Below are 72,089 nucleotides of genomic sequence, written 5' to 3' on the forward strand. Positions count from 1 at the left end.
CATTTCCGCAAGCTCCTCGGTGGCGTCGGGCATGGCTTCTGTGAGTGCCGCCGTGCCACGCGTCCGCAAGAGGATTTCTTTTTCTCCACGGCATGCTGCCGTTATTTCCTTCCTCCACCGTGCGACACGCACGCCATGCGAACCGCCATTTTTGGCCTATAAGTAGGCCACGGCTTCTCATGGGTTGGGGATCTCCATGGGTGTGTGTTTGGTTTTGCTTGAGTTAAATTAATCGGGATTTTTGGTGTGATCCGAGAATAATTTCTCTTGAAATTTCTGAGTTTTGGTTTGTAAATCCGTGAGGTGTTGTGAGGTTTGCCGAACTCTTTGTGCTTTCAAATCTTGTATTTTGGTTGGGATTGTTGTTAAGTTTTTCATCTGTTTTGTTCAAAACCGTGAGTTGAGAGAAACGGTTTCAGCCGTGAGACGCCGTCGCCACTGTTGGCTGCACTTCTTTTCGCGTGATCTTCCAGATTTTTATCAATTTCATCGCGTGTATGTAATTTTCTCTTTATTTAAATATTATTTGTAATTTCTCAATTTTATAAATAAATTGTTGTATTTATTGGCTTTATAAACTGTTGTTTATTTGTACATTATTGGTTTGATGAAAATGTATTGTATTTGTTGAAGTATTGGGTTTTAATGGTATTGTGAAAAAATGGGCCTTGGGCCGTCAAAGTTGTTGGGATTTTAAATGTAATTGGGCTTTGGGCCGGATTAGCGGATGGGACTATGCGTGTATTTATGAAATTGTGTTTCGGCGTTTATTGAGAACTTGTAAAATGAATTATTTAAATGTGTATTCTAATAAACTGTTGAAAGCATAAATTATCATTTTGTTAAAATTATGCGGTAACGTCACGAAGTCTGTTGCATATTGATACTATTGCGTGAGTGCGTATGTTTCACGACCCCAAGCCGAGATGGGGCATTATCTCGGTGGAGCTTCTCTGGTCACTCGGAAGCGTAACAGACTGACGTGACATCCCCTGAGTTGTCGCAGGGCGACGACGGGAACGGACGAGACGGTAACGCTCTCGTACCGATTCCGTGACCTTTGGCTGGCGAGGTTAGAGGATGCTTGGCCATGTACGCGCTGGGCGCGAAACTGAGCATCGCTTGTTACGAAGTCTCATGCACGGACGTTACCTGTGATGTGACGAAGAGAGCCAGAATGTGCGGACGGTCCATAAGGGAGACCGTGGTGCATGCGTGAATTCTTAATAAATATGAATGGGACAAAAAATGGGATTTTCGAGGTATAGTAATACAAATGATATTTTTGGGAAAGAAATGTAATTTGTTATTTGTCCGCATGGAAACACATGTTGTATAGATATGTTTTAAATCTCTTGGATGTTATTTTGGTTAATTACTTGCTGAGATGTCATAATCTCATAGTGGTGTTTACCCTACGGTTCCGTTTTATGGTGCCGTCGAGTTTGACGCAGAGCCCGAGTATGTACCTGAAGGACCGACTCTGCCAGAAGCTTAAGTCGCTGTTTTGTTGTTCAGCGTTTTGGGACTTGTTTCCATTATGTTATTTGCTTTCTTTAAATTATCTGACGGAAGACTGTAAAATGTTTGTAAAGTTATTTTGCTGTTTTATGAACAATTCTGGTACTTAATAAAGAAAGACCCTTTAATTTTCACCGCTGCAAAAATTACTGTACATTTTATGTATGTTGTACACTTTGAGCACTGAGAGTTATTGGGGTGCGTGATCCGTGTGGTCATCATCCCGGTGTCACGAACTCCATAAAAATAACACGTGGGGGTCGAGGGCGCCACAGGTGGTATCAGAGCGGTCTGGCTCTGGGTAAAACCATATAAATACCTAGGTATAGTACCAGAATTTTTATTATAATTTTATCGAGTTTTAAATAGGGACGTTTTTTTCAGTAAGATGGACCGATCAGGAATACCGCATCCGGAACCTGAGATTGACTTGTCTCGCTCGGATGGGAATCTCGCCATGGCTAGAGCTTTAACCCGTATGACAGAATTTCTTCAGCAGAATTTTCCGCCGCAAAGGGAGCAACAGAACGGTTGTCCGTACGAACGCTTTTTAGCTCATAGGACCCCTACTTTTTCTGGGCAAGAGGATTCACTTCGTGCTGGAAGGTGGATTAGTGATCTTGAAAAGACATTTGAGATCTGTGGGTGTACCGAAACTCAAAAGGTGTTATACGCAAGTTACCTGTTGCAAGGTGACGCGACTGCTTGGTGGGGAACCAAACGGGAGCTTCTGGAAATGGAATTAGGATCTATTGCGGCGGTATCTTGGCCGCGGTTTAAGAAGGAATTCAATGATCGTTTCTTCCTGAATACTATGAGGAAACAAAAGGCACGAGAGTTTAACAATTTAGTACAAGGGGTGATGACGGTTGAGCAGTATGCTCGGAAGTTTATAGAACTTGGGAAGTTTGCTACACATTTGATTGCTACGGAAGAGATGCGGATCGAGCGATTTCAGGAGGGTCTACGGCGGGAGATCCGTAGACAGGTTGCTTGCTTGCAAATTCCGACTTTTCAGCAACTAGTAGAGGTTGCTTCGATTGCAGAGCGGGAGTTTATTGATCCTGTTGCGACACCAATGGGCCAAAAGAGAAGAGTTTTTGGGGAAGGAAGTAGTTCGGGGTCTGCACCTAAGTTTATTTCCAGGACTGGGGCCCGACCGCAGATGGCCACCGGAGTACGAATGGGAGGTCGAGCGCCAGTATGTGGCAAATGCAATAGGTCGCATGTCGGCGAGTGCCACATGTCTGGGATTCAGTGTTTCAGATGCGGGCAAACAGGACATCTTGCTCGCAGCTGCCCTACCATAATGCAGGCGAATCGAGGCGGTTATCGTGGTGGGAGGACTACCCCAAGACCAACTGCTCAAGCTAGGGTCTACGCAGTGACACCTGGTGAGGTGGACGATGAAGCTCAGGAAACCCAAAATGCTGGAGTCATCACAGGTATAAATTCTATTCAATCATTCGAGATACTTTATTTGGGTATTATGTTGGTTAGACTTAATTGGTAGTTTTAAATCTTTTAGGTAGAGTTCGACTATATGATTTTTATGCTTGCACTTTATTCGACTCGGGAGCATCTCAGTCATTCATTTCTGCCACCTTTGCTCGGATGTGCAACCTGGTTTTTAAACCTTTATCACGGTCTTTGTTAGTGAAGTTACCAAATGGGGAAACTGTGTGGTGTTCGAAGGTTACCTTAGGTTGTCCTCTGGTTTTAAATGGAATGACTCTTAAAGCAGATTTGATAAGGTTTAAATTACTTGAGTTTGACATTATTCTAGGAATGGATTGGTTATATCAGTATTTTGCCAGCATTAATTGTCGTAGCAGAATTGTTAGTTTCCAACTACCTGGGGATAAGTATTTAGAGTTTGCAGGAAGTAAGGTAAAAATGAAACCTGCAGTTATATATGCTATTCAAGCAAGCAGGGACTTAGCTAATGGGGCGGATGCCTATTTGGTTCTTATGGTATCTGCACTTTCAGAGAAGAAATCTGTAACAGATATTTCGATTGTGTTGGAATTCTCTGATATATTTGTGGATGAGTTGCTCGGCTTGCCACCTGTTCGTGATTTGGAGTTCGCCATTGATCTAGAATCCGGTGCGGCACCTGTTCATAAGGCCCCATACCGAATGGCGCCAGCAGAGTTGAAAGAGCTGAAAAGTCAATTACAGGAATTGGTGGATAAGGGGTTTATTCAGCCTAGTTTTTCACCTTGGGGAGCACCAGTGTTGTTTGTTAAAAAGAAGGATGGTACCCTCAGAATGTGTATAGATTACCGAGAACTCAATAAGGTAACCATTAAGAATAAGTACCCCTACCTCGGATTAATGATTTATTCGATCAACTTCAAGGTGCTACTACTTTTTCAAAAATTGACTTAAAATCGGGATACTATCAATTGAGGATAAAGGATCAGGATATACCTAAGACTGCCTTTAGGTCTAGGTATGGGCATTATGAGTTTAAAGTGATGCCGTTCGGATTAGCAAATGCCCCCGCAGCATTTATGGATATGATGAATAGAGTATTCCGACCCTATCTAGATTCCTTCGTGATAGTCTTTATTGATGATATTTTGGTTTATTCTCGTGAACCAGAAGAGCACGCCAGCCATCTTCGCTTGGTGTTGGGTAAGTTAAGAGATCATCAACTCTTTGCAAATCTGAACAAGTGCGAATTTTGGTTAAATTTCTTGGTCATGTTATGTCCCGGGATGGAGTAGCAGTTGATCCAAGTAAGGTCGAAGCTGTATTGGCATGGCCACGTCCTTCAACGGTGCACGAAATTCGAAGTTTTTTAGGACTTGCTGGTTATTATCGCAGGTTTGTGGAAGGCTTTGCTCGATTATCTGGACCACTCACTACTCTTACCAGGAAAAATGTTGAGTTTGTTTGGTCAGACAAATGCGAGATAAGTTTTCAGGAGCTGAAGAATAGGTTAACTACAGCACCTGTTTTGGCACTTCCGGAACCTCATAAGCCGTTTGTAGTTTTTAGTGATGCTTCCAAATTTGGTTTGGGATGTGTGCTTATGCAAGAGGGAAGAGTTGTGGCGTATGCATCCTGCCAATTGAAAGATCATGAGAAGAATTATCCCACGCACGACTTGGAGTTAGCGGCTGTGGTTTTCGCTCTCAAATTTGGCGGTACTATTTATATGGCGAGACTTGTGAAATTTACACTGATCATAAAAGCCTCAAACATCTTTTCTCGCAGAAAATCTTAACATGAGACAGAGGAGGTGGTTGGAGTTAATCAGTGATTACCAGTGTGAGATTAAGTATCACCCAGGGAAAGCAAACCTGGTGGCTGATGCACTAAGTCGAAAGTCTTATTCAGTTGATGAGGTTGAGTCATCAGGGTTGGACTCCCTTCTTTCTGGTATAAGGAGACTTCTTACCACTAGTTCTCAGCAGGAGGAGTTGTTGACTTCAATTCTTGATATCCGAGTTCTTGATTTTGAGGAGTTGAAGACTCTGCAGGAAAATGACTCTAAGTTGTTAGACATTAGAGAAAGAGTCAAGAAGTCACAAGGACCCGCGCATTTCAGTCTTAGTAAAGATGACATTCTTTTATTCCGTAATCGTAGGGTGATTCCTACAGATTCAGAATTTAAAGAAAGAATCTTGTCTGAGGCCCATGCAGCGCCTTATTCAGTTCACCCTGGAAGTACAAAAATGTACCGAGACTTAAAGAAAAGTTTTTGGTGGGATGGAATGAAAGGAGACATTGCTTTGTTTATTGCGAAATGTACAACTTGTCGGCAGGTTAAAGCTGAGCATCAGAGGCCCGCTGGCTATCTTCAACCACTCCCTATTCCTGAGTGGAAATGGGACGACATCGCAATGGATTTTGTAATTGGTTTACCAAGGTCACCTAGTGGGAAGAATTCAATCTGGGTTATTATTGATCGGTTGACCAAAAGCGCCCATTTCTTACCTATTTCTAACACTGATACTTTGGGAACCTTGACTCGGATTTATATCAAGGAAATCGTACGTCTTCATGGAATACCCATGAGTATAGTGTCAGATAGAGACCCACGATTCACGTCTCACTTCTGAAAGAGTTTGCAAACAGCCTTGGGCACCAAGTTGAAATTCAGCAGTGCTTATCATCCTCAAACCGACGGTCAATCAGAACGCACTATTCAGACTCTTGAGGATATGCTGCGAGCTTGTGTTTTGGATTTTAAGGGAAGTTGGGAAAGTCATCTGTCGCTTATAGAGTTTGCGTATAATAACAGTTTTCAAGCGACTATTCAAATGGCCCCTTATGAAGCCCTTTATGGGAGGAAGTGTCGATCTCCCTTATTTTGGGATGAAGTTGGTGAAGGGAATCTACTTGGACCGAATATTGTTCAGGAGATGAAGAATCAGGTTCAAATTATAAGAGATAAGATGGCAGCTGCGCAGAGTCGTCAGAAGAGCTATTCGGACACGAGGAGAAGAGATTTATTATTTGAGATTGGTGATTGGGTTTACCTCAAAGTTTCTCCAATGAAAGGTGTTAAGCGTTTTGGTAAGAAAGGAAAACTTAGTCCGAGATATGTTGGCCCTTTTCAGATTCTGGAGAAGGTTGGACCAGTTGCTTATCGTATTGCTCTGCCAGAGCATTTTGGTGGAATTCATGATGTTTTCCACGTATCATCCTTAAAGAAGAGCTTTGGTCAGCAGGAGCCTCGTTTCGTTGATCCAGAGAGCATTCAACTCCGGTCTGATCTCACTTACGAAGTTGTTCCAACTCAGATCCTTGACATGAAGGAGCAACGATTAAGATCCAAGTCAATACCTTTAGTTATGGTATCTTGGGGAGATCCGTTAGCCCAGGATTTTTCGTGGGAGAGAGAGGCAGACATGAGAAAGTTCTACCCTTACTTATTCGGGTAGTTTTAAATATTTGTATTCTTTCTCAAAGTTTGTTTAAGAGTTTTGTATTATATTATGTTTTGGAATCAATTTAGGAACTTGGCAATTTCGAGGACGAAATTTCTTTTAAGGAGGGGAGGTTGTGAGATCTCTAGTTTCACTTGATTTTATCCTTATTATTTTAAGTGTTATTTTATTGTATTAATTAAATATGTTATTTGTTTTGGTATTTTATTTTAATTTAGAGAATTTTATTTTAATTATTTGTATTGTTTTTATTTTTGGACTTGTGTTTATTTTTAGGCTTTGCTTGATTTTTTATTTGGGCTTTGTGTGTGTGTTATTCTCTGTGGGCCGTGGGTGTGTGTGTTGGTGACCCGAAATCCGGCCCAGCCCAGCAAGGGGGCCCAGGCCTTGTGCGGAACATGGCCCAGCCGTGCGGCCCGTGAAAGCCCAGCCACTCATTGCGGAACGACGTCGTTTTGGATGGAGCCCTAGCTCCGTCTTATTTCCCTTCTCTCGCGCCGCACTCTGCAATCTCCTTCCCGATTCTTCTCCTTCCTTCTCCTTTCTTCTGCATTTCTTCTCCACGCAGCTGCTGCCGATCCCCACGCAGCTACTACCGGAATAAATCCCAGCCGAGAGCCACCTCCACCTACTCGTGTCGTTCGGCATGCACCCCGAAGGTTGCTATCAACCCGTGGCATCGCACGGTCGCTAGCATTTCCGCAAGCTCCTCGGTGGCGTCGGGCATGGCTTCCGTGAGTGCCGCCGTGCCACGCGTCCGCAAGAGGATTTCTTTTTCTCCACAGCATGCTGCCGTTATTTCCTTCCTCCACCGTGCGACACGCACGCCATGCGAACCGCCATTTTTGGCCTATAAGTAGGCCACGGCTTCTCATGGGTTGGGGATCTCCATGGGTGTGTGTTTGGTTTTGCTTGAGTTAAATTAATCGGGATTTTTGGTGTGATCCGAGAACAATTTCTCTTGAAATTTCTGGGTTTTGGTTTGTAAATCCGTGAGGTGTTGTGAGGTTTGCCGAACTCTTTGTGCTTTCAAATCTTGTATTTTGGTTGGGATTGTTGTTAAGTTTTTCATCTGTTTTGTTCAAAACCGTGAGTTGAGAGAAACGGTTTCAGCCGTGAGACGCCGTCGCCACTGTTGGCTGCACTTCCTTTCGCGTGATCTTCCAGATTTTTATCAATTTCATCGTGTGTATGTAATTTTCTCTTTATTTAAATATTATTTGTAATTTCTCAATTTTATAAATAAATTGTTGTATTTATTGGCTTTATAAACTGTTGTTTATTTGTACATTATTGGTTTGATGAAAATGTATTGTATTTGTTGAAGTATTGGGCTTTAATGGTATTGTGAAAAAATGGGCCTTGGGCCGTCAAAGTTGTTGGGATTTTAAATGTAATTGGGCTTTGGGCCGGATTAGCGGATGGGACTATGCGTGTATTTATGAAATTGTGTTTCGGCATTTATTGAGAACTTGTAAAATGAATTATTTAAATGTGTATTCTAATAAACTGTTGAAAGCATAAATTATCATTTTGTTAAAATTATGCGGTAACGTCACGAAGTCTGTTGCATATTGATACTGTTGCGTGAGTGCGTATGTTTCACAACCCCAAGCCGAGAAGGGGCATTATCTCGGTGGAGCTTCTCTGGTCACTCGGAAGCGTAACAGACTGACGTGACATCCCCTGAGTTGTCGCAGGGCGACGACGGGAACGGACGAGACGGTAACGCTCTCGTACCGATTCCGTGACCTTTGGCTGGCGAGGTTAGAGGATGCTTGGCCATGTACGCGCTGGGCGCGGAACTGAGCATCGCTTGTTACGAAGTCTCATGCACGGACGTTACCCGTGATGTGACGAAGAGAGCCAGGATGTGCGGACGGTCCATAGGGGAGACCGTGGTGCATGCGTGAATTCTTAATAAATATGAATGGGACAAAAAATGGGATTTTCGAGATATAGTAATACAAATGATATTTTTGGGAAAGAAATGTAATTTGTTATTTGTCCGCATGGAAACACATGTTGTATAGATATGTTTTAAATCTCTTGGATGTTATTTTGGTTAATTACTTGCTGAGATGTCATAATCTTATAGTGGTGTTTACCCTACGGTTCCGTTTTATGGTGCCGTAGAGTTTGACGCAGAGCTCGAGTATGTACCTGAAGGACCGACTCTGCCAGAAGCTTAAGTCGTTGTTTTGTTGTTCAGCGTTTTGGGACTTGTTTCCATTATGTTATTTGCTTTCTTTAAATTATCTGACGGAAGACTGTAAAATGTTTGTAAAGTTATTTTGCTGTTTTATGAACAATTCTGGTACTTAATAAAGAAAGACCCTTTAATTTTCACCGTTGCGAAAATTACTGTACATTTTATGTATGTTGTACACTTTGAGCACTGAGAGTTATTGGGGTGCGTGATCCGTGTGGTCATCATCCCGGTGTCACGAACTCCATAAAAATAACACGTGGGGGTCGAGGGCGCCACAAGAGAAGTTATGATAGTAATGATCGACAGTAATGACCGATTGACGTGGCATGTTACATGGCTATTTTTATATTAAAAAAATAGAAAGATGGTCTCAGAATCCAATTCCCCAACTCAACGTAACTCAGGCTTTTCTCCAAGTCAGTAGCATCCTCATTTTTAGCGCTTAGAAATCTTTATATGTATCTGGCAGGAATTGGAATACGTGCATGGTTTCTACTCCTCGACTCTCTCTTGCTCTATCTTTTATAAAAGAGAGAAGCATTGATCAGAGGATAGCTTGCAAATTTGGACAGGCTTAGGACTCACCGATTCTTCTTTTTATTTTCTTGTTTATTGGAGAAGTTTAGGGACAAAGCAAAAGGAGCATTCGAGAGAGAGATCCAGAAGTTGAATTGGCCGTCCTTTGAGACATGTATACGAGGCTTCTCCAAGAAACACCTAGGCACAAACAAAAACATGAAAGTGCATATAATAGTATCAAGTGAGAAGATGATACCGACAATGGGAGGGACGGAGATGAGTAGTGAGTACTGATGTTTTGTAAAGTTAGGGTACCTTTCAAATGAGGAGAAAATCAAAGCCCGAGTTCCATTTAAAATACTGGCCACGCGTGACATGCCACGTCCGATAGGTCACAGGGGACATAAAGTAACAATTCTCAGGCTATGTTGCCTTTTCTAGCCTATATATATGTATGTATATACATAGGCCTGTGTAGAAAACATTAGGACCTGGCCCGTCTGCGCAGCCCAACCCAACTCGACCTGAACAAAAAGTGAGTTGAAGTAACTTGCGGGTTGAACATGCTGAAACCGATATAATGTTATAAGAAAACCAAAAAAAGCGGGCGGGTTGAAGTTCACTCTCCCGAAATAATCGACAAAAGCTCAGAAATCTAAGACCAGAAAGATGGATCGCGTTGAGACGAGTCTCAAGGAGTTGAGTCGCGACCTTTCCCTCTTCAAGTTCAAGTTTGGCGCCGTCATCGCTCTTGTCCTCTTTGTCGTCTTCAGTCTTCTTAACTCACTCTTCAAAGGCAAGGTGGTCGCCAAATTACCATTCAGTCCTGTCAGGATCGTTATGAAGGTGAGCCATAGGGGTCTACAAGGTGACGATCCAACCACTTGTTCCATGGCCTTGTTGTACTTCCTCTACTCGATTAGTATTTGTCCTAGTTTGCAAAAGTTCTTAGGGTTTTCTGTTTCACCACCACACGGTACCAGCTCCGGCCTCTTCCCCATGCTAGATCACAAAACCAATTGATCTGGTTCACTGCTACTCTTCCTCTCCATTTTTTTTTTGGTTTAAATTCAAATTATGATTGTTATGTTCTAAATCATTCGGAGTAAGGTTTTGATAGGATTGTATAGGGATAGTAGGATTTGTAATTTCTGCTTGGATTGTGTATTTATCCATAAATTCTCGAGAAAATGGGCTCTATTTGTATTGGCTGATGCTGGGTTTTGATTGGATTGTATAAGGATAGTGGGACCCATTACCTGCTTCCAATCTCGGGTCGGGTCGGCCCATATCTGATTGGTTTGTTCTTGAGCCGGGTCGAGTCGGGTTGGGCCCAAACATGAACCAGGTTAGTCGGGTTGCAGCCCTATATGTACACACGACAAGGTTTGAGATAAGATTTTATAATAGTGGGTGTAAAGTTTAGTTAAAGTAAAAAACTCATTCATATGATGTTATTTCTTTGTAAGAAAATCCTTCATTAAATTATAATATATCACTAATACTATTTAAAAAACAACTTTGATTAAAAAGCAAAGGCAAGCATATTTTAGAGGATTTAAAACTATTTGCTATAAAAATTAAAATTTCCTCATAATTAAGTTCACAACTCCTTATACATAATTGATCTACCATTTTTGTGGATGCTCCCTACCAGTAACTTCCATCTGATCGTTCCTAGTCAGGAAAAAAAAACACCATATGCGCGCATTATGCATTGCTGATATATTTCACATCATTATTTTTCTTAGGTTTTACCACACTTTCTATCACGATCAGTGAAGATATACATTAAGCTTTTGGAGATATTATTGATAATATTAGATATGTACTTTAATCTATATCCTTGCAATTTTTTTTGAAGTTAACAAACAATATTGCCTAATATTTTTTTAAAAAATATGATCAATTATTAAAAAATAATCTTTTTCATGTGGATCTAAAACTTGTCAATTTTTTAAAAAATGTACGAAATTTGAATTCCTTAAAAATGTACAAATCATTTCCGATTTAAGAACTAGAATTTGTGTACGAGAAGTAAAAAAGAAGAAGAAGAAGAAGAAGAGGTGACATATATCAAGTTATAAATTTGTTACGCATTCCTTTTGATGCATTGGTTTCTGGCTGTTTTGATAAATTTAAGTGGTCTATCATCTTTTATTTTATGTCTAATTTGTATAAAATATTTATCCTTTACCATTTAGCACTGAAGAGACAAGTCTTGCAAACAACACTCCGTGATGCTTTTAGACATGCTATCGTGATCTCCTCCTCTTTTAATTTCTCTACATGATTTCATCTCTTACCTGTCAATTATTGTATACATTACTTACCATGTATAGTAGATTATGCAGCTAGTAGATTAGCTGTACATAGTCGTTCCTCCTTGTAATTCTTTTGTAATTTCTATATAAATGAACATAATGCCCATGTACAGGGCAGGTTAGTTTTCCTTACATGGTATCAACAATCCTTGAGGTGCCGACAATGGAGTCTTCTACCTCTTCGATCCCACCTGTGTCCAACATTGATTCCTTTGAATTTTCACCCACCAATGCTCACTTACCTGATATCTCTAAAAAGCTAGCCTCCAGTAATTATCTCTTATGAAAAGCACAGGTCATCCCTGTTTTGTGTGGCCATGGTCTTCTTGGCTATGTGCAAAATACCATCCACACCTGCTAGCAACCATCATCGGTGAGGATGGTGTGTTTTGCTCAAATCTAGCGACAGCTCGTTGGCTACTTGTTGATCAGCTAATCCTTAGATGGATCAATAGTTGTCTGTTCTATGGCCCCTTGTCCCAAGTAATTAACAGTGAGTCTTCACACGGTGCTTGGCATGTTTTGGAGACTCTTTATGGAAGTCACACTCATGATCAAATTTAGTAGATGAAGAGTGAGCTTCAATCGCTCAACAAAGGTTCCTTCACTCTGGAGGATTATTTGCACAAAGCAAAGGCTCTTGCTTTGTCCTTACGCGGCCCTGGTAAACCAATGGATGAATATGACTTCATCATATGCATTCTCAGAGGCTTGGACTCTTAGTTTGATCCGATTGTCGTAGCTATTAACGCTCGCATTGCATTTCCCTCTCTTGAAGGAGTCATTAGTAAACTACGTGATTATGAAATGCGTCTTCTTGCTACACGGACTTCTTCAATCGCCTATTGCTCTTTATAAAAATCATGGCCGAAGTAATGGGACTCGTGGAGGATGTGGTGGTCGTGGAACTAGTGGTTCCGCCAACCAACCAAGTTCTCAATCCCGCCACAAAGATGTTCGGAATAATCGTGGCTCCTCCATCAGTCGTTCACAACCATCCTTAACTCGTGGAGGACGTGCAGTTGGCCGTACACGTAGTGGTGACACTACCCGTATCACTTGTTTCTATTGTGGAGGTTTGAACCACAAATTAGATGGGTGCTTTGCCTCAGATGAAGAAGTTGACCACTATAAGGCATGCGTTGCCTTGCAGGTTAGTGATACCACAGAGGAGACCTGGTATCTTCATATCGGTGCTAGTAATCTGCATATGACTTTCAATTAGGAGTGTAAATTGGTCTGGTTTGGGGGGGTGATGGATCGAAATTTCTGGTCCATCATTTTCCTCGGACCAGACTAGACTGAACATCCATAGAGACCAGATTGGACCGGTAGCTATCGGTCTGGTCCGGCCCAATTATTTTTTTTTCTTTTTTTTTTTCAAATAAATTAATAAAAAAATTTATTTAAATTACTAAATCAAAATTAAGTGAATTGTTAATGTGGATTATGTAACTAACTTATTAAAAAAATATTTTATAAGATCAATGATAATAAATTAGATGAAAATTACATCATTAACTTATATAATTAACTTATCCGTTCTAAAATTTATAGACCCTGGGACCGGACCAAATTTTTTTGGTCCACAATTTATGGGATCAAGACTGACCGGTCTAGAGTTCGGTCTGATCCAATCTGTTTTTTCAGTTCGGACTGAACTCCTTACACTCCTACTTCCAATGCTAATGAAGCATAAGGTATTTATCCTTATTCTGGAAATGATTCCGTGATGGTAGGAAATGGTGATGGATTGCCCATTTCTGGTATTGGGTAGGTTTCTATTCCTTCTACAGATATCAAGTTAAATCATGTTCTTATTGTTCTTGGTATTAAAAAGAATTTGCTATTTGTCTCACAATTTACAAGGGATCATAACTACTATTTCTTGTTTTATCTGTGGGGCTTTCTTCTTAAGGACTTGAAGACGAACAAGGTAATACTTAAAGGAGTTGTGGTGGATGGCTTATATCCAATAAATCCGAAGTGGTCTTCACACTCTAAACTTTGTCTTTTGGCAAATAAAGTGTCTGGCGGCATGTGGCATGCTCGACTTGGCCACCCTCATTATTGGATTCTTAAGCTTTTGTTACTGTGTTTGCCTTCTTTAAATGAAAGAATTAGATTTTGTGAAAGTTGTGTTTTGGAAAAATCAACAAAGCTTCCATTTCAATCTCGAAATTCCTATGCTACTTCATTTTTACATACTGTGTACACTGATGTTTGGGGTCCCACTTTTATACCCTCTTATGATGGCTTTTGTTTCTTTTTAATCATTGTAGATGACTACTCTTGATATATTTGGCATTTTCCAATGGTTCGCAAATCAAATGTGCCTACATATTTCCCTATTTTTCTCAAGCGAATGGAAAATCAGTTTGTTACTCATATAAAAGTCATTCAAAGTGATGGAGTTGGGGAATCTGTCAACCAATAATCTTGGTTTGACTCCTACGACATTATTCATTGATTATTTTTTCCCGGGAAGTCAGAGCAAAATGGTTTGGCCGAATGCCGACATTGTCATATTGTGGAAATTGCTTGACCCTAATGGCTCACTCCTTAGTTCCTACCAAATTTTGGACAACAGGGTTTCACACTGCCGCGTTCCTTATAAATCGATTGCCAACATCTACTCTTGGTCTTAAGTCACCTTATGAACTTGTCTTTGGGTTACCTCCATCTTATGACCTTCTCCAATTTTTTGGATGCGCCTGTTATCCATGTCTAACACCTTTTGGTAGGTCCAAGTTAGATTATAAATCCACTCAATATGTGTTTCTTGGCTACTCCATTCATCACAAGGGATATCAATATATCTTGACATACAATCGAGCCGCATATATTTATCTTGCCATGTAATATTTGATGAGCTTACATTTCTGTAACATACTAGTTTTGGTTTTAGGGTACATCAGTAAATTTCCTAGTAAAAGTTTTTTTTTCTATTATTATTATTATGATTATAGTTTTATCAGAATTTATATTTACTTTATATTTTTTATATAATTACTTTTATGATTTTATTTAAAATTGCTAGAGTTTGTTTTTAATAATGATTTTCTATATTACATCAGATTTACGTTCACTAGAATTGGTTTGAAATTTAAAGTTTATTTTCTCTATCTCTACTGAATCTTATCTTTTGGTTTTAGCCTCTTAGTTAAACATTTTAAACCACCAACCCGTAGGTTTCATCCCACTTTCTGTCGAATTTGAAATTCTAACCTTATATTCAGCCTCATCCCTAGCTTTGTAAATTCAAATTCTAGTGGAAACCGACTCTGTTAATGAGTAACGATTTCCACTCTACACGTCTCTACTCCTCTAAGTTTCCTTTTATTTCTCTATCTTCTACACTTATAAATATCGCTTACCTCGTACGAGAGGAGTAACTCGTGAGCCACTCCAAATCATCTGCTTCTGAAATACCCAGAGTACCAAAACACTGTCATTTAAGCCTTAGGTTCTTCCCAACCGCCGCCGACCACCATAGGACGTCAGAGCACCACCCGTGGAACTAGAAATTGCCGACCAGCTCAGCCCCAGCGCACCCACTCCCTTCCGGTAAGACCCTGACCGTCGCCAGCCTTTGTTTTGGTTTCGGTAGTTCTCGGTTAGCACAGTTTCTCTCTCTAAACTCTTTTTCTCTCTCCCTCACTCGGTACCGCACCACCATAGGAACTCCCAGTCGCGTCGCCGGTCACTCCCAGCCACCCGGAGCCGCCGTCGCACTCAGCCCTCTCTTGGTGAGTCTTCCTTCGCAGAACCCCTCTCTCTCAAACTCTCTGTTTCCCTCTTAAGCCCGTGTGTTTCGGGTTTTGGCAGAAACCCATGAGTTTTTGGTGGGCCCTTGGGCCTTAGGCCCTTGTATGCGTGTAATAGCTTTTGTTGTTGGGCCAGGTTATATGCTTTTACAGAAACTATTTTAGTTATGTTTAAATGAGCTTGTATTTTAAATTGAGCTTGATCTTATTTTATTTTAACAACAATTTTAATGAATTTTATTGGGCTTAATATCTTGAAAGTTAGTTTTTCTTAAATAAATATATTAATCAAATACTATTTTTATAAGGATGTTTTGCGAGTATTTAGTTAATATTTCCTTTGTTGATTTAGTAGGATTTAATAAAATTATTATGTTAAGAATTTAATAAAATTATTATATTAAGAATTTAATAAAATTGTGATGTTAAGAATATTTAATAGAATTTATTAGGTTTCTTATAAGATTTAATAATTATGTTAAGAACTGAAACTTAGTCTAAGAATTTAAGTTTTATGAATTATTTTGAAATAGTTGAGTATTAATCTAAATTATAAATAAGTATTTTAAGTAATTTAGATACCAGGATTTATTGAATTGTTTAACACTATCTTTTAGATTGTAGATTTAATTAAGTAGGATATTAGTACTTTTGTGATTTTCAAACCAATTTAGTGATAGTTATTATTTCATATAGGTCTCAAGTTACGAAGTGTTATTCAAGAAGAAACGCAGCGAGGTAAGTAATTTGATCACAAGTTTAGGATCATCATAGTTCAGTTTATAGATAATTAGTATTCAAGCCAGTTCATTTCCAGCCAATTATTTATGCACCACTCATGTCATATGCAAACATGTAATCCAGCATAGCATATTATTTTCTTATTCCGCATCATGTTTAAATTCTGAAATTATAATTATGTATGTATTATGTCATGCATCTCATGTGTATTAGACACGTAAGCCATCTTAAATTCAAGTGAAAGATAAGATCAGATCAGTTAATAAGATGACCATTCAGATGCATGGTACCAATGCAGTTCAGTTTCAGGGTGGATGTGCAAGCCACGAACTCAGTCGTGGTCCACCATAGTATGCCAGAATACTATCAGCGGCTCTCCTTGCGGCCGCGAGATGTGAGGCCGGTGCACAACCTCATGCACAGGGTTAAGTGTGTTGGCCAATTAGATAAATCAGATCAGTCAGATTAATCAGTCAGATCAGTCAATTAATTCAGTTAAACAGTCATGCATAGCACAAGCATCAGTATGAATAGTCATGATTTTAAACTCTCAGCATGAAAGTTTTTATGAAAACCTTATATTTAGTATGTTTACATTGTGATTTATTCCTTGCTGAGTCTTCGACTTATTTTTGTTTATTTTCATATTTTAAATCACTCAGGTGATGATGATGAATACGAGCAGGCAGACCAGGAGTAGAAGGAGCATTAAATTTTTGTTCAGACTTTCTAAAATAAAACATGTTTTTATGACATGAGTTTCGTTCAGTTTATTTCATTTAATGTTTTTGGAAGACTTTTTATTAGACCTTTTCTAAAAAATAAATTGCTGATTTCATTTATGAAATTTGAGATCTCTTGCCGAATTTTATTTTTATGAAAAGTACGTGACACTCCTAGCCTACGGGAAGGGGGTGTTACAATTTCCCTTCATGTGTCAACAAACTTCTACTAAACCTGATTTACACTCTTTCAAGGTTCGAGCCCTTCCTTAGCAGCTTCAACTTGTAGCTTCCATACCTCTGTTGGCTATTATATCTCCTAGTACACCTGCCTCTCACAATCTGCCTTCCTTGTGTAGTACTTACCTCTCTTCATTTTTGGAATCTTTTCCAGAATCCCTTGCGCCCGAACCTCCTACTGCTTCGCAATTGATGTTCCAAATGTCTCTTAGCCGTGTCCACTAGCAACTGCACCAAATCCGGATCACAAAATATTTCATACCCATCCCATGGTTACTCGAACTCAAACAGGCAAGCTTAAGCCAAAAGTGTTTCTCTCCTCTAGGCATCTGATCCCTGCTTGTTTTGTAAATGACTTTGCTACTCAACCAAAAGAACGTAGAGCATATAAACAAGCACTTCATGATCCAAACTGGCAGCAGGCCATGCAAGAAGAAATATATGCGCTTCATGCAAACAGGACGTGGACTTTGGTGCCCCGACGTTTAGACATGAATCTTGTCAGTAGCAAATGGGTATTTAAAATTAAAACTAGAGCCGATGGTTCTCTTGAATGGTATAAAGCCCACCTTGTGGCTCCTGGTTTTACTCAACTCCAGGGCTTGGACCGTGATGAAACTTTTAGCCTCGTGGTTAAATCTGGCACTATTAGATTAATACTTACTTTGGCATTATCTCAAGGATGGGCTCTCAAACAATTTGATGTCAACAATACTTTTCTCCATGGTGATTTACAAGAACATGTCTACCTATCTCAACCATCTAGTTTTGAGGATACCTCTCACCTGGATTACGTTTGCCAACTTCACAAAGCATTATATGGTTTGAAGTAGGCTTCACGGGCATGGTATATGAAATTTAGTACCCATATTCAACAAATGGGCTTTCAAAGGTGTCCCTATGATCAGTCCCTCTTCTATCGCCGCAATGGTACTAACTTTCTGTTACTATATCATCATAACTAGGAGCTTTACTTCTCACAATTGCATGTTCATTTCCCATTTATCCTCCACCTTTAACATGAAGGACCTGGGTGATGTTAATTATTTTTAGGCCTTCAAGTTGCTTGTGATAAGTCCACCATCACCCCTACTCAAACACATTACTTGCTTTCTCTACTCCAGAAATTTGGTTTAGATGGTACTAAACCTATGTCAATGCTGATGGCTTCTGGGACTTCATTGACAGCTACTAATGGTGTTCTTTTAACTGATCCTACTATTTTTCGACAACTTGTAGGCTTTCTTCAATATCTTACATTAACTCGTCCTGATATTTCCTAAGCCGTTCATCATGTTTGTCAGTTAATGCAACATCCCCGAGACACCCATCTCACTGTTGTTAAGAGGATCTTCCACTACCTCAAAGGAACCATTAATCTTGGTCTCCATTTCATTTGGGCTCCCATCACTACTCTTCGTAGCTATTGTGATGCCGATTCGACCGGATCCAAGGATGATCGTCGTTCAACCACTAATTTTGCTATCTTCATGGCCAATAACTCGTTATCTTGGGAAGCCAAAAAACAAGCTACTATCTCACGTTCAACAGCTGAAGCTGAATATCGTGCACTCGCTACAACTATAGTTGAACTTATATGGTTCCTGAATCTCCTTCAGAGCATTGGGTATTCAACTTCTACTCCTACATTGTATTGTGATAACATCAATGCAATCAACATGGCCAAAAATCTTGTTTTCTACGAGTCAATTATCATCACGAATAACTTGTTACAAGTATTCGTTGTTTTTAGTGACTTTTAATACGGCAGGATTTAATAATAGAATTAAATTTAAATTATCTTTTAAATAAAGTACTTGTGTAGGCTTGAAAGTAAAAGGATTCGTATGTTATTGTAAGGATGACATGCATGCGACCATTCATCACATATATATGGATATACCACCCTTGAAAGTAATAGCCGGAGGCTATTATCCTATCAAAAAATTGACATCTCCATAACCAATAGGCAATAACCATCCAGCTTGCTTTTCACTTTTTCCATTCGATCGGCTTATCTTATCATGATATCCAATGTTGCAAGCAGAAATATATAGGAATTCTTTTGGCCCCGGGCGGCCGGGCCCCTCCCTTTACACAAAGAACCGTGTATTATTGGTTTTCCAACATGGCTTACTCTAAAAATGGGTAGTGATTGTAACATTTTCTAACCCACCCGAAGGCCTAGAATTCATGGAAAAGAAGCTTGTCTCTGAGCAAACATACGCATGTGCAGTGTTTGCCCAACTTCATGCAATGCACCACACATACACTCCACTCCTTTTCCATTCATAATCGTTCTTTTTCACCAAAATCTCTTTGTCAAAAGCATGTTCTTTCCGAAACTTCTCTCTCCCCCCCCCCCCCCCCCACACACACACAAGTACATTTTCTTGGATTGAAAGAGCAAGATAGGATTGACCAGCCAACATGGCTTACGTTGGTCTTTCGCTTTTATGATTCATCAGTGGAATGAAGATTAATACTTTTCCATTCTTTCTTTATCATATATTCTGCTCCCGGAGAGAGGGAGAGAGACAGAGAGATCTAGTTAGATATGGGGATGAGTTGGGGGCTTGAAGCTAGGCAGTAGATCAAGGAGGTGCTAGATTATCTTACTATTTCCTTAGCGTAGTGGACAATTTAGGGGTTGTTTGGATACAAGAAGTCTCTCAACTCATCTCATTTCATCTCATCTAATTATGATTACAATTTTTTTAAACTCATACACAAAATATAATAAACAATTCAATTTTTTCAAATCACAAAAAAAAAAAATAATATTCTAATAATATTTTATTCAACTTTCAACTTTCATATCTTTTTATCTCATTTAGAGTACTCTTCTACTCTGCTTTTAAATGAAAGGCCCTTTCGTAATGCAAGGATAGCTTTCTCTCTTCTTCTTCTTCTTTTTTTTTTTTTCTCTCTCTGTCTGTCTCTCTCTTTTAGCATTGAGATCACATGCATGGCCAGGAATGCCACACAAGGGCTGGCTAAAGGTGATCAGCCTCGTCAGTGCAACTTTTCTGTTTGAAGATCAGAATTAAATCAAAGCCATGCAAGTAGACATGAGCCCGGCCTGCATGGGTCCCCAGCTTAAACACCTTCTGCACTGATTCAAAGCTTAATATATATTATGCGTCAGCATTGTAAAAACATCTAACCAGACCCATGATAAGTGGAATATTAAATGACATGGATTTCTTTCTTTTATATAGAAGGTGGTTCTGATCTTTATCTACCTATATCTGCTTTACTGTCGACCCTCAAATTCAAAACAGGAAGAATATTCTTACTCTCCGGCCCTCATCAATGTCATCATACTAAGCCGTGCCGTTATAGGTAATGTAATGGACTTTTCCTCTTGTCAAAGTAGACGGAACGCATGCAGCTGGATAAGGCATATTTCAACCATGTAGAAACGCATTTTTACAGGCCTTTTTTCTCTCTCTCTTCTTCTCTCCTTTTTGGATTTTCTTCTGGTTCACTTTCTGCGGATTTTGCCGAAATACCATCTGGCAATCCACTTGATATTGGACTCAAACACTAGCTGAATTGTACCTGAATAAAAACATGCATGACAGAAATTTGAACTACTGCATGGCTGGTGTACAACATCATGCATGTACGTACGATATATAGCTACTAATTATATATATATATATATATATATATATATATATATTACTTGCTCAATGCTTGATTTTGCTTTCATCATGTGATCAACTGAGTACTAGGAGTACTAAAGGCCGTACTGATCATGTAATTATGTACACCTTATTCGTTTGTATTATACGTTTCAATCGTTTGTTACATATCTATATATATATATATATATATATATTATATCCTTTGTCATTGCTCGGGTTATAATCAAGGTGTATAATATATATATATATATATATATATATATATATATTATACACCTTCATAATTACATACATTAATATATTATCATATTTCATGCACCCATCAAATTAAGCAAGAATATTTTTGTTGGTTCCTTCCCCGCGCGCGCCATGTTTCAACTTGGAGTTTGATGGAGGGTGTACGTAAACTCAAGTACTTAAATCTCAAGATCTGTTCCTCACGAAAACCATCAACATCAAGCATTCATGGTCAAGAATATGTGTCAAATTAATGCACCTGGATGTTTCTTTTTCCAAGTCGTAAATTTCCTCGATGGCCACCATGCATGCACATGAATTCCATTTTCCCCATGCGCCATATTAATACAAAACTTATTTTCAACCCTACACGAAGTTTGCGCATTAGCTGATGTGTTGCTTCATCATCGAGTGGGCCGGGAAGGAGAGAAAAAGGTTTCAATATAATCAGGATAAGGACATACTAATTAATATTAACGTCTCATCATTCCCACGTAATATTCTAGTTCCTTATCCACTTACCAAACACCATATATGCAACCTTTTTCCCTCTTTATTTGGCCAAATTACGCAAGTTATCTTTGAATTCTCCTATCGAAACACTAGATGTCGCACACCTTATTTGTCTGTCCTCGTCAAAAGGACTCTTACAACTTTATTCTACTTGACCAACGATGACTCCTTTTCCTTCCCTTTATTTATTTCTATCTTGAATATCTATGATTCACACGTACATGAGTACTACGCGCGCAGCTAGCTGTCCTCCTATAGATTATTTACTTATGCTTATAAATAAATCATCACCATTCCACCATGCTAATTTTCTCGCCCTCATTCGATTATAATTATCACTAGAAACCCGATAATTACACACATATATATATATATATAATTTTGTTAATTAGTTATGCTTTTTAAAGCGTCCCTTTAGACTGTTGCCGTATCTATTAATTTTCATCGTTTTCCTTCCTTAATTTCCTTTTACGTACGTGTGTAATTTGTATGTTCCTAATTATAGAACATCTGTTTTACAATTTACATGCATGACTAGCTTATCCTTTCTGGTTTAGTGGTAATATTAGCTAGGTTAACCACTTTCAATTAAATGCAGCCAGCAATACTACGTACTCAGAGTTGCCAGTACTAATTAAGAATATGGGCAGTTAATTGCTATGTTCATCATGAATAGTGATAGTGTGATCGTGAACAAAAAGATCAAGGAAAAAAAAAAAAACTTTCTTTAGATCAACATAGCTTTAAAAAAAGGGTACTATATAATTACGATGAGAAACTTTCTTTGCCAAAACTTTAGAAAAAAGAACCCATGTTTTTAATATCTGCAGGATCTTAAATGTAAGATTAGGGAGTACGTAAAGTAATTCTAGTATAGCCTTCTTATATATATATATATATATATATATATATATATATATATATATAAATTCAAATCTACAAATTAAATTGATATACTGTTAGAAAAATTAAATAATAAAAAGAGTCGAATATCACAAAGTACTATGTGGTTATCGATTTTACCTTTTTTTTGTTGTATTAAATGGAAAATTAGTAATATTGGGATCGAGTACGAACAACGCATGCATAATTCTATCCGAATAACGTCCCACTAACAAAACTTGAAAATTATTTAATCAACGCTTGATACTTTTTTCACACCCTTATAATGTCACTCTTACCAACGCTTTATAGGGCTTGCACTTGTGCCCTATATTAATGCACGCATATATAATAGTTATTAATATACAGGCAAATTAATTATATATATACGTACAGGCAATAAATCATGTTAACATAAAGTTAATTATGAGATATTAAGATCAGTTCCTACAAAAATTAAACAGAAGATCGATCATGACTACTACTGCGACATATGTTTATATATGTTGCAAATTACCATCAACTGATCATGATCAGTACTTGTAGATCATTAATTAGCATTTCTCTAAAACTTTATTGACAGGAACATCTAGATGATATTCTACAATTTAGAGGGTAATTTACCCCTGATGATCAGCTCTATTTCCTTTTAAATAGAAGCAACGTCTACGTCCTAGCTAGTTATATGCATGTCCCTGCAAATTGCACTAGAAATAGAAAATACTAAAATAGCAACGTACAATTATTTAGATTAAAGTGGCATCTCTTTTCAACAGGCTAGCTAGGGATCAGGCCGGTTACACAATTTAAAAAGTTATTGTACATACCTTAATTTTTGGGATCCTCCACTTGCTTACTCCTGGCCTTAATATTAAACCAACCGGTGGGATTTCCCTTTACTTTAGAATGAAGAAAGTGGCCGCCGGGGCATTATAGTCACGCAAATTAATTGGAATAGTTGGAGTGTGTTTGAAGAAGATATTCCAGTTGAAAAGAAGCTATTTAATGATCGACGAGAATATAAGAATCCAAAGTCATTTAAAACCTCTTTAGAGGTCAGAGCCAAAAGCCAAGATTGCCAAGGCAAGCTAAAACCGCGCGCGCGTCATACCCTCCAAATTACAGACTTCAAACAAGAAAAGAAAGGAATACATAGCACCATATATATCTGTTTCCATATATAATTATATCTCCCCTGATCTCTCTTTCTCAGCTTAACATTCTTCGGTCTAGATTTCTCTCAATGGCAAATTTTAGTTGCAGAATCTCTGCCATGATCCGTATTCTTCTCGTGGTTTCTCTCTACTTCTTAGGTACCTGATCTTCGCTTTTATTTGTTGGGTACTTGTTTTTCGCTTTTGTGTTTGGTAATATTAGTTCCTAGTCAACAGAGATTGCTCTATATAAATATATATATATATATATATATATATTTATTGTGGCTCAGGAACCCGTTTTCATAATTTCATTCGACTTTTTCTCATCAATAATTGCGATGCACTTACAGTTCTCATTGCTCGATCGTGTTTATTTCTACTTTCCATGCACAGACTTCGGCTTTTTACGAGAAGTGACATCACTTGGCATCAATTATGGTCAACTGGGCGATAATTTGCTACCACCCGAGAAAGTCCTCGATCTGTTAAGCTCCCTTCGACTCACGAAAGCAAGAATTTACGATACAAATCCTCAGATTTTGACAGCATTCGCCAACTCCAATGTAGACCTCATTGTCACTGTCGAAAACGAAATGCTAGCTCAGTTAATGGACCACCAACAAGCCCTTCAGTGGGTCAGCTCCCATATCAAGCCTTACTTCCCTGCAACAAGAATCACCGGGATAGCAGTAGGAAACGAGATCTTCACCGGGGCCGATACGACCGGCCTAATGTCGTATCTTGTTCCGGCCATGGTCAGCATCCATGATGCTCTAGTTCAATTAGGTCTAGACACGCACATTCATGTCTCTACGCCCAATTCTCTAGCCGTTCTTGCCGAGTCATATCCACCTTCCGCCGGGAGTTTCAAAACCGAGGTATATGAAACCATGTCACAGGTGCTACAATTCTTGTCGAGCACCAAAGCACCCTTTTGGATCAATGCCTATCCGTATTTTGCTTATAAGGATAACCCAAACAAGATTCCTTTGGACTATGTGCTTTTTAATCCTAACTCAGGAATGGTCGATCCTTATACCCATTTACACTATGACAACATGCTCTATGCTCAAGTAGATGCAGTCAATTTTGCTATTGCTAGAATGGGGTATCGTGGAATAGAGGTTAGGGTCTCGGAAACTGGGTGGCCGTCGAAAGGTGATCCCAGTGAAGTTGGTGCAACGATGGAGAATGCGGCTGTTTACAACAGGAACTTGATGAGAAGGCAATTGCAGAACGAAGGGACACCTTTCAGTCCTAACATGCGGCTCGAAGTTTATCTGTTTGCTTTGTTCAATGAGGATTTGAAGCCAGGACAGACTTCTGAGAGGAATTATGGTCTATATCGGCCTGATGGAACCATGTGTTACAATGTTGGCCCCTCTGCCCTAACAAGTAGTACTAGTACTTCAACTTCAACAAGTACTTCAACTTCAACGAGTACTTCCATTTCTCTTACTTCCTCTGCCACGAAGGTAAAGCCATAGGTTCATTTTTTTATCATCTTTATTCACTTTGTTATTTGCTTATAAAATATTAATATAGAACAACTCTGGAAATTGTATATAATATATACACGCATATATATAGCAATAGGAAAAGTGTATCTGTGCAATGAGCTTTTGTACATATTTCGTTACAGATCATGTGTTATTTATAAATTTCATGTACTTCGATGAATAGTGACAATCTAGTTATTTTCTTTTTATTCTTTTTTTTTTGTTTAAATTTTCCCCTCTTTAAATGGAATTTACTGTGAAACAGGCCGCAACTATGGAATATCAAAGCTTGGTGTACTCGCTGTTTGTGTATTTGCTGACCTCCCATGTTTTTATGAGATCAAGACCATTTTAAGGAATGAGATCAGTTACGTTGATGCAAATATCCCTTTTTTGGTAAGAAAAAAAGGGTTTCGTGCACAGCTAGTTGAAATATAGAGACCCTTTAAACGTACACTTTCAAGCCTCATGACGTTAAAGACCTCTAATTATGATGAACTCTCTCAAAGGTAACTCAATCATGCATCCAACAAACATTTCGAGCCAAAAATGGGCCATAGCTAGCCTTCATCAATAATATCAGACGGTTATAATGAGTTCCTACTTTACGAATCGAACCACAAAAAATCAGGCATCCGTTAAAGACCATGCAGCAAGTGATGAGCAAGTCATGATCGAGATTCGAGACGGTCATATCTTTGTCGTTTTAGTGCAATATGATCTAGATTTATTCGATCTTCAACTTACTTTGTCATTTAATAATTAGGATATATATGTGTATGTAAAAATTTAGTTGTTGTTAAGGTTATTTCCGTTTATCGCAAAGAGAATTGTATGTTGTAAGCTGAGGGAATTAGCGTAGTAATCACAAAAACTTCATCATATTCATGAAATTAAAGGAAAGTTCTCTACTTTGGGACGTGGAATATTCCACATGCAAGTACTGTTCTCACAATATATATATATATATATATATATATATATATATATAATGCGTGAAGATTTCTTATGCTAGCTTGCTTAATTTCCCAGTAGTCTCTCAAGCTCGACCGATCTTTCTCACTCTAGAAAACCAAGTAGAATAATAAAGCTCATTGAAAAATATATTAATGGATGTAATCAAAGTCTAAAGTGGAAGAGGGTTTTAGGCTTTGTTTGGTTCTTTTTGTTATCCTCGGGCGGACAATGGGGCGGCCCAGCTGCTTTATTCCCTGGCCATAACCGTCAGCATTGGTCATTGCGCGCCAACACTTTTGCAAAGGAGCTTTTTTAAGGCTTGCCTTTTTCTTTCTTTCTGTGCATAAGAGACACTGTTAGCTCAGCCTTAATTAGTAGAACCTGATGCGGGTTGGTCTACCTGTTTGACATCATGCAACGTGGTGCACATGCTGCCCATCACTTTTATGGGATCCCTTCCCACTAAGAAAAGTAGCCATTTTGAGGTTAATGCCATATCAGATTTTATAAGGGTGGAATATTATTTATGTAGTCTTCTTAATCTTTTACTGCAATTTAATATATATATATATATATATATATATAGATAGATAGCTAGCTAGCTATGTTTCCATTTATTTCCTTTGCATTTGATACCTGCATATAAAATAGGAGAGACAAATTTTCAATCAATTCTGATCTATTCGAATTGAATGATCCAAAATATATACACATTAATTAGTGGACTTAATCTGTAACATTTTATGTTGTTCCAAACATGCAAGTTAAGGCCGCTTTTAACTAGACCGTGTAAGTTCCACTTGGATATTTAATATTATGTCTTTCTTGAATTAATTGGAGGATCAAATCCGAGTAGAAAGTTATAAGAAGAGATCGATCTAAGTCTCAGCCTATAAAGTTGTTTCATGAATAGGCTGGATATTCAACTTGCCATGACTTTAACAGACTAATATAAGGCTGTAAACAAAGCTGCCAGATGTTTGCGACTAAACATGACTAGATAGACGAAAGTGTCGTTTCCATGAGCATGCAGTGTTTTGGATTCATTTGTAGGCGTGGGGCATGGCTTAATTTGTAGCTTTATGAAATTGATATCATGGCACTTTTGTCTGTGCCAGAGGCATCTTCATGATCAAGTCAACTAGTTCACTTCAGGTGTGTGTGTATATATATATATATAGACCCGGTCTCATTGAACTGATCTTGAAGGAGAAGAATATCACGTTGGGGGTGGTTTCTATATTAGGGGCAGCTAGCCTTGCAGGCAGAGTACCATAAAATCTAATAATTACAAGGATTGACATGTGATTGGTCATGATCACACATGTAAACAATAATGTAATTAATAAACATTAATTTCACTCTTTTTTTATAGTAACTTTTAATTGGCCACACTTCAATTTGTGAAGCCTATATATGTAATAAAACTTAGTACTTAATTCCAACATTATGTGGGAAATAAAACTTTCCGACAGGACGCATTAATATTGGTGATTTATAAGATGTTGACATGGAAATGGATCAACTGATATCACTGCAGGTTACCAAGCCAAACACCAAAAAAAAAAAAAAAAAAAAAAAAAAAGTAGGGAAAAGTGCATGGGGGGAGATGAATAGTCATGATGAAAGATATCATCATCATGTTCATGTGCTTCAAAATAATTTAGACCTGAGTTGAATAATGTCCACATCGTGTACCTCTGTGGGTTCTTCTCCTGTAGGCAATATCGACGATGTAACATTTACGAAGATCATGTCTTCCTTTAGTACTACATATAAGTACATATATAGATCAGAGAGCGAAAGAGTAGTTACGTACACCAATCGAGTTGGATGATCGATTTTCATCAGCCGGCCGAGTTATTACGTGGTCCATGGATCTTATATATGATGTAGCCAAATCTGTTTGTGAAAAATGATCATTAGAACTCTGATCTCCAACATCTCCTCTAGCCTTAAACCCCCACACCTCCCTTGATCCATTCCCCTTTTTGTGCTGCTATTTGTGTTTGGGATTCACAGCTCCCGCTTTCTGTTATCTTTTATTTTTAATATAATACCAGTATGGGAAAAGCTTCTATGCCCTCTACGTTTGACCTCCCAACTTGACTGCTGGTGCTGGTCAATTTTTTATTTTTTATTATTTTTATTTTTATTTTTTACTTAGTGATTAAGGAAGTGATTTTAAGTGTATTGGTGTATTTTTTTATTTTTTAAAAATATTTAAATATATTAAAAAAGTGTGAAAAGAAAAAAAGAAAAAAAAAGGCGCCTAGGCAGTAGAGTAGCTTTACCCTACTAGTATTAATTACTAATTAGGAAAATAATCGTTGTGTATGAACTTTAGTTACATCTATTTTTGTTGCAACAAAGCGATACTAGTCATGATGATGTTGTATATATATAAGTGACACCTTTAATCATGGAAAGGTAAATATGGGTCTCCTATACAAGTTTTAGAAAGTATATATGAGGTTAAAACTTAAAAGGTAGCTGGAATTATGACAATATTATTTTTCCTAATCATGCTTATGTATTTGGTAAACAGTTCTTCTATACCAAAACCCTCGAGGCTTCACATCAGATTTTTGTCTTTCTTTATTTTTAGAAAAGAAGATATATATATAAAATTGGAAGAAAAAAATAAAAGTGGTAAAAATAGTGATGAGTTTTGCCCTAAATATCATACTCCAACTGCTGTGAAGTTGTCATTCACCCTTTGATCTCAAGCCGTCCACTTAGACATTTCTTTTTTGAAGTTTTGACGTTAACTTTAACTGAACTCTTTACTTTAGTCACATGGGTTTTATTTTTAAAGCAAATTTGTTACTATCTTTGCGATTAAGTGACAAAGTAACACAATGTTATTTAAAATGTTGATGTGCATTTTAACGTCATGTGCCATTACGTTATTGTTCTTGATGTGATAAGTGCATATGACTTCTTTTTTTATTTTTTGTTTGTTAAAGTAATGCTACTTATAATTATATCACTAACATACGTAACACTCAAGTGATATTATTACTGTGGAACTTCACATACCACAAAGATGATCCCCTCATTTGATATAAATTAAGACTTAATTAGGGGTTCCAAATTAACTTGCATATTATCATCACATGCGCACAATAATGTTGTAATTATATAAGCTCAAATTAACTTGTTTGTTAGACACACACACGTGTGTGTGTGTATATATATATATATATATATATATATATATATATATATAAATATATTTCCCCACATGCAAGGCACGTATGCCCAATTGGAGGAATAAAAAAAACTCAACCAGAATATCAAATCCCTTTGTAAACAACAATAACAATTCATCTAAAGAATTGTCAAAATTAAATAAAATCTTTCAACTAGAAGTATGCATTATCATCTTATAACGACAAGCATTAAGACTAGGGGAAGATCCATAAAAAGTTAAGTTAGGATCATAGAATTGATGTTCCTCATTTCGCATGAGCCAAATTCAATAAAACTTCTAGATTCTTTAGCATAAATATCCAATGGAAATGAGCTATTCCCCCAACTAACAATTCCACAACATTTTGGCTTGGAGCAATCAGTAAACAATTCTATTTTGAAGTTGAGGGATTTCATGATCACTACTTGCAAATAATTGTTTACTACATAGCTTTAGCTTCATGAAAAAATAGGTCAAATAAGCATATTTGTGAAAATGATATCTACTACTTTGCTCAGGCAACACTGCTACCAACCCAAACCACAAATACTTCAATACAAATCACCAAAACCCAAGCTAGCATTTTTCTTTTTAGAAGCAATTGAAACTTTTATGAAAAACATGAAAGGCAGAGCCAAAGCTCACATGTAGTACACATGAGGAAAAATTAACTAATAATAAGAGAAGAGACTAGAAAATACTTAGAAGAGTGGCAGTGTCCTACACAGATTCTCACACTCCACCTTAAGTGTCGCATCTGGAGTGGGTCTGCAGAATGGGCTACGACTCAGTAAGTCATATCGTTTGAACCTAGATGTATGGCTTAACATCATGTGGAAGATCCTCATCCAAGGAAAGACCGAGGAGTTGGCAGGCTGTAAGGAGGTGCAAACCATGCCCTGACTATCTGTCTCTGTCATCCTGCAGTATAACAGTTGAGGTTAAAGGATTCCTATTCAAGCATACCTCAGGTCAAAATTTACTCCTCACCACCATGAACACCAAGGTTGTAGGATTTGACACTTTTAGTGATTTATATGCAGCAGATCCTTCATTCAAGAAGATATTTCGAGAGGTAATTGATGGCCAACGAAGTGATTTTGTTTTACGTAATGGTTATTTATTTCATGGATTACAGTTGTGCATCACAGATTGTTCACTAAGGCAGCAAATTATTAGTGAACTTCATAAAGAGGGCCACTTTGGGGGATACAAGAATTTGGCCTTGATCTCATCTGATTACTATTGGCCTAAGTTGACCAGTGATGCAATTGGTTACGTAGAGCGATTCTTTGTGTGCCAGCAGTCCAAGGGAGTTCTCACGAATGTGAGTCTGTACACTCCCTTGCATGTTCCTAAAGCCCATTGGTTCGATGTCAATATAGACTTTATGTTGGGCTTACCCTGAACCCAACGGGCTGTGGATTCTATCTTGGTAGTGGTTGACAGGTTCTCCAAGATGGCTCATTTTGTCGCTTGTAGGAAAATAATGGATGCCAGATAGATGGCTCATCTGTATTTCAAAGAGATTGTTTGTGAAGCCTAGCCCATGCGAAGCCCAAGACTGATTTGGAAGTGGATTTTTTTTTCTTTTAGTGTGTGTCTATAGGCAGTGGGCCAACCCATGTGGGAGCCCATCTTAAGATGGGAAGCCCATCCCCTCAATCTATTGAAACGGTGTCGTTTTGTAAGGAAGGTTGAAACCCTAAAATTATTTTCTCCTCCCTTATTTCCCCTCCTGCGCCACCTCCATTCTCTTTCTCTTTTCTCTTTTCTCCCCTGCATCCCAAACCTTAACGTTGCATCCTCTCCCACCGTCCGACCACCATAGCCCTTCCTTGCCAATAAGCTCCTCCGCCCCATCTCCCACTTTCTTCCTCTGTTCATCTCTCTCTCTCTCTCTCTATACCCACATTAAGCTTCCCGTTGGGCTGTGCTCACAGTTGCGAAACTAGCCCCATCATGCCGACCGCCCCTCCCTTGCAGCTTGTGTGGTTTCAATAGCCTTGCAAAGAGACCCCATTGACCATCTCCACCTTTGATTTCTTGGCCCTATCTCGCTGTCTTCTCTCTTCTCCCCCTCAGCTTTAGCATAGCCACCAACATCCATCGCCATCTGTCCTCAAGAACGGGCAGATCTACCATGGATCTCTGCTAACCCTTCCCTTTAAATCTGCCAGTCTCCATTTTCTTTCTCAAATTTGTCAGACCTCTATCTCTCTCATAGCTTTTCCAATGCCGGTTGCCCGCATCCCAACAGTAGATGTGGTGGGCTCTCGATCTCGACCTCCATACCTCAGGTCTCTCTCTCTCTCTCTCTCTCTCTCTCTCTCTCTCTCTCTCTCTTTCTCTCTCTCTCTCTCCTCTTACTCTGTCTCTTTTCTAGGGTTTCGTCATGCTCTGTCGCCCACAAGAGCTCACTGGTGGTCATCCGACCACCCCCACACCCTCTTCCCTCTACTCAACCTCTTTCCCCCATCTCAGATCCACCCAACCCAAACCAAGATCCCTCTTCCACTTAGGGTTGCGCCACCACCAACCATCGAGAGTCTCCCTTCCTCCACCCTCTATTTACGTCGAACCTACTATCCTTAAGTTTTTCCCTAGCCATAGCCCCATTAATTTGTATAGATCTACCTTCGTCGCGCCACCACCATTGCCACCACCTTTCGATGCTCACGCACGCACACTCACGGGATCTCTTAGACGGCACGAGCAATCATCCAGAATTTCCGTAACATGTTGTAAGTAAAACTCTAGATTGACCCTCAGATTACTAACACTGGAAAACTGTGTTCTATTGCAGTCTGGTTGTGGTTGGCTAAGTGGCCGAGGCCCTGTGGAAGTGTTAGGATATAATATCGTGGTTGTTGTAGGAAGTGTTGACCGAGGGCCAGATGGAATGTTGGGAATTGCGTGTAGTTGTGGAAAACCTGATTCTTTGAAATTGTGAAAAATGTGAAATCCGTGATGTTTGTTGTATTGTGCTATTGCCATGTCATCCAATAATTTTCTATCATGCATCTGCATTTTTAATTGTTATTGCTTGTCGTGATATTATTATTGTGCTCTATTCTATGGTTGTGTTGTGAAACCGGTAAATTGTGATTTTGGTGTCAAAGGATTAAAATAATATTTTGTGGGTGTGTGCGTATCACGACCCTAAGCCGAGATGAGATATTATTTCGGTGGAACTCCTCTAGTCACTCGAGAGCGTGTAAAACTGAGTGACGCCCCCTGGGCTGTCGTCAAGCGACAATAGGCTCTGCATCAAATATTCCAGGACTTAGAATCCTCATGATCAATTAGCTCAACCACAATAGCATTAGCAGGGTGTTCTATTAAATTCTTTACATTGGCAGAATTGAGCCAAAGAGAACATGAAATCTACTAAAATGAGCATGAAATTTCAAATGACACCTCTAACCCAAGCATGCAATGACGTCTCCTAGAGCAAATCTTAATGGCTACAATTAAACTCCAACAAAACAACTACATTGCAAGACTAATCCAAATACATATGCATAACACAACAGCATATCATAAACATATGCATAAAATAAACCCAAATAAAAAAATTGTTTGTAATATTAGAGTATATAAAGAAATCGAACCCGTAAGAATGGTAGCCACAACCGGAGCACAATATATATGTTGGGAGGAAAAAGGTTTAAGAAAGAACCTGTGCAACACATGGACCATAATAGATGAGTTTTCCAATCAAATAAAAACATGATGCAACACATTGCTCTCAATTATGTGTTAACATTGTGTTTTCTATGCCTTTGGGCCAGGTTCTAGTAACTCAGGTTTTCAGAAGTACTTGGGCCTGCGAGAATAGAGAATAAGGCAACTAGGAGAGGACGGCCTTAAGACCGATGAGTCTCCGATACCAAAGTCAGTAAATTCTCTTGGAAGTTTGTAAATAAGTGAGAGAATCTAGGGATCAGAGAGAGTTTTTCGTACCTGAATTGCTATTTATACCATGAGTCTAGGGGGACAGATCGTGTCTGCCCCCATGAAGTCTATGTCCTTCCTACTGTTCCTTTTCAGAGTCTTTTAATGTAGTGTAGCTTTACGACGACGTTATTAATGTGGTACCACACCGGTGTAACTCTGGTAGTGGTGTCATTAATGCGGAGTGGTTTTTCAATTTGCCTCACTTCGCTGGCGTTCTTGGAGGTCCGTTGATGCCTCCCATATCAGAAGATCGAGGGTTCCCCGTACTTTCCACCCATTATGCGGGCAAGTACTCAAGAGCTAGATACTATTCGAGGGCTTTCCAGGTCGGTGAGTCCTATCCCATGCAGCACGTTCTCTCATACAGGTAGCGTCCAGAGTAGCCTATACTCATGGGCCGGGTTGAAAATTCTACTTGTTTTGGACTGGGCTTTCAGTTCTTGTCCCCTTAATTGCCCTTCTTAGGCCCGCTGAGACAGGGAGGAAATCCCCTTACAATATGGATGAGTTTTCAAGATTTAAAATAGGAAAAATTTGGAGGAAAAGATCAATGATCGAAGCCAAGCTAGACAGATCGCCAATGAATGACATTCATATGCAATACAAAATAGTTGAACAAAATGCTATAGTGCTTTTGGAAAGAGTAAAACCACAAGAAAACACATAACATAAATATTTTTTATTTTTCACATATATAAATAATGCCCTCAGGGTGCAAACAAAGAATTCCAAATCAACAATTACTTCGAATCAAAGATGAATGTTTAAACCTAAATGTAGAGACCCCTACCTCAAACAAGCAATTTAATAACAAGTAATACATGAAAATAAATGGACCCCAAGAATCATTCCTTTAAAATGGATCTAAGAGAACCATTGCAAAGAAATAGAAAAAATGAAGTCCCTCAAAGCCAAATGGTTTAACTTATTAGCCTAGTTAGATTCAGCCAAAAGAGACTGGCCTGTAGGCTGCAAAACAAAAAGATAAGCCAAAACCAAATCTTCTATTTAACGTTCTTGATTATAATTCATTATCTATGGGATGTTAGTTGACATAATTTCCTTTTTAATGTGCTTCCGGTGTTGGGAGCCCACAGTGACATCGAGCTCAAGTAGTTTGGTCTCTAAAGCTGTACAAAATATTGTTAACTACTACAAAACAATCATTTATGATTTATCTATAGGATTATTGAAGATAAACATCGTATTGTTTGCATTTTTTTAAGGATTTGTTTTTTTCTCTCTTTTTAGTTCAAATATTTTTATATTGGTGGCTTTAATGTTCAGCTTCTTGTGTGCTTTTAAATGTTCTGCTTGATTCCATGACCCTTCTTTTTTCCTTTGTTTTCTCGCTTTCCTGGGGGTATAGGCTGGGTGCTAGATGATCGAGATGTGTAACACTACTTTGTATGTTCATTCGGCTTCTCAGGTGGTCCTTTTTTCCTCATTTAAAATTATTCTTATATTGTTCATTGCTTGATTGGTCCAAATATTAGATTACATAATGAAGCTGCAGGTCCTCATCCACCCATAATGGCTACATGTCGTTTAGAAGAAATACTGAAGTCTGAAGAAGGATGACCAGCTACGCTACACTTCCTTTTTATTATGTTGATTATTCTTTTCATTATATTTGTACATATTTCCATATTAAGATGCCTTCTGTTTTTAGTATGTAAATCGGTTAGTTTGTTAGGAAATATGTGTATAAGTTGCTATTTGTATCGTGCATAGTATTCATTGAATAGAAGAGCAATTTCCAGAATTCCATGCCCCATGCTCTCTGAGCACTCTCGTCCCTTTCCTCTGTTCTGTTACATGGTATCAGCAGCCTGAAAGCACCCACCCATGGAAGGTTCTCTGGAAAGCTCAGCCGATTCATCTTCAACCTATTCCACGAACCACTCTGACCATATAACCCTTTTTCCTACCAACCATTTGACAAAATACCTAAACCTAATAGACCCAAGCAACCCGTTTCGATTGGACAACGACGACAACCCTGCGGTGATTTTAGTCACTGATTTACTTACCTCCGATAACTATGCAACTTGGTCGCGTGCTATGTGGTGTTCTCTTCATGACAAAAAAAAAAATTGGGATTTATCACTGGTACTATCCCTCAACCCACCAAACCAGAGGACCCTCTTATTGAGATCTGGGAACGTTGCAACGAAAAAGTTGTTTCGTGGCTACAAAACTCCATCAGCCCAGCCATCAAGTCCAGCATGGTGTTCGTTGACGTTGCTCATGACACATGGCTCGATTTTCAGGATAGATTTTCTCATCAAAACGAGCTTCGCATCTACTAGCTCAAGCAGACCCTCACTCGACTCCTCCAAGAGAATGATTCTGTAAGTATTTATTATGGTAAACTTAAGAAGCTTTGGGATGAACTATTTATTTACGATTTGCTTCCTCTTTGCACTTGTGACTCTCTGAAATCACTTGTTGACTGATACCAACGTGATTGTATTTTTCAATTCCTCATGAGATTGAACGACACTTATTCCCCTTATCGGGATCAGATCATACTCTTGGATCCATTGCCTCCCATCACAAAAGTTTTCTCACTTATCCATCAGCAGGAATGCCAACAACTACTCCTTCCAACTTCAAACCTCTCCCCTGATTCCATGGCTTTTGCCATCAAAAGGCCCTTCTACTTTACCCCTAAACCATCACTTCAATCCAAACCAAACCAAAAAACACTGTAAAATAACTGGACATTCTTTTGAGAATTGTTTCAAAGCTGGTAATGCTAAGCCCCCTGTGTGTTCTCACTGTAATTTATCTGGACATACAATGGAGAAATGTTACAAGTTGAATGGGTACCCACCAGGCCATAAATTTTACAATAAAACCCCAAATCATGTTGTGTTTGCCACTCATACTACTCCAAGTCCTATTTCTGACCTTGCGGATCTCAGTGATGATCGAATTGGTTTAACTAAGTCCCAATACTAACAATTAATGGCCCTACTCCAGCTGAGGGAGCCTCCCATTACTGCTCAGCCATCAGCTAATCAGATTCAGTCCAACATTCATTCAGCTTCGACTTCTAAGCTTTCTGGTATTTCTTTTTGCTTATCCACATCCACACATAAATCATTGCACACACGAGACACTCCTTGGATTTTAGACACTGGTGCAACAAACTATATGGTCTGCTTCATCTCCTCTCTCACAAAGATCATTGCACAGGTTTCTTATTCTGTCAAACTACCAAATGGGACTGAAGTCCCTGTCACTCATATAGGATGTGTCCAACTCACACCCTCAATTTTTCTCACAGACGTTTTATGTGTCCCTTCTTTTCAATTTAATCTTTTTTCAGCAAAAAAATTGGCTTCTACACTAACCTGTTGCCTAGTTTTCTTATTTGATTTTTGTCTCATCCTGGACCTTTTATCTTGGATAACGACTGGGAAGGGTGAAATGAGAAATAGTCTCTACTACCTGCTTAGAACTACAGTCTCTCCTTCAACTCTAGCTACCATTCTCTCGCATTTTTTCCTTGCCAAATCTTCAATTTCTGCATCTGTTTTGAGTCCTGTTAGTGTCACTGACCTATGGCATTGTCGCCTAGGTCATATTTCATTTCCTGTTTTGCATTTAATTTCAAATCCTATTGTAAAACAGAATATTACCTCTAATGAAAAGCCTTGTTGCATTTGTCCATTGGCCAAGTAACATCGACTTCCATTTTCTCACAGCATACACAAAACCTCAAAACCCTTTGAAATAGTGCACTGTGATCTATAGGGATCATGTTCGACTCCTGCTTATGATGGTTCTAAATTTTTTCTTACCTTAGTGGATGATTTCACTAGAAGTACATGGTTGTACCTTCTCAAAAATAAATTAGAAACAAGAAAAACCATTGAAGCTTTCTCTAATCTTGTTGAGACTTAATTTGAACTGAAAATCAAAATATTGAGAACTGACAATGGCAGTGAATTCCTCATGACAGATTTTTTTAACTCCAAATGAATTGTGCATCACATCACTTATGTTGCCACTCCTCAACAAAATGGAATTGTTGAGAGAAAGCAGCAACACATACTTAATGTGGCTCGTGCTTTAAAACTCTAAGCCGGTCTCTCACTAGAATATTGGAATGATTTTGTGTTGACGGCAACCTACTTAATAAATAGAACCCTTAGTCCACTCCTCAAGAATAAAACTCCTTTTGAACTTTTATTCCACACTCCACCCACCTATTCTCACCTCAAAATTTTCGATTCCCTCTATTTTGCTTCTACCCTTTCCCATGGTAGAAAAAAAATTTGATCCCCGAGGTCGCATGTGCATTTTTCTTGTTTACCACTTTGGTACCAAAGGGTATAAACTATTTAACATTGAGTCCAAAACCATTTTCATTTCTCGGGATGTAATTTCCCATGAGTCAATATTCCCTTTTCAATCCTTGCCCATTCCTATTTCCACCACATCCTCAAATCCCAGCCCTGTTTTCTCCCAACCTTTATCTAATAATATTGATTTTCCCACTCCAACTCCACCCTCCAATTCCACTACCCTCCCAGAAATCATATCACTATCTCTACCCACTACATCCTCTCATACGTCTCCCATCAATTATCCTCCCTCTCCACCCCTCCCATGTTCATCTAATACTCTACCACTTCGCAAATCTACTAGATCAAGAAGAGCTCTCCAGTACTTGCAAGACTTTCACTGTGACCAGGCCTCATTTTCAACTTCAGATTAATCGTTATCCAAGGTTTCTGCACCTCCTCATGGTAATCCCTATTCACTATCAAATTTTATTTCTTACCAGAAATTTTCACCTACTTTTAGTGCCTTCTCCACCTCTATTTCCACTGTGTTTGAACCTCAAACCTACAAGCAAGCCGTGGCACACCCTGGCTAGTGTCAGACCATGAATAATGAGCTGGAAGCTTTAGAATAGAACTGAACTTGGATTATCACTGATTTACCTCCTGGAAAAGATGCCATTGACTGCAAGTATGTCTACAAAACTAAGTTTAATTCTGATGGGTCAGTTGAGAGATTAAAAGCTAGATTTGTTGTCAAAGGTTTTACACAACAAGAGGGCATAGATTACACAGAGACATTTTTTCCGGTAGCTAAACTTGTGACAGTTCGGGTTTTGCTCTCGGTGTCAACCATCCAAGAATGGTTTCTTCATCAATTTGACGTTAACAACGCCTTTCTCCATGGTGACTTAGAAAAGGAGAATTACATGCGCAAATCCTGGGGATACAACAAATGAGGATCTCAACAAGTATGCAAGTTACTTAAGAGCCTTTACGGCCTTAAGTAAGCATCACGACAGTGGTACTCAAAATTCTCCTCCTCTTTTATTGCCTTTGGTTTTCAGCAATCTAGAGCCAACTATAGCCTTTTTGCCAAGCTTGATGGTACTGCATTTACTGCCTTGCTAATCTTTGTAGATGATATTATGTGGCTGGAAATTGTCCCATAACTATCACAGCTCTCAAATATTTCCTTAATAGCCAATTTAAGATCAAGGATCTTAGTTCTTTACACTATTTTCTTGGCTTGGAAATTGCCCGATCTTCTAAAGGAATTCACCTAGGCCAACGCAAGTATGCATTGGATATTTTGGCTGACTGAGGAACCCTTGGCAGCAAACCCACCAAACTGTCCATTGATCATAATTTTAAATTGAGCAAGGATTCTAGCGATCCCATTTCAGATCCAAGCTCTTATAAGAGGCTCATTGGTCGCTTATTGTATCTCACCCTCACTCGGCCTGATTTGTGCTATGTTGTGCAACTCCTTAGTCAGTTTATAGACAACCCAAGGACTTAACATTCAGCCATTGCTCACAAAGTGTTGAGATACATCAAAGCTGCCCCAGGACAAGGTATTTTGCTGCCATCTACCTCTCAACTTCAGCTCAAAGCCTATTGTGACTTGGATTGGGCTTCATGCCTCGACACTCGTCGATCTACTATAGGATATTGTATCCTTCTTATTAATTCACTTGTTTCTTGGAAAACAAAAAAACAAACTGTAGTATCTTGTTCATCGGCTGAAGCCGAGTACCGTTCCATAGCCTCAACTTGTTCCAAACTCACTTGGTTCCGTTACTTGCTTTCTGATCTTAAAATTCCACATCCACAAGCTGCAATACTTTATTGTGACAACCAAGCCTCTCTACACATAGCTGCCAATCCGGTCTTCCATGAACGGACTAAGCATATCGAGTTGGATTGTCACCTAATAAGGGATAAAATTCAAGAAGGAGTTGTCACCACAGCTCATATTGCATCCCAATACCAGCTAGCTGACATCTTTACAAAGGCATTGCCTTCTTATCTTCTACAAAGACATTTATCCAAGATAGGAATAGTGAATCTCTATTCTCCATCTTGCGGGGGGCTATTACATAATGAAGTTGCAGGTCGTCATCCACCCGTAACAGTTACATGTCGTTTAGAAGAAATACTGAAGTCTGAAGAAGGATGACCAGCTACGCTACACTTCCTTTTTATTATGTTGATTATTCTTTTCATTATTATTTGTACATATTTCCATATTAAGATGGCTTCTGTTTTTAGTATGTAAATTGGTTAGTTTGTTAGGAAATATGTGTATAAGTTGATGCTTGTATCGTGCACAGTATTCATTGAATAGAAGAGCACTTTCCAGAATTCCATGTCCCATGCTCTCTGAGCACTCTCGTCCCTTTCCTCTGTTTTGTTACAGACAATTAAGCCGTTAAAAAATAGTTGGTCTATACATATTTTTTCTTGTTTTGATTTTCTCATTTTCGATATAAGGTTTTTTGCTGTGAATTCAAAAGCTCCAAAATGAGGACTGAGGGGTGAAGTTGGTCAAGAAAGAACAGAAAAATTAATTCAACTCTGAAAGCGATCGATTCCATTTCTTGTTCAAATTGATTGTTCTATACATACTGACATTTATCAGTAAAAAACGCAAGAAAACATCGGCTCTCATGCGTCAAAGATAGACCAAACGATTTATATCCCAAAGGTATGGAGGATTCGTGCTCTTTTCATGGTTATGACTTCCCTTATTGTTTAAATATAATTGTCTTTCTTGTTTTAGCTAGGAGGTTAACTTATGGAAACTCAAGGATGATTTCAACCAGCTTCATGGAATCATAGCACCAGGTAGTACGTGTTTTCGTTATGTATAAGAATTTTAATTAGAACTCCATGTATTTATTAATTAGAGTTTCATCATCTTTTGCTGTAGGAATACTTTATGGTGTGTCTAGTACTGTAATTTCCTATTGTGTATGATTCTGGATTGGACAAAAGATTTGGTAGAACAGTATTAGACATAAAAGTAATAACTTCTGATAATAATTAATGCTACTTTAATTTAATTGGTTGCCTCATGCAAATATTGTACAAGCTCATGTTGTGCATATTAAGGCTGAATTTCTTAAATTTTCAAAAGATTTTCTATCTGGAAAACCATTGAGGATGTGTGCAATGATCATTGAAATGAGTAATACATATATATCAAATGTTTTGCCTTTTTCTATAATTTCTACGTAGTTTTGTTTTGATCTTAATTCATTAATTCACTAAAATGAGAGAGTTAATATCTTTCTGTTTGTATATTATAAATTGGTTTTGCAATATTCTATTAATGCTGTGAGTTGAAGTTTGGATCATTTTGTCTTCTTAATTTTTTGTTGAATTTAGTAGCCTAGCTAGCTATGTGATACGTTACGTTAATGTTTTGCCAAAGATGAATAGAAGAGTCGAAGACCGGCGCCCCCAATGCCCATTAATGCTATTGCACCAGCAACTAAATGTTTAATCTGCCAATAACAACTCTTAACAGTCACAATAATGTGTACAAAAATATGATAAAGCATGGATATTATCCATTTGCTATCTCAATAAAATTTTGATAAAGCAAAAATCATGAATGCAATTCTCACTTGAACTTCCGGCAGTTGCAAGCCATGCAGTTTGAGATGACACATGAACCTTGAGTTTTGGTCTTCAATAAAGCTAGTCTGCCGCCCCAACTATACCGCTCAGTGTAACCACTTGTCAATTTTTTTTTTTAACTTAGTGATTAAGAAAGTGATTTTAAGTGTATTGATGTATTTTTTTTATTTTTTTAAAATATTAAAAAATTACAAAAAAATGTAAATAAAAAAATTGGATAAAAAAAAAACACTAGTTTTGCACTAGCGGTCACTTGCAGCGGTAATTAAGCTGCAAGCGGCACGCTAGTGCTACTCTTTGGTCTTAGATATTTTGTTGCTAGTCCACCGTCAACACCAAAAGCATATGCCAAAGTTTAGCCATTGATCTGTACCAAGCATTGATATATACATTGCAAGATGGAACAAAATGTACACCTTGATCACCACCAACTAATTAACAATTTATAGCTAAATACCACTGTTATTTAGTCAAGTGATTAATCCCAATATGCCATTTCCTTGAATTCGCATCAAGACTATGTAGTAGACTATGAATTAAAAAGGTGGAAATTCAAAAGTTCCTTCTATCATGTTTTATTGAAAGAGGCAATTTACACACCCACGTGTTCTTGTTGAACCAAGCCCAAGCATTAAACAAGCTCTACATGATTTTCGACAACTCAATCTTAAATAAGGCTAATCCCAACGTACTGACAAATGCTACTAATTAAATCTCAGGTATCTTGCAGGAAAAACAAAATCAGATATATATTTTTAAGAAGGACAACTTTCAAAGGCCGCTTGAATCATACCGCAAAAACTTGCGACACAATTTTTCCATCGGGCCAATCCAAAAACCCACCATCTCTATTAGAAAATTAATACATGATCAATTGATCAATAAGGTGAAAGAGAACTATTACAGACATAAAAAGATTATACAAAATAAACGCACAAACTGATGTAGTTTCATAGAATCCGTTAAATCTACTTTATAATAAAAATAAATTTACAATCTAACGTACTATATCAAATCATATCAGTTTGTGGATTTACTTTTGTGTAATTCTTTTATGATTAAAGTATTTTCCTAAGGTTAAATATACATCTAAATGGAATTGCTTTCTATTATGTCACATCTAGGGCATTGTATCTTTCGTCAAACTCTTCATACATGAAAAGAGTTATTTCAGACTATAAAGCACAACAAAACAAATAAATAACATACTTAACAAACAAAAGCACAACAGTAGATCGAAGGCTTATAGCACAATTGAACAACAGGTTACCTTGATAGAGGGAAAATAATTGTTTTCATTACCATTTATTTGATAGGGTGTGTACTGTTTTGCGAGAGGTAAAAAAAAAAAAAGAGGCAGGTAATGAATGTGATCCACCCAGCGATGCACCCGGTTGAGGCTCCACCAATGACGTCCGACACAGTCAATGATGCGGTGCCTAGAGGGCAGATGAAGGATATCCAATGCATGCCCGACCTTCCTGGTGACCTCACCCTCCGCTTATCTCAGTTTGCTTTTGCACTCCTCGCACTTTGCTTCATGGTCACCACTAGTACTGACTTCCCTTCCTTCATTGGTACTCACAAGTCACAACCATCATTATTTTCTTTCCATGTTTTTTTTTTTTTTTTAATTTCGCTTTCCAGATTTTTTTCTTATAGAACAAGTTCTCAAAGTTTATTGGGCATTTGTTTGGAATTGGGAACTAGGTCTCCTTATGGATTGGGGTTTTCGTGTTTATAGTTATAGTAAGTATGAGTTTTGTTTGATCATTTTTAGATCACTCTTTTTCACAATTTAGAATTCAAATAAACTCAAATTCAAGCCAACAAAAAATAGAGGCAAGAGATCACTAAAAGACAACTATCCGAACACCCCAACAAGAAGAACCTAATATCATACTGAAACACAAAAATGGCTAGGAAGAATTATATGCACAGCGTACTGGCACCGAGAATGAACAAAAGACACCCAAACTTCAATGGCAAAGGGTCCGTGCGAATGAAATCCCCAACTTCAATACTCAGTACCACGAACAACACAATATCCTCTCCACCAAATGTAATAAATGATGGGGATGAATCGAAAACCGCAAACCCATTTTCTCCCAAATTCCTCTCCATGCTTTGCCATCATCATCTCACCCATAACTCTTAAATCCAATATGACAATGTTACCACACCGCATTGTAGAAGCGAATAAAAATGATGTAACAAGAAGGTAAATCAGGTCTCCAAATGACTGAATAAGCCAACACGCTTACGAATAGAGAAGAAGAGAAAATACACTACCTAAAAAGCCAAGCCAAGACTCACACACTAAGGCCCGTTTGGATTGAAAACCGATCTCAACTCATCTCATCTTATCATTATAATTTTTTCAAATTTTCATACAAAATATAATAAAAAATTCAACTTTTTCAAATCTCAAAACAATAATAATATTAAAAAATAATACTCTAACAATATTTTATTCAACTTTTAATTTTCATTTCATTTCAACTCACTATCCAAACGACACTTCAAAATAAAATACAAAAAGACCCCCACCTAAAAGCCTACCCGAAATATACTAGATGGATAAACATGTAATTTGCTGCATTAAACAAAGCAAATCACTTAAAAAACCCCTTTGTACTATGGCTTTTAGCGGTAGGTTAATAGTTTGTTTATCAAATTATTCAAAAATCGTCTTCAAGCGGTCTCTTCTTATGGGAATTGGGTGGGAGTCAAATTTTTTACTCCAATCACCTTCTTTATTTTCTTACTTTTGTGTTGTAATGTGTGTTGATTTTGGAAAAACTGTATGAGACTCCCACTCCACTGAACTTGTGTCTTGTATCTATTAGTTTATCTATAAAATACTTACTTACCGAGAAAAAAAATGGTAAAAACAAATATGTACTTAATGGTGTCAAACAAAAATTACCGCTCACACTATCCCTTTTATTGTAAAGAAAATTGATATACTAAAAACATTTATTCGTAATATTAAATGAGGAATATTTTTATAAAATAATTTATAAAAATTATATTACTTTATAGAAATATTCTCATTTTAATACATAATTATATAAAAAAATTTTAAAAAAAATATACGTGTATCATTGTTCGTACCTTTAATTTCGGTCTCAACAGGCTGACTATACAGGTAGTATCATGATCTCGTACAATTCGGCATCACGACTAAGATGGGGATGAGTTGGGTTTTAAGGCACGAGAAATTAGGCTTTTAGGCCCAATCCATACTGTCCATTATTAACCCAGCCCAGATGGCTTACCCAAACACGGACGAGTGCCCACTACCATTAAACACGTGCCACTTGCTTATTCGCCCCTCTGCTGGTGATCCTCTAGAACCTTTTTTTTTTTTCATACGGCCCCAATCTGAAAACCCAAGTTTGCCCCCTCCAACTCATCAGACGGTGATTGCAGTAAGTTCTAGCATATTCCATTCCCAGGCCATATACATACACTCAACCAAAAAGCCCTCGTACTGCCATTTCCGAGTCTCAGCTGCTACGTTCTTTTGCGGCGACATTGAACTTGGAAAGCTAAGCGCGTGTAGGACATCAAAAAATGGCGGACGAAATCGCGCTGGACTTAGAGGAGCTTCATCACCTCCAAACCATTGCCAAGAGGCCTCGTATTGTATCTCTCATTTCCTCCGAGATTCGCAACCTTCAGAAGGTTCTCCTTTCTTTCTTCTTACACTTTTTTTTTTTTTTTTTTCTCTTAATCTCATTTTCTTCATTTTATTTGTTATTGAACCCAGTGATCCTGCCATTATGAAATGTAGTCCAGAAACGACCAGATTTTCTTAGGCATGATCTTTTCCACGATTTTAATTTATTTTCTTAATTTAAGCTAAAATGGTAAATTTCTGGTTAGCACTGCAACTTTCCAAATTTACAATGTTTCATATATTTTAGGGCGGATTTGGATAGTGAGTTCAAATGAAATGAAATGAGTTGAGATGGAAATTAGAATAAAAATATTATAAAGTTAAAATATTGTTAGAATATGATTTTTTTAATATAATTTTTATTTTAAGAATTTGAAAAAGTTCATTTACTTATTATATTTTATTTAAAAATTTGAAAAAATTGTAATTATTAGATGAGATGAGATAAGATGAATTGAGATGTTTTCTAAAAATAAATAAGGCCTTACAGTTCAACTAAGGCTACAAACGAACAAAGCCGCTCGTGAATAGTTTGAGCTTAACTTGTATATACTCGGTTTAAATTTGATTCATTTGATAAATGAGTTTGTTGCGACCACTAATATTAGTTTGAATATTAAACGAGCTAAATTCGTATAATCTTGACTCGACTCGGTTTAGTCTCACGAACAAAATTCGTATACTCGACTCGACTTGTTTTGGACTCATTATAATACTCATAATATTTTTATATATATTCTTACATATATTCTTTTATTGTATATATTTTTGTGTTATATGTATTATTTTAGATACTTTGTATAAGTAATATATTTTGTTACTTTTATGTATAACAAGGTTACAAAAGAATAATGTTGAGTATAATAATGTCTTAAGTTCACAAAAGAATTATTGAGTCAAATGTTTATAAAGAGTAAGCAACTCTAATTTGATTATGGCACTTTCTTATCTAATTCATTTTGATTATTTGGCCATATTTAGTATCATATCATGATAATTGGATATTTTAATATTAAATTAATAACTTTATTATGTAATTTTTAAAATTATGATCAATAATTGTTCTAGGTATTCTTGATGTAAGTCTAATGTTAGTGCTCTGCACTTCACTTATGACATCACTTTAATACTATTTGCATCAATTCCCACAATCACTCTAGTACTTTACAAAAGTTCCCATTGTTAGCCTTTCAACTTTTTCCCAAGACTTCACTTCCCAACGTATGACATCAACACTATTTACATTAGTTCCCAACTTGCCACCATGAGGTTTTCGATTTTCCCAACTTAACACTCTTCACAATTTCTTTCTCTTCCTTCCCAAACACAAGACGACACACTTCACCCTCAATTTCTGCTTCAATGTTCCTCTTCTTCATGTGCATTTATGTCCAAGCTCCAAACTTCTATTGAAAAGTTACAAACACCCCAAACCCTCACTCCATAAGTCTTTGACTCTCTGGTCCTCTGGTGTTTATATTCTTCTAAATAATCCAAAATCTTATTTTTTTTTCATTCTCTTGTCCAAGTCATAGGTTCGATTTTGGAAGCAAATTTTGTTAGATCACCTCATGCTTGGGTAAGAGTCTAACTTGATCGATAAAACAAAATTTATTTATTTTTTTCCTATTTCCCTAATAGATATTTGATTAAATGCAGCAGTTTTCATACTTTAGTTTTGTGTTAGTGGCTTATATTCTCTTTAAGTTTAATTACTTAATAAAGAATGCACCTTTTTGCACAAAATTTAGGTTATAATGTTCATATGATTTATATTTGTTATAAACTTACATGTTCCTATCGTCTGCATTATTATAGTTGTGAGTAAGATGCCTTCATAATGTTCATTAGGATGTTGTTTGTGCATTAGGGGGCTTGTTGGCATATCTAGCAAATCTTATTACAAGAGAATTAACTCGAGCTCGTGCTCGTATCAACTCGTTTATTTGTTTTATTCGAGTTCGAGTCGAGTTTGACCTTAATGTATGTTAGGCGAGCTGAGTTCAATCAGAAGTTTTCAATTTTTCTTGAGCTCGAGTTGAGTTTGAGCTCATATACATGCTAATCAAGCTCGAGAACCCTTGTTCAAATTCTGCTCGACTCAGTTCATTTGCATCCCTAAGTTCAACAATGATAATTCAAAGGAAGAAAAAAATAAAAAATAAAACACACACACACACACACAACTCTTTCGACACCATTCCATTTCTTCTCACTGCAAGGCAGTTCATATGTGTTGATTGCTCATCTAAATCCTGAGTTTTTGCGGATGGAGATATCATATCATTATATGAGAATCAGTTATTGTTATGATTTTTCAACGAATAAAGTTTACTTTTTTATTTTGATAACAACGTGATTTGATTTGGGGACTCTTATTATTATGCTTTTTCGGGAAGTGATATATACACAAAAGTTTTAGTTTTTTTTTTTTTTTTTTAACAATTCTGTTTTAAATGAAATTTCCTAAAACTATTTTATAGCTTATTTTTTATAATAAGAGTTGTGTATCGTCATTACCTTTGATATATATTATGTCTGCCATATTTATACTTGCCAATGGAAATGGGAAATAGCTTCTCTGGAAGTGATTTCTTAACATGTATTTGTGCAATTTACTTGCCATGATGAAATGCACCCAATGGGTTTCGCAATACTCTGATTATCTACTCGGTGTTCATCCATTGATTGAATCAGTTTGCTAGGGTATCCATGGAAATGAGATAATTTTTGTGGTTCTATATTTTGCTTGCAAGTACTGACCTGCTCTTGGTTCCACCGTGCAGCTGTCAAAAGAGGCTGTCTCAGCACCTCCCTTGCAAATTCCAGCTCCTATTTCTAGTGCACCTAAGGTGTCAACAGATCCAGCATTGAAGTATCTTACGCTTGGATCATTCAGCTGGGATCAAGACAATGACAAAGTCAAGGTAAGAACTAACTTTGGTTGCTGAAAAAAGAGTTTGCAGAAAGCTATTACATTTGTATTTGATCCTTGGAAGGCATCAAGTCAAGAATACATGCAAAATATAAGTGTTTGTGGGCTTTCACTTTCAATCTTCAACCGTGTTTCTTGACAACAAATGGTTTTTTAATCCTGGTAGTGCTTATTTCATATCATTGTTTAGTCTAATCTAGATTCTGCCACCTGCAGATATATATATCACTAGAGGGAGTTGAGCAGGAAAAAATTGAAACTGAGTTTAAGCCAGTGTCTGTTGACGCCAAATTCCATGATGTCCAAGGGAAGAACTACCGATGTGCCATTGCTAAATTAAACAAGGAGATTGTTCCAGATAAGTGTAAGGTGGTAGTTAAGCCTACAAGGGTCATTATCACATTATTCAAAGCTTCAAAGGGGAACTGGTCAGATTTGCAGTTTAAAGAGGACAAGGTAATTGCTTAATCTTAGAGGTACGGTCGTTGGATTTTATATGTTTCCATTGAACATTATCAACTAAATACATTTTTCTTTTATCAAACAGCTGAAACCGAATGTGGACAAAGAGCGGGATCCCATGGCTGGAATCATGGATTTAATGAAGGTGAGTTCCACCTTGCTTTCTCGTTAGCAACATATGTGCATGATCACCCACACATTCACTCACTTGTGCATTAACCATATTTTCAAACATGATCCATCAGAAGCTTCTGTGATAAAAGTTCTTATATCTTGTATTCTGCCTCAATTTGCAAATTTCAGAATATGTACGAGGAAGGGGATGACGAAATGAAGCGAACAATTGCAAAAGCATGGACTGATGCGAGGTCTGGCAAAACAGCAGATCCATTGAAGGGGTATCCTTGAGCCTGTGAAGAGATGTTTTGATTTGTGTTATTGAATGGTGTTTTGACTGGATGCTGGCGTTTATATGATGGGTTCGCAATGGTTTGCTGGCCCGTTAATTATTTATTAAGTCTAGTTTTAGGTGGTTATCATCTTGTGTTCAAATTTTAGTTACATTGTGTTTTGGATAGTTTTCTGTCATTTGGTATGAAGTTCTATTGCATATTAGCTTCAATTTTCTTGTGCAAACTGTCGGTTTTTCGTATCTGGATTTCCTCTTTTACTTTGACGTTTTTCATTATCAAGTTTTCATGCAATACCAAAGCTTGATCAATGTAATCCTGCTAAAAACAAATAGGAAGATTAGCGCCTCTTCCAAGCCCTCCAAATTCGATGCTGTGCAAGTGATGAGTTCAACAACATCGTCATGGCAAATATTTGGATCCGGAAAATCTCTAGATTATGAGCTTTTCCTACATAGAGAGAGGTGGAAATTAATACTTTTTATCTGCAAATTATAACACACCTTTCATTTTTCACCTAAATTAGATGTTTTTTTAACTCAGGTTAAGTTAGTGTTAGGTTTAAGATTGTGTAAATTTTTTTTTTCCTCACAAAAAAGGATTAGAGGGGGCGACTAGAGATGACTTCCTTACTAGGACGTGATCATAATAGCACCTAACCTGTTGGAGAGTCAGACGGGAGGGGTCTAGACGGCAACAATCGCAGGCACTTCCTACAAGTCGGACTTGAGCCATAACCCCATTTTCACGAGGACATCAATGGTCTATGAGCCAATGGATTACTAATAATCCTGAGTGCTTTCGAGATTCGATCTTAGGACCTAGTGCCCACTGACAAACTCATAGACCATTGAGTGACCACCCTCAGTGGTTAGATTGTGTTAACAGTTAAGTGGTCAATCTGTCTGCTATAAAATGAAAATTCTATGAATTTATGAGTCAGGTCAAATTACCCTTGAAAAATGAAGGCAGCCAAAAATCTTGAAAGATGGAATATGGAGCAGTTCGACCTCATCTAAAACATGATAAAAGCTTTAAACGGTGCTTGCTATTCATGGAATTGCTAGATTGTCTGCTGTCAATCATCCCCTTCTCTAGCATAAATCCTAAACATGCGCGCTCAATGGGCATCACCGGTTGGATCAAGCTCATCCTCGATCTAAACACATCTCGTATATTAAACTTTGAGACCAACTTCCTTGTTGTAAAGCTAAAACGCCCCAAGAAGAAAGAAATTAAGCTACTATCAATGGATTCGATTCGACTGAGAAACAAAGCCAACAGCGAATCAACAACGATTGACGTTTTATAAATAGCCAAGAGAGCCCCACGATCAACATCACTCACTTCAGCCCCGCCCCGTGCCAGATAACTTCATTCTGCAGCCGTCTCTCAAATTTAACAATCCATCAACAGTGATAAAGAACAACAGGTATTTGAAAAGGTTTCCAAAAATAACTCTCATTTAATACACCCATTGTCTAACCGTTAAAATAAGCTTATTTATTAGCTCTGCCCAGAAGAGTTACTAAAAAAAGAAAGAAAAAGAATCATCGAACAACTTATTTCAAACAAAAGATGCCTGGGATTGAAAAGAACGAAAAGGAAGAAAGAAAGCCGAATGATATTCTTCATATCCAGTCAAACCTGTCACAATATGAAGCTACAGCATAAAGCACTGCAAAGAATCCAACGTGCTTGGAACAGCTGAGTTCTACTCTGGTAACTATAAACACTGCTTAAAAGTCCCAGTGGTTAAATGAATGATAACAATCTGATAAACCAATAAAACTTTGACACCTACGTTTCCCGGTTGAAAGTAAGGGGCAAGGTTGTGGGGGCTTCATTGGAGAATTTGACTACCATAATCCTCATTGAACTTTTCGTAACGGTGCGCATGCAGATGAGCAGATGGTCTGGTGTTCTTTAAAGCTGTCTCTACGTCTTCATGCCCGATTGGCCCCACCTTAGGCAACTCTGTAAGTCAAAAATTGATCCTTCAGTTCAAAATGACGTTTACAATGGGTCAAAGATTAAGAAGTTCAAGGAAAAAAGAGCATAAAGAAAAACATGTCCCATGCGTTGACCTCTTATTTAGTTTATAAAAAGAGAGAAAAAGGTTATACCATGTAGGGTGACAATAATGACTGAAACTTCTAATATTTGCACCCTATGGCTTGCAACAAATAATATTTTATTACGGTAAAATGAAATTAATAGTGTATGTTAAGATTGATGGCATAAGACTCAAACTTGCTTCACTTACACACATAATTAACAACGAATAAAGGGTAACCTATAATAAACAGAATTTACCCTGTAGGATGCTTTCTAGTAATCATGTCAAACAGTTTTCTATAACACATTTGGTTCACAACATCTTTCAAGATTCCTAAGAATGTATAAAGAACTTCAAAGCAAGCAAAAAGATGCACATAAAAATCTCACGTTCCCATTAATCTTGTTAAATTTCTAAGCAAATCAAGAGCTTGCTAGCATCAATACACTTCTTGCCATTTAAACTCCCAAATATCAGATTTAGAAATCAGGATGTTGGCGACGAATTTGGATCTCCCAAACCAAATGCCGCATAAAATGAGCATTGGATGCTTTGACATAACATCATATGGTACTCATTCAAACACCTTGTGAACCTAAAGTCATTTTTTTAACGCCTCTGAGTACCAGCATGTAAGAGACGCCCTCTCATTCATCACCCTCGCTTGATTCTGGCATATTCTGTCTATGATATGGTCATATATAAGATCTAATATCATTGATGTCATTACTCAGAACTGATCCCAAATAAGTGGGATCCTCGGAGGAGTGAAGATTGGATATGGGTCCTATCCTTAGCATTTCAGATGGGAGGGATCACTCTTGAGACACGAATTTGTGTGGCAGCCCAAGGCTTGTACAATTGCATCAGACAATGATCCCTTATCATGCGGAGTTAGTCAGTAATATCCTCATCATGCATAGAGAAACTGCAAATGAGATACAAAGCAGCACATTCTTCAACCAGTTTCTCCTCAAAGGCATCTAAAAGGGGGTTATAAGCAAAGAAATTTATGTACTCATCCTGTGATCCTTGTATCAGACATTTTTTGTAAATTTCAAACCTGCATAAAGTAGAGGAAGTCACATACCATCCTCAGGCACTAATTCCTGTGTCTCTTCAAGGACTGCCATTATGCGTCTAAGGGGCTGCATAGCAGCCTCTTTGCACAGTAATCGAATATCTGAACCTGAATAGCCTTCTGTCCTTTCAACCAACAAATCATAAGGAAGCTTCTCCTCGCCAGGTTGTGATGGCAAGAGTTCCTCAAACATGGATCTTCTTGCTTCTGGCTCTGGCAACGGCACTAGGATCTTATTTATCATGGTCAAAGGAGAACCATTTTACTATGAATAGAGAAACTAAACTTTGCTATACCAGATCAGCTTATTTTTCATCTATAACATTACCATCTGACTGAAATACCAAATATATAGAGTTTTTTTATTATAGGTAAGTACAATTGTGACCTAACCCTCCGCCCCTTGTCCTGTGGGAGGAGATGCTACTGGATCCAATAACAGTGTCTTAACACAATGAGAACCGGAGCCAAGAGACAGATACTGGATAGTTAACTGAAGCTTGGTAATAACCAATGCCAAAAAGCAGGCCCCGGATTGAAATATATTGGTTTTGCAATGTTGAAAGTTGTATAATTTTGTTTTCCTACTTGATAGGAACAGTAAATATCGACTTATACTAATCGGCAGTCAACTAATCCCCACTTCAAATTAGATCCAAAAACTAGTTTTTGGATTCAATAATTACCATAAATTTAAAATGACCTCCACGAATTTGATAATGTGCCAACAATTAAGATTCTTGCATGATAAAATTAGCTCAGCATTATAGCCAAAATCACAAAAATAGCCACTACAAGACTATAACCATTTAACCTAATCCCTTTTCCTATAGTGTATAACTAGAATGAATTCTCGAAAAGGATACTCGCTTCTCAAGACGCCGGAGCATCGCTGCATCTAGTTCCCAGGGGAGATTTGTTGCTGCCAAAACAAAAACAAGCTCATCTGTCCGCGTTAAACCATCCATCTGCAATTTAATCCGAGTGATTAATTTTGATAAATATGGAAATCATGAATGATAAATCATTCCATAAACTAATATATTAACTAAAGATAACTGATAATTCATCAATATAATTTATTTGAGTTTCTGAATTCTCACAAACGGGAGCTGACAATCCCAATTAGTTGCCAATGCAGAATATGTGCCAATGCAACAAGGGCATAGGTGCCAATGCAGAACATGACAACCTCAAAACAAATGAGACTAAATTTGATTTCCTGTTGTTTGGATTCGACATCCATATTAGTAATTTGTAATAATAATCCCTGTTCTTGTTACACATTATTCAACTATGATAATTGCAGTTACTTGGACAAAGTTGGTTGATTATAAAACTTTCCTCCTAAAAGTATTGCTCTTAACAGATTTTTATTATTATTATTATTATTGGCACTGGGTGTTCGGAACAGGATCCAGTCCAATCCCGGGAGTGCATGGGCCCTTAGCAAGGAGTTTTCCACAAGTGCACCTTGGGTAATTCAATGGGAAAATGTCCCAGTCCGATGGCCCCTAGAAATTGTTTGCACCCAAGGGGATTTGAACCTTAGACCTAGGGGGAGCATACCCCCAAGCCCAAGGCCTCTACCACTTGAGCCAACCCCTAGGGGTTTCTTAACAGATATATATCAAACAAATTACGACAACAAGAATATCTAACATCCAACATCCTTTTTTGATGAGGAATCACAGAAACCATGCAAACGCAACAAGCCTTTAACCCGGTTAAACCCCAGACCAGTGTAACACATCCACATCACACAGATCAGGTAAATCATTGGCTTTTCACCAATGGGACGTAGGAATTATGTTTTATTTTTATGAGCACATATGCTTCATGTAATTGTCCAGTCCACATAGTAGTAGACGTCACCTGTATGAGCAGCTCAGTTTTCAAACGCCTACTTGCTTCATGCTCGCTACGTCCTTCACCACCACGTTGACTAATAATAGCATCAATTTCATCAAGAAATATAGTTGATGGTGCATGGTGCCTAGCAAGATCAAATAACACCTTAACTAACTTCTCTGAGTCGCCTGCAATGTCATATAACCAAAATGCAAGTCACTTGCTGAATCAAATTGATAAAAAGAAGAAGATAGCACATCTAATATTACGAGTTTGCTTTTTTCCCTCCCTGTAATTTAGTGGAGTGCTTGAACCAATAAAAACATAAGGAATGGGAGAAATCAACAATGAAAGAGCACCACATCTTCACGATGAGGTTCCACCACTTTTGTATGAAATAAGGTGGAATATCTAGAACCATTTTTTGAATTGAGGAAGCCTTAGGTGAAATCTGATATGAAAGGGCCAAAAAAAAAAAAAAGAGTTTAGCATCATAATTGGTCTGATTTAATTAGCCTAATAATATGCCATCACACAAGAAAAGGATTCCCATCTGACTAAAATATACATAACCCCTTACCAGTGCAAATAAACCATGGAAGCAGCTGTCTAAGCCTCTAGACAAATTTATGTCACATTCACAGTTTAAATCCACTCAGACAGTTTCCTAATAAAATTCTGAGTTTTGAACAAATACCATCTTCAACCAAACAAAGAACAGGTCTGCTCATCTACTTTATCGCCTCTACAAACTTGAGAAATACTTAACATAGCTGGTAGCTTATCCTTTAGAAATGGATAACCGCTCATATTGATAAATATCTTGCACCACAATTTTCCAATAGAACCTCTAAGTTCAGAGCCAGCAACCTATGAGATCTTGCTGAGTCATATAACATCATTGGGCTCAATACCATCCATCATCCCCTTTCAGTACCTACCTGAGAGCGTTGTCCAACTTCCACATTGCTGTGTTATCATGTTCATATAATAACTGAGACCCACCAATGGAGGCTAGCTGTTTTAAGACACTTGGTGTGTTTAAAATGAGCGGTTTTCTTTGTGAGTAAGGTTGGAGTAATTTTAGCTCTTATCTGCACTCATGCATATATACATATGAAATCATAAGAGTCATAAGGTGAAATGTATTTGAGAAAAGATCAAAATGCAGCAATCTCATAAATTGCGTGATGAAATGTATTGGTCATCACAAAATTAAAAATGAAACCAATCTTAGATTGCATGCACCCCAAAAATTTAAGATGAGCCAAATATTTGATTAAATACCACTAAAACCATGTGCAAATCTCTTGCAGTGTATATTAAAACAATTAGCACATAAATTACTTCTACTCATGAAAAAGAAAAGCTCATAAATTCCTTCCATACGCAGCATTAATTAGGAATGGAGACAACCAGCAACAAATAACTACTCCAGATCTTGGATCTCCCCATTTAAGAATCCTCATGAAACCTTTCCATCTTGACAACTAATCGCAGCTAACAATGCAATCTTGCCTACCCTACATCAATATCCACTAACCACTGCCTTCTACAGGGGATCATATGTATGACCTTCCTACCTTCTCCAGTGGCTTTTCTAAAAAACCAATCACATCATGCCATGTCATCGAGCAAACATGTAGTCCTTTAGCACTCTAAACAAACTTCAACCCTCAACACCCATTTAGTTCAACTATTTACAACTGGCTTTCAGTCTTATTTTGTTAAATACAGTTTGCTGCTCCTTTTTCCACATCGATGATTTTATGGAGTACTTTATGTCCTAATAATTCATCCAAGAGCGTGAGGTAAATTGGACTAGCCAGAGCTCTTCACAACTGATCCGGTACAATAAAAGGTCGGTATGGAATATATGTTTTGTTTATTGTTCACAGTATCAAATTAACTTAGCTCCAGTTTCGTACATAACCGATTCTTTCACTGAATAGGGCTTCTAGTGTTCGATCCTGATCCCAGAGGAGGAACGAAGACCAACTCCGCACGAGTCCTCTCAATAAACAACAAAATGTTGTCTGTAGGTTTTCGAACTAAAGGAATGAAACCAGCATTGAATTGGAACCAACATGGGTGCAAGAAAAAGAAAAACTGCGTGATACTGACATACCACGCCATTTGCTGACAACAGAAGATGCTGAAATATTGAAAAATGTGGTCTTGCACTCAGTTGCAACAGCCTTGGCAAGCATGGTCTGCAGAAAAATGATATGGTGATACAATGAAATTCTAGAGTATCAATCATTAAAATAAAAAGAACAAAATGTCAGCTTTGGCAGACCATTTCCTTTCTCAATAATTTTTTCTCCTCTAATTCCAGTTTCTCTAGTATATATCCTGTGTACTTGGGCTAAATATTTGAATTATTTTAAAAAAATTCTATTACCCATCAAAAAACATTCGAGGGAAGTTTGGCAAGCCATTTTACACATGCTCCTAGTTTTTTGTTTATAAGTGACTCATATTCCCACTAAATGATTGTACATTGAACTGTATCAATCATTAAAGAATTCTACTACTTACAAACTAGTATAATCACAGCACTTACTGTGGAACCACGTCAATCATAAAAAATATACATATACATATATATATCCACATCAATCATAAAATATACATATATATTATGCTAGTTGATGTGGCAAGCTTCCACATCAGTAGCATGTTTGGTATACCAATAAGCAGGCTCGTGAATAGAATTTTTCATCATTAAAATAGCAAAATGTCAGATCTGGCAAACTATTTCCTTTCTCAATAATGTTTTCTCCTGTCAGGATGGTCAGCCTTTGTAGACAGCAACTCAGATCACAAGGAAGTCAATTTAGGCAAAAGCCAAATTACACATACTCCCACTTGATTTTAATTGAATTAATATCTCATGTGAACAGATCACAAGGATGTTAAATTTTTTGTTCAACATTTCTGTTGTATGAATGAGTATTTACAGAAAACTCATTTTTCTAACTTGACGTACTATCTCTGTTGAGTAATAACTTGTACAGAAGCAAGTTAGCTCCAATGGTAGCAACAGGACCATGAGGGAAGGAGGGGGTGGGCCAAATGAAAATTTGAGTTTGGACAAAGACTGAATACAAAAATTGAAGGGCAAAAGAGGAGAGGATATATATGTAGCCCCCACCCCCTCCCTTTTCTCCTCCGAGGCAAAAGAACAAAATAAAATAGAACTATTACCTCAGTCAATTAACATCAAGACAAGTAAAAAAGAACTCCAAACTCATCACTGTCTAGGGTAAGACAATCAATTAATGTCATGAAAGAAAAAAAATTAAATAAAAACAGGTAAAATAAAATAAATTGTCTAAAATAAATTAAATAAAAACAGGTAAAATAAAGTAAATCAGAAGACAATTTACGAACCTTTCCTGTCCCTGGAGGGCCAAAAAGGAGAATGCCTTTCCATGGTGATAAAAGACCAGTAAAGTACCTAGAACAATGGGACAGATCAGCTTAACTTGATCAACGTAACTAACTTCTTAATAGTTTATTCCATGAACAAGACCTACTTGGGATATTTTATTGGCATGACAACTGCCTCTTTAAGTAAACGTTTGGCATTCTCTAACCCCTTGATGCTTTCCCACTTAACATCTGGATTACCACGGATGATATCTCTGCATAAGATGTAACAAAGACAATAAGTGTGATTTAAAATTTACTTTAAAAAGAAAAGTGTAGTTTAAGATTCCATTATGTAAGTTAAACAGAAAAATGCTCGGCCAACCAGACTATAAAGAAGCAATAATAGTAACAGGTGTTGCCTAATGCGAATTCCTTCGTGTTAGCATTTTACCTACTTAAACTTTCAGCCAGGGTCCGCATTTCTGCAGACTCAAAGGGAGGGAGAAGAGACTTCTGCCTGAAAAGGTGAACATAAAAGATTAGCAGGTTCTCCAAGAATTCATAAAATACTTATTCCATCATATATGATTGTCAGCATCAGAAACTCCAGTGTCGTTACTGAAAATATCAAGAAAAAAAATTTTAAAGGGTAATGCTGCAATCACCCTAGGTTGCAGTCTTGGACCATTTGTAGGCTTTTTACTATGTGTTTATTTCCCTTGGTTAGTATCTTCAAGGGAATAGGTAGGCAATATCATCAAGAAAAATTAAGAATGAAGCAAGTTGAATTAATTCAGAACCATCACACCATTTCTTACTATATCGTCAGCGTTTTAGCCAATGTCAATCAATGTGTTACTCATATATTTGAGTTAATCCACTGATCCCTCCCCACCCCACTCCAGCCTGTCCCCAAAAAAAAATCTCCATTTTCTAAATTGAAATATGCGATACACATCTTCAGAATTTTATATACATACACATGTCTGAGATATAAATATAGTAGGAAAGGTGAGACGACATTGTCATATTCTTATAAAGAAAGATCCCAAACACAATCATAGCCCCCCTCCCCATCCCGTCGAAAAAAAAAATCACAATAATAATATGAAGAGTTCTTCACCACCAATCATTAATGAAGATATTTGAAGGTAAATTGTACTGAAGTCATAAATCATAGATGCTCAATATTGGAAGGCATAATCACACAAATGCTTCATAATTGTTCACTGCATAATGAGACGCTCAAGAAGAAAAATTCCTGAGCCAAGAAAGATCAACTCAACATGCCAATAAATGCCTCTAGCATACCTCATAAAACATATCAACTACACTTTTTTTTACCAGTAAAACATATCAACTATACGTTAATGCAAGGAACGTGTGAAGTACATGCGCTCACTGTATTTCCTCATATCATTCTAAAAAACAAACACAAAACCATTGATTTTAAAAGGCAAAATAAAAGAATGGATTGCACAATGTTCGTAGCCTTTCAAATCAACACAGCAGTTACTTATTTAACCCAACCACCCCCCCCCCCCCAAAAGAAAAACAAACGCCCACCCGCCCACCCGCCCACTGCACTGTCTGAATGTAATCAATTGATAGTAACATCTTTCAATGATTGTGCTGCGAATATTTCTAGCAACAAGAGTTGAACTCTGAGAAATAGAACTATGTTACCAGGTCATTATCAACTTCATAAAATTGTATTTAGAGTTCTAAAAGTAATGATGAACTTTTTGTTCTCTGCAAAACCAATGCAAATGCCATTTATACCCCCACCACAGTACCATAAGATGATTATCAAGAATTCCACACTTTAAAACCAACAAAAGATAAAAGAAAACAAAACTGCATGAAGTAAAGAATCAAGAACTCATACGGTCTCTCATCAGTTTGACCAGACAGAACTCCAATTGTATGTGTCGAGCTCCTCTCCTGGAAACAAATAACTAAGTCAGTTAGGCCCTGAATAAGATCTACTATCACAAATTCAACATGCGATGTAGCAAATGCACTACCTGGCCCCGGAACTGCTCATATATGGCCATATCAGATGCGTTCTTCACATGCGAGTTCCCATTTGACGTCACAGCTGAAGAACTGCCATTACTCAGCGGTTTATCGGCTACTTGACCATTTTCCGGCAACCTCTTTCTACCAAACTTGGCATCATAAAAAATTTTAAAATCCTATAGATACACATGATAGCTCTGATAAATGCACAATGCACAAGTCGCAGTAAGTCCTATCAGCTAGATTTTTTTTTCTTTTTTTCAAAATCAGCTAGATAACTAAGACAAGATTTGCAATGCAATTATAAAACCATGATGAGCATAATTCAAAGATATCAACACAAAAATTTCTCGAGCGAATAGGAAATCCATTATAAAATGTGAAGTTGAACCATGCAGCTAAGGCGATTGATTCTATGTTTGAATGGTGGGAAAATGCGAGAAAAACGAAAAACGAAAAACCGCTCTTTTCGAATCTGTTGATTTATCAGACAAAATAAAGAGTTTAAAACTCCGAAAAGCCGATAGTGTACTAAGCTAAGCGAAGATTCTAGTTTCATCAAATTGCGAACAATGTCAAATCCAAGATCAACATAACAAATTGATTTTCTTTTTCGTCACAAAGTTTCTCAGCATCCAAACAGGAAGGGGGGGGGAGAGAGAGAGTGAGAGAGAGAGAATACCATAAAGGACCAGCGCGTGAGTTGAGGTTCGTCGGCCATGGTCTAAGATCGGATCTGCTAGAGGAAAAGAGGAAGAGGAAAAGAGAGGCTTTCTGAAATTCTCTCTTCTCCTCTTCTCTTCTCTTCTCTTCTCTCACACAGCGCATAGTGCAGAGCAGGAACGAGTAGAGAAGTAGAGGAAGAAGAAGCACGTGACGCGTGCGGTGCGCGTGCCAATGATATTAGCAGGCATCTAATTATTTTTATTTGAGCAGAATTACGGCTCGGGAAATGATGCCGTTCCGCGATCGAGTGAGTTACAGAGGAGACGAGGGACTGGTCGAACATTTGTCTTTTCACATGCTTTCCACGATGCGTAAAACGAACAATTTTCCAAACCATAATTTAATAATTACTTTCCAGCGTTCGAAAAATGGTTTTCCAAAACATACCCGTCCAAACTCGTAAGAAAATTCTAAGAATCGGTTTGGATTGGGAGATAGTCCCATTATTATTTATAAAATTTAATTCATAAATGAGAAAAGCTTTGTTCAACCGGCTGGTGCAACCGCCGGATAATCTTCACATTATTTAAATTATAAATTTTATTACTATTTAAAAATCATCTTAACTCATCTCATCTCATCTCTCAATTTAAATGAGGCCTAAATGTTATTCTTAAAAAAAAATAATATTTACAGTTACAAAATGTGTAAACACCGTATTCTTTTTAAAAAAATAGTAAATATATAATCTATATGAAAAAAAATTAATTCTTTAATAATAAATTTTATTCTTTTTCAAAATTAATGTGCAATATTTGTACAATTTATGATTATATTGGACATTACTCGTTCCTAAAACTATCCGCAGTTCGAACCCAAGAAAAAAAAAAAGAAAAATTCTTTTAGAGGTCATTCCTAAGACAGTTTCAACAAAGAAAAAGCCTAAAATTAGAAGTTTGTGTAAAACTTAGTTTACACCCTCTAATAAGAGCGTGACAGGTTTTTAACAAATCATGTACTAGATTAGACTCAATAAAATTCAAATTAATTAAATTTAAATTTAAAAAAATTTGGTGGCTGTCCGACAGTCGTTGGATTTGTCCCAACCCACCGCCAACAATTCTAACAAAATACTCATCTTATACAACCAGTTCTAAATCTAATATTTGATGATTTCAATCAGCTCTACCGTCATAAGAGATGATTGGAGTGATGATGAGAAGCCATCTAAAAATTAATAAAGCATTTGTAATTTTTGAGCTCACACTTCTTATTTAGGGTTTTAATAATAATTTTGTGTAATTAAGTTTATTTAAAAAGTTATAGGATTTTAAGTGGCAGCACGTGATTGTCATTGGAGTGTGTAAAACTAGATTTTACATGAGCTCCTAACCAAAGATTAGGGTGCTACCCAAACCCTACGGGGCGGGATAGCCCCCTTCTCACCCCCCGCCTCCACATCAACGGAGGGTGGGGTTTCTTCTCCAGAACCTGTCCCTGCACATCAAGGACAGGGCACCCCATAGTGGTGTCGGGGGTGGGGGCGGACCTCCCGTCCACCACCCACCCATGAGCCACCATGCATAAGATTCACAAAAAAATATAATAAAAAATCAACAACAAATCTATAATCACAAGAAGTTCACAAGAACACAAGATTCCACAATCAATTACAAGAAATAATAGAGAGAGAGAGAGAGAGAGAGAGAGAGAAATCTTAGACTTAGAGAGGGACTGAGAGTGAAGGAGAGAGCCTGAGAGAGAGAGACGGTGTTGCGGGTCACGGCGAGGTTGAGAGCTAGTGAGCCACTCTAGAGGAGAGAGAGAGGTAGAGGGGAGGAACTGGGAAGAGACTAGGAGGTAGGGTTAAATTAAAACTCTCCAAACGACATCGTTTTGATAATGAAATTATATTTATATATATATATATTTGGGTTGAGCTCGGGGGTGGGGGGCCGGGGCTAGGGCTGGGCTCGGCCTGCCCCAACACCCATTTCCCTACATGGTGGGATTGTCCTATCAAAGATGCTCCCTTTTAACAAATAAAAGATTTTATAAAAAGAAAAGAATCAAAGAAATAAGATATTTGTTCACTATCCTTGAGATGGAGAGTGACATATGGCGACATAAGAAATATCTTATGTCGATAACATTTGGCTGCGTTTAAATAGTGAGATGATTTAAGATATTTTATTAATAGTAATAAAAAAGTAATGATAAAATATTAAATAATAATAAAAAATATGTGAAAAATAATGACAAAATAATAAATAGTAGTGGAATGTTCTTACTATCCAAATGGAGCAGGAGGGCAATGGTAAATAGTTTCCTAAGTGAATCAGAGATAAATATAGATAACAAGAAAATGTTTAATGCTTTTTTTATAGAGGATTAATTACTCATTTTGTCAAATTATGACTAAGAGAGTTTGCATTGCCTAAAAAATGTCTCAACCCAAATGCCATTTTTAATATTGCTTGATTAATGTTAGATACAAGTTTAGTACGTGTAATTGCTTTAAAAAAAATGTGAAGTTTTTTATAAAAGGTGAGTTTTTTTTCGAGTGTGTCCCATTTTTTTAAAAAAAAATTGTATGCTCTAGGCCTACACAAATTATTCTCTTTCGAGATTATGCTACTTCGATTAAAGACTATACGCATTAGTGGTTGGCTACCAGGTTAGTGTTTGTTAGTCGAGAAAATATATTAGAAGCCTTATTTTTAACACAAGAAATTATATTTATAGTCATAGAGTATATAAATACTATACACTTCTTTTGAAAAAAATAAATAAATATAGAAATAAAACATCTTTTTAATGATGGATCTACTCTTTTTTAAAAGGAGGGTACAATATTTATATAACTCATAACTGTATTTAACATTATTTCTTCAATCATCTCATAGTAATCTATAGAAATGGAACCTCTTGGTCATCTTTTAGCTCGAATCACATCACCTCAACACTATAGGCATATCACGGGTCCATAAGCTTTTAAACTGATAAATCAATCTTTCTCATGACAAACATTTATGAAAACTGAAATCAGAACATTTATGACCTTCGTTTCCCCACACCTCCTTTTGATATTATTTGTATGTGTATATATATGAATTGCTAAGACTAATGAATTTAAAAGGCCGATCCGATCCAATCCAACATGGTACTTATATAGCATATCCAAGGCAGAGATTTAGGTGGAGTTTGGATAGTAAATTAAGATGAGATGAGATGAAATGGTTTTAGATGAGTTGAATAAAATATTATTAGAATATTTTTTTTAATATTATTACTGTTTTAAGATTTAAAAAAGTTAAATTATTTATTATATTTTTTATAAAAATTAAAAAAAATTATAATAATGAGATGAGTTGAAATCACTTCTCAATCTAAAGAGGAGCTTAGGGCATGTGAAATACAACTGTCCGACCCGCATATAAATCCAGGTCCAGATTGAACTTTCGGTCATAGGTATGCCCAATGCCCAATGCCCAATGGCCAACTTTCGGTGTCAGAGTTGACCCATATCCAACTCCTGCTCCTTTTCTTTTCTGGGCCTGCTGACTACACGTCCTACTTCATTTGCTATTTTGCTGGTGAGACCAAAACACAGACTGTATCTTAAAAAAAAAATAGGTTTTTTTAATATTATATTTTTAAAAAAATTTAAAAAAATTAAATTATTTATTATATTTTATGTAAAAATTTAATAAAATTATAATAATTATAAAAAGTTACCAAACTAGACAGCGCATGCAGTTATGCTTGTGTTTTCATAAAGAATTATTTTATTCTTGAGTCGGTGGTAAAACATACCATCCACATATATTACTTAAATAGTAAAATTTAATTTATAATATTCAAATTTTAAAATTTATCTTTCAAATCAAATTATGTCATGTAAAAATTTTATTAGATATATTATTCACATCGACTTATAAATAAAAATTTTCTTTTAAAGAACTATTTCTGAAAGTTCCTCATAGAGTTGAAAGAAAGCTTACAAACATTATATTCTCATGTTTGTTCAGATTTTTTTTTTTTAAATTTCAAAAACAAATAATTGCTTCTAGGCTTGTAGAGATTGGAACAAATTAAACAGGTCCATATATAATTTTGATGCTCCCCATTGATAGAGGTTGAGACTTGAGAAAATGGGATATTATTGTCAAATAAAAGTCATCGCGTTTTATCATTATGGGAGGGTGGAAACCACCACGACATGGTGTTCACATGCAGTGTAGGATTTCGTGATGAACTTTTCCATACAGAAATAGATCTAAGCAAAAACAGATTTTCAAAGTTGGAAGTGACAGTACCTACTTATAATTAGGCCATTTTCAGATGTCACTGTCATGTGATCGGTAGTGAATGAATGTAGACTTGAAATCAAAATATGGGAAGAATGCCGAGTAACCTACTTATTTAGAGAAGAGAATGTCAAAAAGTAGTCGTCCTTAGACTGATAAGCTATGAAAGCAACGTCTGTCTGCAGTCTTAAGAAAAACAACTTCAAAAAGCTGCTATATATGGTACCTCTAGACACATTTGTACTTGGATAGATGTTACGTAAATAAATTTATAAATTTACATAATTTAATAGACATATACATATATATATATATATTTTCTTGACAATTAAAGTATTTACAGATAACTTAATATAAATTCGATAAGGTGAAAATTCTCTACGGCCTTTCCAAAACCAACTTGCATTATAACACAAAAATAGAAAATCATAAAAAAGTAATCGAAATCAAAAGATTGCATTATATAATACACCGTTAACTTAATACTTTTTATTTATTTTGGAGACAGTCAGGTACAGTAGTACCGTCCTTTGAACCAGAGGGATTGCGCAATCTCTTGCCTCAGCCAGGCCTCATGCATTTAAATTTGATAAAATTATAATAATTATATAAATCGGATGAAATATTTTCAGGCTTAAAAGGAATTTGAGTTGCTTTCAATTCATAGCACAACACAACGGTCCAAGCCACTGGTACTGCTCGTGAAGGATAGTGACATTTCCAGATACATGGGGCTAGCTTGCTTTGCTGCTCAAAACTTTCTACTTTAACTCAATTAATTAGTTCAAGAATTCTAGAAGCTACCTAACTAGCTAGCACACGTACATATCCCTTCTTTTTCTAATTCAATAATTCGACGGGTCTCATGCGCATGCGCATGCGCATGCTCAGTGCTCGTCTTCGTCGCATCCGCCTTGCGCCCGCTCATCTCAATAAAGGCACATGAGACAATTGTCTAGTTTTTAAGTGAGAATCAAAGCTGGGTCTTTTTCATGAGAATATTCTTATTTTGAATGTCATCTTAGATGTTCCGTCTCACTATATGAAACATACGAGTGGTAGACCTTTTCTCATTTGTGAGTGGTAACAAATTATAAACAAATGAGAAGAAGGTCTACCACTCATTTAAGTAACTCCGCAAAAATGCATAACAATCTAGAAGACCCGGAAGGAAAAATACCAGATTTTTAGATGGGTAGAGCTAAAAACATCTACAGTAACTCAACGCCAAAAATATCTCCTAAGATCATACTTATTAAACGATGCAATCATGGAGAATATCTAAAAAAAAAGTTACTTTATCCTAACACACATGAATTCCAAATCTACGAAATCAAAACAAACAGAGATCAAGGCAATAACATTATGCTCAGATGGCATGCTTGCAATATATATACCTAAAATGAGAGGGAAAAAAAATTGAAGAACACATAGCCATTCATTGAGTAGCAGCCCCTTGTCCACGCTTTGGTTGAGATGCCCCACATACGGCGATGGAACCAAGAGAGAGATTAAGGGTTACGACTGGAGAGAGAGAGAGAGAGAGAGAGAGAGACACACACACACACACAAACGAAGATAGACAAGAGACGGATGGAGGATTGAGAGACTCCCCTCTTTGACGAGGTGGCAATGGCATGACAGCAAGCACGACTTGAGAAGGGCGACAGCAAATTCACCGAGAATAGAGAGGGAGTATCGAGCTAGGGGAAAAGAAACAATAGGGAAAAGGAAAAAAAAAAAAAGGAGAATTCACTTAGGTCTTATATAATGACCTTTTGTGGCATGAATACTCGTTGCAAATATAACAACAGATTTAGCGGCAGGAAAATCATGTCCTTGTCAAAGACCCAAAACGTGTTATTTCGAGGCCTTCTTCTTGCAATTCTATTTTCGGCAACATTATCGACAGAAAATATGTTTTTAGTGGTGATTTTCTCGCTTGCTAGAACAAAAAGACAACTACAGTAAAAAATGGCTTCTTTCGTCCATATCTTTCTTGCCGCAATTTGTTTTCGCCACAAAAACAGTTTTTTCTTGTAGTGCCTAAAGCTTTTTGGATCATGAATAGCTAGGTCCATATATACAAAATGTATACACTGTTAATTTCTATTTCATCATTGCCAAGGCCATGATCAAGTGGCTTCTAAATTTTACTGTAATAAAAAGAACATATTTGCATGTACCAGCTCTCCAGAGAAGGAAAAAAAAAAGGTGTTCTGGACAGGGCAATGGGCAGGGTGCATTTTCTCATTTTAGAAATCATGCACGCTTTTCTTCTCTAATTTATTGCTTGTTTTATCATAGCAATTATAGCAGTAAATTTTTTTAAAAAAAAATATGGCTGGTTGATGCATGGAAGTCATATAACGAATTTATCTAAGTTATGGAAGCTGCATTTGCAAGAGATCTCTTCTAGACTTTGCTTTCGTTTTCTTAAGAGATCATCTGCGTAAAGGAAGTGACGGTGGCCGGCCCACACGTGTACCTTGTAAGTTGTAATCTATTTTAGCCTCCTCTTGCCATCCATGCATTCATGCTGTTTATATATATATATATAAATTACATGCATGCTGCTTAATTATAAAATCAACCCTCGTTTTGAAAATAAAATTTAAAATAACTTAACCGGCCAGTAACATCTTTACAATATCTAAAAATAAAAAATAAAGGGAAAATACTAGGAGGGCCCTCCAAATTTAATGATCTACTAAGTGCTTTGGATAAAGTTTTCATCAATATCTTGTCTAAATTTTAAGGGTTCCAAGTGAGAGAGAATAAATATGTAAAATACGCCGTAAACATTTATATATAATCATTGTCGGGTTTTTTTTCATATTTATTTTTAGCAAATAAAAAAGAAAGAAAGATTAATAATTTCTTTCGGTCAGTACAACCGGTATTAAATAAATTAAATTTTAAGGAACGGAACAAAATAGGAAACCATAATTTCAACAAATCCAGCGTCAACCTAGAAACAAGAATGCAAAAATACAATATAATCATTCACAACACAAAAAAAACAATGATGCACATAAACCAACACTCACTTCAGAAACCATCATCAATAAATCCTCCAAACCTAGTCTCCCGAATCTGCCTTCATCTCTCTTCAAAAGCTTCAGCATTTCCGAAAGGAGATTGAGACTGGGTCAATGTGTTTGAGTTTTGGAGGAGAGAAAGGAAGAGAGATCAGGTACGGCGGTTGGAGATGATTTTAAATACTACTTTTTTTGGGGTAAAACTATAGAAGACGAGATGAGAGAGAAGGAAGCTTCGTGGAAGAAGAAGAAGCGGTCACCCTTGCTGGCGTATGCCTAGAGGAAGCAACAAAAAGAAGAGTAGGAGTAGAAGTAGAAGCAGATACTGAAAAAAAAAAAAAAAAATCTATTATTATTACCATTGAAGTTGTTGAGAGAGAGAGAGAGAGAGAGAGCACCTTTAGGGTTTTTGCAATCGCAATGGGGAGAAGACTTATCTTTTTCATTGCAATGGTTTCGTGACCTTGGATTCAAATGTCGTCTGATATTAATCGGATTGGGCGGATGTCGAAACCAACATTTACTCAACCCGACTTTAGTGGGTTTGACTTAAACGGGTTGTGCAATTCAACGAGTATTTTGCACAGGCCTAATAAGTGGTACTTTAGCTCCATATGACATTAATATCTAGGTCACTCGAATACTATTTGTGACAACATAAGGTTGAAATTAGCATAAGCCATAATAATTGAGCTTATATTCCATACATAGGACCTAATCAAAATTTCAACCGGAGCTCTTTAAATTCACTATATAGTCTATCTCCACTTAGTAGTTAGCTAGGAATTACTTATAATGTACAAGGAGGTTTGGACATTAAAATCATTTCAACTCATCTCATCTCATCTAATTATTACAAGTTTTTCAAATTTTCAAACAAATAGAATAAACAATTCAATTTTCTCAAATTTTAAAATAAAAATAATATTAAAAATAATGTTCTTAACAATATTTTATTCAACTTTTCCTGGTTTGCTTTCAAGACTAAAATCTAAAACTTTGAAAACTTCTCATCTCATCATTACAACTTTCCTAAATTCCCACACAAAATAAAATAAACAATTCAACTTTTTCAAATTTTAAAACAAAAATAATAGTAAAAAATATATTCTAATAATATTTTATTCAACTTTTTAACTTTAATTTCAACTTATCTCTGAAATCAAACGAGGCAAGCTTTCATCTAAACTCATCTCAATTCACTATCCAAACCTCTCCAATATTTTACCTTCAATATTTACATTTTTCATACCTTTAATTATGCTCATTTACATATATCATAATGTCATGTAGTGGGATGATATATATTTCAAGTGAAGTAATATATACAACCGTGAAAAAAATTAAAAAATAATTGGTCTGATAGTAGGGCTGAAAACCGATGAGTTCAGCGCGGTTTCGATGCCAAACCGACGCCGAACCGACGTCTGCCATGAGAGGAAAAAACCGGCCGATTGGGGAGAGAAAACCGATATTATCAATCTCGGCGCGGTGGGGTTTGGTTCCTCTTTCTGTCGTCGGTGTCCCTGTGACGGAGGAGGGATGTGCCGCCGTTTACCATAAGAGAGCAGAAGCGAGTTGCATGTGAAATGGAGGAAGAAAGAAGACGCGGGGAAGAAGAAGAAGAGGGGCCAGGGGTTTATTAAATCCATTTTGAAACGGCGTCGTTCCATATGTTTTTTTTTTTTTTTTTTAAGTTCCAAGGGAAAAATGAAGCCGTTTTATATACATATATTTAAAAATATATATATATATATATATAAATGGTCGGCCGGTTCAGCGGTTTTTCAAGGGTTCGAACCGACGCCCAACTGGCCGATATCGATTTTTAATTCCTGCCACCTGCCGACTGGTTCCTTGCCGGTTTCGGCCGATTCCTGACTCCGGCGGCCGGTCTGATCGGTTCCCGGCCGGTTTAGGCGGTTTTTGTACACCCCTATCTCGTAGCTAGAAAATGACTAAGACTAGGAGACACTGGCTGTACCGACCAAATTGACCAAACATGTTTGCACTCGTAGTACTTTAGATGCGGTTTAGATAGCGAGATGAGATGATATAAATTAAGATAAAAATTAAAAGTTGAATAAAATACTATTAGAATATTATTTTTTAATAATATTATTATTTTAAGATTAAAAAAATTAAATTGTTTATTATATTTTATATTAAAATTTAAAAAAATTATAATAATAAGATGAGATAAAATATTTTTACCGTACAAACCGGCCAAAATCTAATATAAATCAACTGTTAATCTCCATTAACTTTGCCGAATGTAGTAAGTAATTAATGATCTGTAAAAATATAGCTTTTCACGATCTTCGCTTTTCCATAGAGACAGCAGTACGTAAACCATCAATATCATCTCGTGTTCAGCATTTTTCACGTTGCAATATTACTCTTAACGGCCTGCTGTTTGCATTTACTAGATCTAGTGCAACTGCAAAATTTCCACGGCTAATTTGCCAGATGAAGTAGTACTATAACAGTGATCAACAACTTTTCTCGAGCTTTGATTTTTCGTTAATGAAAGCAGTTGTGGTACTATTACTAGTTTTATCTACTTTTGTTGTTTAGTGACTAGGATCAATTAATATTTCATGTTTCGACAGAGAAATCCAGTTTAGTTTGATGTTTCCCTTTATATGAAGCTGAAATGATATTGCAAGTAGCTAGTATACAAAATGTCCCTAATCGAAGATCGATTTTGTCTTTGGATGCTTGCCTTAGCATGACATGAATTGGCTTTTGCATTAAATAAACTGTACATCATGTATGTACTTGAAGGAACAGATTTTACATGTACTTCTCTCATCCAAAACAGAGAGACACAGAGATAGAACATTTTGGTAATTAGCTGCTAGTCATTTGCTTGTGGAGCCGAGTAGGAGGATAGCAAATGTCCAAAATTAATGCAAACTTGAGGTTACATTTAAAAGAAGTCATTTTCTTTGGGGATCTGATTAAACAATCCAACAGATCTAGTCGATCCGTCTGTTGAAAATGGATATCGCCTAGACAGAAAATGACTAGGAAACGCTGGCTGTTCCCAAACATGTTTTGGAAATTTAGTAATCCAGCCCCGTAAATAGCTTTGCACAGCTTTTGCTATGCCATAACGACAGTGCCATTATCATCTGTTGTCCTTTGTAAAAGGAAAGAGTTAGGAAAAAACAAAAAAAGAAAAAAACTTTTGAATTTGACCCAGCGGAGCCCCAGCGGTGGGTGTAGACCCACTCTCTGTAAAATTGCAGGTTGGACTATACGTAGACAGAAAATGACTACGAAAGGGCACTTGCGACGATATCTAGGGCAACCATGAATAATAAATTATACACCTGCACCAAATTTTGTACTACCGTAAATTACATCTTGTCACAGCTAGCTTTTGCTATTCTATAATTTAAACACAGTACTATTATCAATCTTTTTTTGACGTTTAGCATTGCAGGTTATATTCTCTCAAATTTTTATTGAATTTGAGTGTTTTAAATGAAAAGGAATCATTGCTATGGACTATCATATTTGTTAGAAAAATGCTATATCGCACGATAATTATAAAACACGAAACGCGAAATAATTAATAAAGAGTTATGCTAGATATAATTCTAAGAATATATGTAAACCTTGTTTATTTATTTTGAAAAAAGTAGGATCTACATATAAAAAATTAATTTTTTCATGTAGATTTCAGATTTTTCTTTTAATTATTTTTAAAATTAGTGCGCGATACTTATACACTCCAGGGTGTAAATCATATTTTTCTATCAATAAATTTGTTATAAAGCTTATTTTATGCGTTTATCTCTTTCTCACTTGAAGTCCTTAAGTTTGATAAAACTTAAAGAGATTTAAATCCTATGATACAATCTTTGTCCATGCTTTTATTCTCTATAATTTTTTTTTCTTTTCTTCTTGGTCAAAATATGCTCAATTCACTATTGTAGAAGGCCACAAAAATACCACAAGGGTCATCTTCAAACCCTATCTAGAAATGTCGTCGAGAGACAAGCACATAAGGGCGCGCTTATACACTGATTTCACATTCTTTCATATTCAAGTCCCAAAACACCACATATGTTGCAATTTCCCAACTCTAGAGTTTCCAAACTTGCCTTACCCACCCTCAACCCAAACTTGCCGAAGTGTCCTCCGTGGATTGCTCAACACCCACAAGCTAGGAGGGATCACTTTCTCGGTTTGGCTAGAGGGTGATAGCAAGCCACACCACAACAATCGCCACCCCGCATGGTTTGCATAAAGAGGGTCAAATAGTAGCCCTAATGCTCAACATAGGGCTCCTTCAATAGGATTTAGGTATTGATCCCTTGACAGCTTGAACACAATGGATGTAATGATGAGTAGCAAATGGATGAATTATATTAGCTCCCAGTGCACCTACAAAGGGTATTTCGATGAGGAAAACAATACAAATTCAAATATCAAAGATTTAGGAAAGGAAAATAACTATTTAGGAAAAACTCGTGAATCCCCAGCATAGAAAAACCTTCCTAGGGTACGTTTGATTTGTAGCATCTAATTTGTGAGACTTGGGAGAAGCTTGGAGAATGAGATGAGATAGAAAATCTGTGAATAGTAGTGAAATTATTTGTGAATAGTAATAAAATAGTTTGAGTTATGATGTATTATATATAGAGTTTTAGAAAATGAGAGAGAAAATGTTAAATAAAAATATTATAAAGTTAAAATAGTATTAGAACATAATTTTTTAATATTATATTTATTTTGGAGTTTGAAATAGTTGAATTGTTTTTTCTATTTTGTTTCAAAGTTTAAAAAAGTTGTAATGATTAGTTTGAAAGTGTTTGTGTCTGAGCGATATTTAGGGAGAAAATAAGATAGGCCGATGAAATGAGATGAGATGAGATGAAAAATATTACCAAACATCTCCTTAATTAGTAATTATGAAATGTCTTCATAACCCATCCACTCAATGATCATGACTTATATATTATAATTCTAGAGGCCGTATATATTCACAATTATTTCCCCTTAAATTATTGGCATTCACGTGAGATTCTGCATCAAATTGCAATAACAAAGTGCCATTAAATTTGAGGGAGATTTCTATATATATATATATATATATATGCCCATACTGATCATTTCATTCAAATAATTTACTGTTCTTTGCTTTCATAATACTGCACGCGACACGCGACACCATTAACACACGATATGGCAGGTAAAAACAGTAGTACTGTGTCAAGCATTTCCT

General features: G+C 37.0%; 4 protein-coding genes and 1 long non-coding RNA gene across 7 annotated transcripts; 3 read left to right on the forward strand and 2 right to left on the reverse strand.

Moving 5' to 3' along the window:
* Positions 1–18,257: 18,257 nt before the first annotated feature.
* LOC121265687 (uncharacterized mitochondrial protein AtMg00810-like) lies at positions 18,258–18,713 on the forward strand. The gene has a single exon (XM_041169374.1). It carries the CDS (start codon positions 18,258–18,260, stop codon positions 18,711–18,713), a length of 456 nt encoding a protein of 151 aa, XP_041025308.1.
* Positions 18,714–23,253: 4,540 nt separating this feature from the next.
* On the forward strand, positions 23,254–25,812 carry LOC121264084 (glucan endo-1,3-beta-glucosidase 14). Its single transcript, XM_041167130.1, has 3 exons — positions 23,254–23,548; positions 23,786–24,867; positions 25,157–25,812. The coding sequence occupies exons 1-3, from the start codon at positions 23,479–23,481 to the stop codon at positions 25,244–25,246; spliced, it is 1,242 nt and encodes a 413-aa protein (XP_041023064.1). The 5' UTR covers positions 23,254–23,478; the 3' UTR covers positions 25,247–25,812.
* A 1,406-nt stretch (positions 25,813–27,218) lies between these two features.
* LOC121266490 lies at positions 27,219–34,497 on the reverse strand. 2 transcript variants are annotated; one of them, XR_005940814.1, is made up of 4 exons: positions 33,011–34,497; positions 32,659–32,726; positions 27,668–27,887; positions 27,219–27,563 (listed from the first exon to the last, which is right to left on the reverse strand). It is a non-coding gene; the product is annotated as an uncharacterized LOC121266490 (long non-coding RNA). The 2 variants fall into 2 exon arrangements; XR_005940813.1 differs by having other exon boundaries at positions 32,659–34,497.
* A 9,875-nt stretch (positions 34,498–44,372) lies between these two features.
* LOC121264794 (calcyclin-binding protein-like) lies at positions 44,373–48,642 on the forward strand. The gene is made up of 5 exons (XM_041168094.1): positions 44,373–44,640; positions 47,422–47,562; positions 47,787–48,026; positions 48,118–48,177; positions 48,336–48,642. Exons 1-5 carry the CDS (start codon positions 44,530–44,532, stop codon positions 48,438–48,440), a joined length of 657 nt encoding a protein of 218 aa, XP_041024028.1. The 5' UTR covers positions 44,373–44,529; the 3' UTR covers positions 48,441–48,642.
* Positions 48,643–50,047: 1,405 nt separating this feature from the next.
* On the reverse strand, positions 50,048–59,849 carry LOC121264793 (katanin p60 ATPase-containing subunit A-like 2). Of its 2 annotated transcripts, none has more exons than XM_041168092.1 (11): positions 59,516–59,849; positions 58,839–59,009; positions 58,700–58,755; positions 57,263–57,328; positions 56,976–57,083; positions 56,830–56,896; positions 55,562–55,646; positions 53,458–53,621; positions 52,449–52,550; positions 51,592–51,814; positions 50,048–50,419 (listed from the first exon to the last, which is right to left on the reverse strand). In XM_041168092.1, the coding sequence occupies exons 1-11, from the start codon at positions 59,552–59,554 to the stop codon at positions 50,286–50,288; spliced, it is 1,215 nt and encodes a 404-aa protein (XP_041024026.1). In that variant the 5' UTR covers positions 59,555–59,849; the 3' UTR covers positions 50,048–50,285. The 2 variants fall into 2 exon arrangements, with proteins under 2 accessions (XP_041024026.1, XP_041024027.1); XM_041168093.1 differs by having other exon boundaries at positions 58,839–58,982; positions 59,516–59,848.
* Positions 59,850–72,089: the final 12,240 nt, after the last annotated feature.

Source organism: Juglans microcarpa x Juglans regia, chromosome 5D (genome assembly GCF_004785595.1).
Source record: "Juglans microcarpa x Juglans regia isolate MS1-56 chromosome 5D, Jm3101_v1.0, whole genome shotgun sequence".
NCBI classification, from domain to species: Eukaryota; Viridiplantae; Streptophyta; class Magnoliopsida; order Fagales; family Juglandaceae; genus Juglans; species Juglans microcarpa x Juglans regia.

Bases quoted from the DNA above. Each gene is read 5' to 3' on its own strand.
- LOC121264793 (XM_041168092.1), bottom strand. From the start codon at position 59,554: ATGGCCGACGAACCTCAACTCACGCGCTGGTCCTTTATG. The intron at 59,010-59,515 runs GTATTCTCTCTC...GTGTATCTATAG, and splicing joins TCACGCGCTGGTCCTTTATG to GATTTTAAAATTTTTTATGA. The intron at 57,329-58,699 runs GTATGAGTTCTT...TCACCTTTTCAG, and splicing joins GGTCAAACTGATGAGAGACC to GCAGAAGTCTCTTCTCCCTC.
- LOC121264084 (XM_041167130.1), top strand. From the start codon at position 23,479: ATGGCAAATTTTAGTTGCAGAATCTCTGCCATGATCCGTATTCTTCTC. The intron at 23,549-23,785 runs GTACCTGATCTT...TTCCATGCACAG, and splicing joins GGTTTCTCTCTACTTCTTAG to ACTTCGGCTTTTTACGAGAA. The intron at 24,868-25,156 runs GTAAAGCCATAG...ACTGTGAAACAG, and splicing joins TTACTTCCTCTGCCACGAAG to GCCGCAACTATGGAATATCA.
- LOC121265687 (XM_041169374.1), top strand. From the start codon at position 18,258: ATGCAACATCCCCGAGACACCCATCTCACTGTTGTTAAGAGGATCTTC.
- LOC121264794 (XM_041168094.1), top strand. From the start codon at position 44,530: ATGGCGGACGAAATCGCGCTGGACTTAGAGGAGCTTCATCACCTCCAA. The intron at 47,563-47,786 runs GTAAGAACTAAC...TGCCACCTGCAG, and splicing joins AAGACAATGACAAAGTCAAG to ATATATATATCACTAGAGGG. The intron at 48,027-48,117 runs GTAATTGCTTAA...TTTATCAAACAG, and splicing joins TGCAGTTTAAAGAGGACAAG to CTGAAACCGAATGTGGACAA.